At 41.4% G+C, this 72089-nt stretch overlaps 2 protein-coding genes across 2 annotated transcripts in view; both read right to left on the bottom strand.

Moving 5' to 3' along the window:
* LOC126267358 (uncharacterized) overlaps nucleotides 1–19656 on the bottom strand; it is a 29818-nt gene extending 10162 nt beyond the window's left edge. The window contains exons 1-3 of the mRNA XM_049972496.1: nucleotides 19548–19656; nucleotides 9989–10014; nucleotides 3514–3586 (exon numbers count right to left, since the gene is read on the bottom strand). Of these exons, the coding sequence (XP_049828453.1) occupies nucleotides 3514–3586; nucleotides 9989–10014; nucleotides 19548–19593 (145 nt within the window). The 5' untranslated portion in view covers nucleotides 19594–19656. The remainder of the gene's footprint in view (nucleotides 1–3513; nucleotides 3587–9988; nucleotides 10015–19547) is intronic.
* A 27109-nt stretch (nucleotides 19657–46765) lies between these two features.
* Nucleotides 46766–70418, bottom strand: LOC126267359 (uncharacterized). The gene is made up of 5 exons (XM_049972497.1): nucleotides 70337–70418; nucleotides 67673–67698; nucleotides 57851–57908; nucleotides 53097–53251; nucleotides 46766–47352 (listed from the first exon to the last, which is right to left on the bottom strand). Exons 1-5 carry the CDS (start codon nucleotides 70380–70382, stop codon nucleotides 47170–47172), a joined length of 468 nt encoding a protein of 155 aa, XP_049828454.1. The 5' UTR covers nucleotides 70383–70418; the 3' UTR covers nucleotides 46766–47169.
* Between the last annotated feature and the right edge of the window lie 1671 nt (nucleotides 70419–72089).

The raw sequence follows: 72089 nt of genomic DNA, 5'->3' as shown, positions 1-72089 counted from the left end.
CTGTTGCAGAACATTCCATTTCTCGCACTTCCTCTTTACCATGTCGTGTCCCAGTCCCTTGGTGGACTGAGGCCGTTAGCAGAATTCTGGTACAGCTGAGTATCTTCTGCTGTCGCAAAAGGTCGTAGTACTATTGCGTTGTTGTGGTCTTCAGAACAAAGACTGGTTTAATGCAGCTCTACAGGCCGCTCTGTCCTGTGCAAGCTTCTTCACCTCCGAGTAACTACTACAACCTACATCCTTCTATCACTTGCAAATACGTATATGTGTGAAACAGGATTCTCATTTCTTTTGAAAAAAATAAGTATCACAACACGTCTGACGCGGAATTAGTCATTAAAATTCCACAAAGACTATAAATATTTCGATTTTCAATTATTTTAAGCGCTTTAGGATTACTTTTGGTATTACTTTTTACGTAAATTAATGTTATTTGAAAAACTTTTATTTTTCCAAATAAACGCCTTACTAAGTGTTGTATTGTAACATAATACATTAAGAAACAAGGAGTTTGCGATAAAAGTGGACATTAAAAATGGCTCCACACGCCAAAAACAGTAAGAAATGCTGGTCTAAGTGAGAGAAAATTGCAACTGTGTATAACGGGTGAAAAGTAATTTGAGGTGAACCTCGCCTTACGCGAAAAATCCGGTTTCATGTTATGGTCTAGCCTCGAATTTTTAATTTACACTTCACATGTATTACATTGCAAATACCAGAAGGCCCTGCACTCAAATCATGCCACTACATTTTTATTTTCATTCTCAACAATTCATTCATTTAATTTCAGTGTAGTTAATTAACTTTATATGGAATTTATTATGTCTAAGATTTAGGGACGAATATCTACGTAGATAAATGACGGCTTAATATGATCAGTACTAATTTATCACAAAATAACACCTTTAATACTTGAGCCATTCAACATTACATCTCGGTTAACGAACTCGACTCACGAAACAGAGGAGGAGGGTATGGATACTTGTCTGTGCACATTGGTTTTTTTTTTTTTAATGTTTCATTGGTTTCTTCAGGTCATTTCAGACGAGTGACGCGAAATGTCTTCATCTCTCAAGTTTTCCAATTCTCACAATCTCGATGGTGTCTGGTCGTTAGATTTTCTCTTTTTATCTTTCCTCATCTGAACACTAATTGCTGTGTTTTAATTTTGTGTCTTTTAGTATTGGTTATGCTCTCTTAAAGGAGTGCTACCAATTTCCTTATTCTGCATTCGTAATTTTGTCATTTCGCACTCTAGCAACAAAACAACGACATTTATTAGATTACGTAGAAGAAAAACACTTGTGAAATGCGCCAACGTGTTCGAAAAACCTCACATCTCTACTCCGCCTCAGGAAAATTGTCAGCCTCGTTGTAGGCTACTTCATGAATCGCCACGACAAAACCGGTGTCGTTTCAGCATTGCTACTGCCAGAAGAGCTGAACTGTTACATGTTTCATGTATGAGGTAAGTTGAAAGTAATTTTTAATGTAATTGAGTATTACACTGTCTGTATTCATACATACCTATGCCTTACATTACAGTGTTCTTTAGACTGTCGTGCATATGTGAAGGAACACACAATGTTTTGACGATTAAAGCTGTTATAAATGTTACGAAATTTCGTGCGTTGCAGTGTACAAGAAAAAAATGGAAATTTTTGCTGCAAAGGAAGTTCATACTGAATGCCTTTTCTCGGAGAAAAGTATTTCAACATTGTAGGTTATTTGTGATTCTATGCTTTCATATATTGTGTTCCCTTAATTGTGCCTAACTGATGTTCCTGGCCAAGTCGTATTAATTTTCATGAATTCTAATTTGACTTTTGTATTCTTATATTAAAATAATTTAAACTATTTTTCATTTCTTAGTTTAACTTAAATACTAATTTTATCCGATGGAGGTTCTAATGTCGTATAATATTACAATAAGTAAAAAGAAATATTATTTTGGTTGCAAAAACGGCAAAACTATTATATGAAGGGAACTAAGAAAAACGAAAAAGTTAATAGAAAAGCAACAAAAGTGACACAATTGAATGATTTCATTAATAATTACATGATATCACCTCACATTTGACGAGAACAGAACGAAAATATTTACTTGAAATTTAAAGTGAGCTTAAACTATTTCAATGTAAGTTTCATAGAATTCTTTAACTCGAATTTACTCAATTATTACATTTTTTAGTTGTATCACTGTTCTTGCCGGTGCACGATATGAATTCGCTAGCGATAGAGTAAACATTAAATCATTTGAAACTACCTGGCAGATTAAAACCGAGTGCCGGACCGAAACTGGAAGTCTGACCGTTTGCATTTTGTGGGCAAGTGCTCTACCGACGTTTTTTTTTTTTCTTTTTTCAGTTTGTACATGATTGTTCGTTGCTTTTGGTCTGGGAAGACTTCACTTAACACCCATTTAAGTTCTTCGTTGAATCCTTTATTTAGTTTGTTTTTATTACAGAGGGCAGCCAATCCTCTGACCCAGGACGGTGAGCTGCAGTGCCAGCGACTGAGCTACCCAAGCACAACTCACGACTCTTCCTCGCGGCTTTATTTCCGCCAGTACTTCATCTTCTACCTTCCAATCTTCACAGAAGTTCATCAGCGCACACTCAGATTGAGAGTGAAAATTTTATTCTGGATACATTCCCCAGGTCTCCGTGATATCCTTTCTTCCAAAAGTGCTAGTATTGCATATTTCGCAGGAGAGCTTCTGTGAGTTTGGAAGCGAGGAGACGAGGTACTCGCGGAAGTGAAGCTGTGAGGTGTCGCAAATCGTGCTTGGGTAGCTTCGTCGGTAGAGCACTTGCCCGTGATACGCAAAGGTGCCGTACTCGATTCTCGGTCTGGCACAAAGTTTTAACCTGGCAAGAAGTGTTACATCAGCGCACACTTCGCTCCAGAATGGAAATTTCACTCAGCAGACAAGTCATTTGTAGGGAAGTGAACTGTATGGTGCAATAAAAATTAAAATGCAAACTTTAATTGAAACTCTTGATATATCTGTTTCTTCTATACTTATCAGCAATATTATTTCATACTTTTTCAGCTTAACTCGTTGACTGCAATAACGCCACCGGCAGCCACACAATTTACGTCTCTGGCCTGATGCCGTGGCATGGCTTGCTATGGCTTTCAATATGCGTGCGGCAACCAACGTGTAAATCGAATCTTAAAAGCCGTATAATGCTGTACAGCATTTGCATGGAATCCAAACTAATAAATATATTACTTTAGTTACTTGTGCGTTTTTTTGGTCACTTTAAGGAAATTCTCTTTCAGCAGTTAGTTATCACTGTTAGTTCAGAGTAAGTACTTTCCTTAACAAATGTGATAGAAAACATGAATTCCAAAACCAGATACTTTTTATCTAACGTGTATTACATAGAAATACCACTGACTCTGATACGAATATTGTTAACATCGCAGAGTGACAATACCGAATGCATGCTTAAATCGGCTTTTCTATCTTATTTGCAAGTACAGACGCTTGCAGAATATTGTTACCTGTTGAGTTGTCGGAGAGATCCGATATCAGCGCCGTGGCGACTGAGCGACAGTGTCCTCTGCACACCTGGACCTGCACAAAGAAAACCATGTGTGAAGTAGGCATCAAAGCAAAATACAGCCTTGTTCGGGTTAAGCAGTCTGTGATTTATGCGATTTCACTGTCATATGGACTTCGTGCATTTGCTGCAAGTCGCTGGCAGTATTTTTATTTTGACCACGATTCCCGCAGAGCGAACAATTAGAAAAACATTAAACATTTTCATTGATTTATAGGCGCTCTCCATTGATTGTGCTCCTGTATCTAAAGCTTGACCGGTTATGTGCGGCCTACTGCCGTCCGTTTGGATTCATGACAGGTGTTTTCAATTTTTGACTTGGTGTTTAACCCATTTTTAGTTTTTTATCACATTAATTTGAGAGGATATTTCTTGATGGTTCTTATGGGTTTAAAAAAAAATTGGGCACGCTCATGGACCCATGGCCCATACTTTCCGCCTACCTGACGATCCGCTACGTCATTTATTCATATACAGCGAATGTTCGGTTTCGCCCGTGTTGTAACTTTAACATCATGATTCACCATGTAAGTAATTTGCTCTATTTCTCACTCTTGATTGTAACTGCAATTGGATCACAATTGTAGCAAACGCCTTTTGTAATTTAATAGACTTAAACTATTTATGAGAATAGCCAAGTGATTACTATTCGAAACACCTACTTATGGGTGCAGTTGTCCCTCGTAGAAGAAAGTGTGCAGAAAACTTTTACTTCATCTGTTCAACTCAAATCGAGTCCCACCTAGTGGCGAGAAACAATAAAGCTGGAAGAGAATTTCATGTCTCGTTAGTGAGACACTACTTTGTCAACGCGTGACGACAAAAATTAAACGTAGTGTTAGCTTGATCACACTGTATCTGCGTATCATCGCAGAGTGATAAGTCACAACAACTGAACTAGTGTGTGAAATACTAATCTTTACAACTACAAATGGTTTCTTAAAAGAGCTGTCCATGGTACCTTTTGCTGGTGAATGCAGATTCGTATTGTTAACGAAAGTGCATCATTCTCAATCCATTTTCTAATGATTGCGTACGTAGATCCAGATCTGCTCCATGGCATGAAGCTTTCTTGCGTGGGGACTGGCACTGAGATTTTATATCTCTGAGACACCAGAGAACTTCTCTATGCGTTTCTCTTAAAGCATGCCTCATGGTACCACGGTACATCATCCTCTCGAAAATGTAAACACAACATGCTAGTGACGTCACGTTTCTGCAGTCGAGGTCAACGAGAGAGAGAGGCCACGGCGCTCACGTCACAGCACGTGACAGAGCAGGTCTTAAAGAGTGCCAGCAGCCGTCTCCGGCGGGAAGCGAGTATCTGTTTCAGAAGACTTTAATAATTCTTAACTGCGCGTTTAAATGCATGCAAGCTCTCGGTAGCACGCGACAAAATGAACACATTTAGTGGGTACCCCTTCATAGACTTATTGATTTCGCGTGGGCCCTGCACTGAGCCGAGCGTTTGCGAAAAATGGCGGACTAGACGACTAGTGCGACGGGACAATTTTGTTGCGAGTGGGCCCCGCCTGATACCCTCTAAAACTCTGAGTCTGATGACCTGTGGAAAGGGCCAGTAGGATGAGCCATGAACACAGTGTAAGCGAGCTGCTTCTGTGTTGGCAGCACTGTGTAGCGCTTTGTATTGGGTCTCTGACTGCGCTTTCTTTGTAAGAGACTCTGTGGTTGGTTGGACTCGTGGAGCGCCTGTACACATTTCGCCCATGTTTAAAGATCAATGTCGTAAGACTCCCAAGGCTATCCAAAGGCAGTGTTAGTGATCAGGAAATTGCGAAACTCGATTGCCTGATGGGTTTCTGCACGCCATAGCACTGGACGTGATCTGTCGTTCCCACAAAGAGAGCACACATTGGTGGGCAAAAGTTAAGGACCAATGCAACTTTTGCATGATGTGTCACTTGAGGCGTTGCGCCGTATACCGATCCTGCCTTGGAGGAGGTTAAGTGGGAAATGTGTCTCAGAGTTGGATAGTGACAGATGGTGACGCGAAATTGGACGCGCACGTAGTTTATGTATCAGCCGATAGAGGACAATATTGGATAGGGGACTGATTTAGTTTCAATTGTGCCCACTAGAGTACATGAAAGTAATAGAATGTTTTTCATAAACTGTTCTAGTATTGTAATAAAGTGTTATTATGTCTTTTTGTGTAGGCAAAATGTTATAAATGTGTTTTAGCAGTATCAATGATGCGTGAGTGTGGTTTAAGGATAATATGAAAATAATTGTTTAACGGGTAATGTAGTGGGATTTAGTGTGGAAACATTTCGAAAAAGTATGGATGTGGGCAAAGGGGGTTTTTGTAGAATAGATTTGTAAAGTAAGCCACCACATAAAGTAGCTACCATTAATTCTGTAGTGTTTTCAGTGAATTTTATCCAAGAAAGAAGAGGTGACCATATATTTTTGTGGGTGAGTATGAAGTCATTGTACGCTGGCTCATAGAATGCATTACATTGCAGCAATATCTACTGGGCTAGCCAAGTACGACAGCAAAATGTCCTACGACATCTAAGCCACAGTTGAAAACTGCAAATTCATCGTACTGTAGTAATTCTCGTTAGAGGCTATAAGCAGTGCTCACCACCTGTGAAAAGACTAAAATATATTTTTTATTGGTATAGTTCAATGTATCAGTATAGAATAATTTTCATTCTAGGACACCACATTGTAAAAGTCGTGACCTCATCTCTCTAGGTGTAAAGGTATGTGAGCTGGTGATAAGTATAACATGTTCTAAATTTCTGTAACTGACATCACTGTGTAAAACACCGTAGCGTTACCAAAGAATTTTACAAGATTGTTGATATAAGTATTACTACAAATTGGAAGCAGTGTTGCAGAGGAAGACACCAAAAGGTACTGTGTAATTTTTTGTACCTATAACAGAAAATTACTGTGTTGCATTTCAGTCTACATGATTAATAGTAAGTTTCAGTTCGTTAAAGTGCAGGATACAGTTTTTCTTCGTTTAATGAAAGTGTAATCATATCATTGTAGGCTTGTTCCAACATAAAGTGTGACGTTTTAATAATAATAATACAAAGCAAATTTCTATACAGAGTGATACGATATTGTGAAGTAATACGAAAGTAATGATTACTAGGTACATTATTAACAAAAGTATCACCACAGTAGCTACTCTACTTCATTTTTTAGCAGATTATGTTCACTGATTATTTCACAGTACATTTGTTTATAAGAGTATCATGTTTACAATAGAGACGTTTTGTGCAGATGAAAGTATTCATTATCCCACTAATTAACTCAGTAATATATGGTGTCCATGTTAATCATTTGCAGTGTAACATCGTCATCTCAAAGTCTTGCCCGTCAATATTTGTGCTTTGCTCTTCAATGTTTTTAGTAACGTTACTTTGTCGGTTCCTGTAATCAAAACTTCAATTGTATGGCAAGATACAAGCTCTGCATTCTAGAGAGCAATCAGTGAACTGGATGCTAATTACTTTCTAGACGCAATTGTCCACCCACAAATAGAATGTGTCCAAAATTAAAGCAATAAACCTCTATTTGCCGGTCTTATGTCCAGTTCGTGGTATAATCAAAGAAAGTGTCAATACATGTCCGTACAATAGTGTTCTGCACGAAAGGTGGCAGTCCAGTCAACGGTGAAGCACGCCAATAATGGCGTTGGGGTATCTATCAAACGAGGTAGTGGCTTGTCCCATAACCACAGTTGCTGTCTGTACAGTCATAGACGGGGCGACATAGTACAAAGAAGACACTCACCAGACTCTCTGCGATGGAGAGCCATAAGAAGTATCGAAGCTGGACAGTAACATACTGATGTGACCTGTTGGCTTAATGTGAATCGTTCTGTTGTTTCTCAGATGTGGCGATAATTTATAGAGTCCGAAGCAGTGCCCTGAAGACCAGGGCAGGGCCGACCATGTGTGACATCAGGAAGAGAGGACTGCGATTTGGTTGTAAGGGCATGACGGTACCGCCATAGTGCTGCACACCAACTGACATCTGACCTTGCAGCATCCACCGAATTGTACAGAAGGCTTTGGGAGAATGATCTTTCTTGTGAACATCTAGATTAGAGTTGTTAGCATACCACCTGCACCCTGGACAGTCGAACAGTGGGCCAATTTTCTTTTCACAGATGAGTCCAGATTTCGTCTGGAGAGTGATTCTCGAAGCATTCGCATCTGGAGAGAATGTGGAACATGATTTTGACACCCAAGCATTGTGGAAAGAGACCGATATCGTGAAGGATCACTAATGGTGGACAAGGTTACATGGACCATTCAGACATCTCTTCATGAAGTTGTATGGGCGAATCGGTAATGTTTAACTGGAGTCAGGTATCGTGACGAGATCTTTGGCCGTGCGTAGCTCATGTTCATGCCGTTTCGTGCTTGACAGCTTCTCTTTACGGAACTGTCGCCTCGTTTCTTATTCGATTTACTGGCGTCACAAAGTTGCTGGCTTGCCTGCCCGTGAGTGGCAGCAGTAGCGCGTATCGATAAGAGCACTGTCGTATTATCTTTGAAGCGACCGCTAGTGCTTTCGGCTCGTCGTGTGACGGGGGTTCAGTCAGGATGCAGCGCCAGTGAGGTCCGCACAGCCAGTACTCGCCGACCGCTTGAAATACACATGCACTGTCCGCCGGAAGGAGACTGGAGAGGGAATGACCGGTGGTTGGTCGTTCAGTTGGTCGTCTCATCGGGCAACGTGTTCAAATGGCTCTGAGCACTATGGGACTTAACACACGAGGTCATCAGTCCCTTAGAACTTAGAAGTACTTAAACCTAAGGACATCACACACATCCATGCCCGAGGCAGGATTCGAACTTGCTACCGTAGCGGTCGCGCGGTTCCAGACTAAAGCGCCTAGAACCGCTCGGCCACCGATGACGGCGGGCGACGTGTATTTTGCCTTTTGACCGTTTCTGGGCCTCGTCAATTGGTCATCTTGCCCGACGTGGGTCGGTTCCTTCCTTGTGCGGAGATGTCGGGTGGCCAATGGGCAAGTGTTACCTCTGCATGGTTGGGTCGCCCGGGAAGCCGTGTCTCCGAGTTCCGAACGGACATGGAGTTGAGTTGGGATGGAGCTGCAGTGAGGTCCGGACAGCCACGACTGGCCCGATTGTTGCTGACGCACATGACTTGAGTGGGGACGACCTTGGTCGGTCGTTCGGTCGTCCGTCTCATCGGACGACGTATATCTGTTCGCCAACCGCTTCAGGTTCTCTGTGTGTGTCGATTTGTCATTCGTCCTGGTTCTTCCACAGTGATTGCTTTTACGAGTGTTCGAGTTCTTGTGGAAGTGTTTTTGTGGAACTGTGTCTAGCTTGTGTAATTTCGACTGAGCAGTTATGTTAATGCTGTCTGCGCACTGGAATAGGCAGATTACCGTCAACATGAACAACAGAATTTTTTTCGGTGACCAAGTGTTCTCCTTCCATTTACATCTTCATGACAAGTAAGCTGTGGGTACTTCTTCTTCCAGAATGACAACAACTGCACAGGACTACACGCTTACTTACTTAATTTCGCGAAACTCAGGTGCCATGTTTCACCTTAAGTGTGTTGCTAAATGACCCGATCTTAACAGCTCAACATTTCCTTCATTTGGTAGCTCCATGAGTGGCTTCAGCTGAATTAGACGTACCTGAAAGAACGTGTGGACTCTCAACCGAGGTCATTGAAAGCTAGATGTTCGTGAAACTTTGGTCTACTACAAACATTACCCTTTTCTAGGAACCGTCGCTAAAACTTCGACATGATCTTCCGGATCCTCAAACTGTCGTCTGTGTCGGGTCTGACACAGCATGACAAAAAATATTCTACCGTTTAAAATAGGATCTAGATACCGTCTTTGCGACAATACATTGTAAATTTCGCCAAAAGATATCACTCCACTCAGAACGAAAGGGCAAATACTACTGAGACATTATATAGTTTACTGCACGTAGTTATCGTTATCATTGAATCATTTGGCAATTCCTTTCAAATATAGATAGTCAAATTTCGCTTTAAGGTGATCTTGAAACCAAATGTACTCTTTCTGTTTTCCGACTACGCTCATACATTGGACATCATATGTCATGTACCATTAACAAATGAAAAATGGTGGTAACACATCGTAATGTAAGAAACAACAGTAGTCTTGGACATGTCAAAATAAATAATGTACCAATATCTATGTACTGATAGAGAGAAGTGCGCAAATAGCTTTACTATTTTTGGGTTGAGGAACGAACACGAAAATATCTCACAATTCTGTAAGGAAGAGCAAATTTTTGTGTGGTGGCTACATTAGAAATTCCAAGTTCACACATACACCAGCGCTCGCGCCCGCGTCCACACACACACACACACACACACACACACACACACTGGTAATATGGTGCGGCACCTACCTCGTCATCTGAAGCGTTGGTGACACCTGAAAGAAACGAATGATCGATATATTAGTTTCTATCCAATGAATATCATTAAATGATGGAAAAATGATGTGTCTGTGAGCTACAACTATGTAATGTAACGTTTTTGGCAACAGACCACTTGGTCTTACTACTGACGTGATAGAATATACCGTGTTCCTTTTGATATCTTGGTGAACAGACGATAACCACCTGCCAAATTACGGAAAGTAAAGGATGTAGGCCATTCATCTTAGTGATTTATTGTACTCACCTGTTTTACAAATTTCTGAAACAAATATGCAAAGCCTCATATTATTACATCGAGTTCATGAATCTAGGCACTATCCACATTCCATACACTGTGAGATATTTGAAATGCTTTTCGTTTAGGCAGGAATATTTCTGTAAACGATTTTTTCACAAGCCTTCTCTAATAAAAGGTCAAAATAGATCGAGTTTCTTGTGTCGTGGCGCGCTTTGTCATTGATCACTGACCTGATCAAAAGCTGTACTCGATTACTATTCTCCATCCGGTCAGAGCATGGGACCATGTCTTCTATGATCTTGATGAAAATCGGTGCACTAATAACATTGCTCTGAAAGAACAAACTATGTTTATGAATGTCAGCAGTAGCTCCCACCTTATCGGTGCAAACCATTAAATTTGAGTGTAAATTATTTATTTCCTTGATGTCATCGACAAAAGTTTGACCTTAAAATAATAGCAACAAGAAAAAAAATTATGATAATAATCAAATTAAAAATGACAAGAACAACCATTCAAATTGAAATAGATGATAGAAATTTTATTGCATTAGATAACAAATGCGCTACGAAATGAAGGAAAAGAATTGCAAACAGGTAAACGAGTTTTTAGAGATCGAAGAAAACCAGCAAGGAACAAGTCTTTTAATACAGAAAAAGAACAAGTGGTGAAAGATGAATATTGTTAACACAGAACGAGAGATCCGGTACAGTTTGATTCGATTTGGGTCTATAAAACTTTAATAACAGATGTTTCTGTTATTTCAGGAAATAAAAAATTTTTCATTTGCAGACGATCTTTTGGTTGATGATGAATATCAACAGTTGTGCATGTCCCATCAAGAGGAAGACTGAAAGCACTTATAATCGGAAATGTTGCCTTGGGGACGGGTAATGAGGACCATCTGGACAGAAGGGACAGTACTGTCTGCATTATGCAAAGCAGGTATAGTCAGGTATGACTTCACTGAGATACGAACATGAATGTATCGACAAATAGAAGTTCATTCCATCACAGTTCCTTATTATACAACGATAATCCTCTCCACGAATGCGCCACAATGATTATCATTATTGCTATCTTTCCATTTCTTAAGAACACAACGCAGTGTGTTCGTTGAAATGTTAGGTAAAAGAATGACGTGTTTCAAACGTAGTATGGACAGCCTTGCGATATTATCATCATAGCTGGTTATGCTAACGCTGTTGCTCGATGACTTGGGGCACTCCGATTGTATTCCTCAGACAAAAAAGCTTTGAAATGTGATTTCTTTAAACACCTGACAGGGCTGTTGCATTATACCAGCATTTGTCATATCGAAGTACGTCCTTCAGCCCGTGTGAAAGTTGAGAAAAATCGGTAACCCATACGCTTATCTTAACCATCATTTTCGAACTTGCCTTTTTATCTCAAATTGATACATTTATTGCTGGTATCACCGATCTGTTCCCCTTATCCGTAGGAACAGTTTCTAAAAGCATGGTCAATGTCTAATGTATCCTGAGTGTCACCTTGGCGCGATGTAACCCACCTGCTTCTTTACAGTGTTTATTTGTTTGCTCGCACACGAAAATTTATTTACTTATTCTCAAACTGGGTAAAAAGCTATCCCACTAGGGTTGTTCGACTTTAGCCTTCAATTGTAAACACACTCTGCGCCGGCCGCTGTGGTCGAGCGGTTCTAGGTGCTTCAGTCCGCAAGCTCGCGGCTGCTACGGTCGCAGGTTGGAATCCTGCCTCGGGCGTGGATGTGTGTGATGTTCTTAGGTTAGTTAGGTTTAAGTAGTTCTAAGTCTAAGGGACTGATGACCTCAGATGTTAAGCCCCATAGTGCTTAGACCCATTTGAACCATCTGAACATAGTCTGCAGTCATATGGTCAGTCGTAAAGGAAGTGGCTGGTCTGCAGAGACAGGTAGAGGATATAGAATCAGTGCGTAGTGGGAATGTCCGTGTTACTGATAAGTCGCATATATGTACAGTATTTAATAATCACTTTCTGAATATAGCAGGTGAAATAAAAAGAAACCTAGTCCCAACAGGGAATCGTAGAAAAAAGTGTTCCGAGACTGTTGCCTGAAATGCTCCTCCATGATACTGACAAGAGGGAGATTGAGTTAATAATTAAATCACTAAAGACCAAGAACTCTCATGGATATGACGGGGTGTCTAGTAGAATACTGAAGTATTGTTCCATGTATGTTCGCCCAGTACTTAGCCATATCTGTAACTTTTCCTTTAGGAGTGGTCGGTTTCCTGACCGATTAAAGAACTCGGTAGTGAAGCCACTTTATAAAAAGGGAGACGGGGATAATATTGACAATTATAGACCTATTTCTATGCCATCGGTGTTTGCTAAAGTTATCGAGAAGGATGTATATACAAGGTTACTGGAGCATTTAAATTCACATAATTTGCTGTCAAATGTACAGTTTGGTTTTAGAAATGGCTTAACAACTGAAAATGCTATACTCTCTTTTCTCTGTGAGGTTTTGGACGGATTAAATAAAAGGTTGCGAACGTTAGGTGTTTTCTTTGAATTAACGAGGGCTTTTGACTGTGTTGACCACAAAATATTACTGCAGAAGCTGGACCATTATGGAGTAAGGGGAGTAGCTTACAATTGGTTCGCCTCTTACTTTAAGAACAGAAAGCAGAAGGTAATTCTCCGCAATATTGAGAGTGGTAGTGATGTTCAGTCCCAATGGGGCACTGTTAAGTGGGGCGTTCCCCAAGGGTCAGTGCTGGGGCCACTGCTGTTTCTTATTTATATCTTGTGTGTAATATTGAAACATTATCAAATAATGTAGTTCATGAAATAAGTTCATGGATTGTGGAAAATAATTTGATGCTAAATCACAGTAAGATTCAGTTTTTACAGTTTCTAAGTCACAATTCAACAAGAACTGATATTTTAATCAGACAGAATGGGCATATTATAAGCGAGACGGAACAGTTCAAGTTCCTAGGCGCTCGGATAGATAGCAAGCTGTTGTGAAAAGCCCATGTTCAGGATCTTGTTCTGAAACTAAATGCCGCTTTATTTACCATTAGAACAGTATCTGAAATAAGGGACATATCAACACGAAAATTAGTCTACTTCGCATATTTTCATACTCTCATGTCATATGGTATTATTTTTTGGGGTAATTCTTCTGATTCAAAAACGGTATTTTTGGCCCAAAAACGGGCTGTTCGAGCTATGTGTGGTGTAAGTTCGAAAAGCTCTTGTCGACCCCTATTCAATAGTCTCGGAATTTTGACGTTGCCCTCACAGTATATATTTTCTTTAATGTCGTTTGTTGTTAGCAATATTAGCCTATTCCCAAGAGTTAGGAGCTTTCACTCAGTTATTACTAGGCAGAAATCAAATCTGCATGTGGAATGCACTTCCTTGACTCTTGTGCAGAAAAGAGTGCAGTATTCTGCTGCATCCATTTTCAATAAGCTACCACAAGAACTCAAAAATCTTAGCAGTAGCCCAAACACTTTTAAGTCTAAACTAAAGAGTTTCCTCATGGCTCACTCCTTCTATTCTGTCGAGGAGCTCCTGGAAGAGCTAAAAAATTAAGCAAATTCCAGTGTTACATTTTTTATTTTCTTTATTTAAATTAACGACTTGTCGCCTGAATATGTTTCTTATATTTCATTTTATCTGTTTGTACAATCTATAACTGAATATGTTTCTTATATTTCATTTTATCTGTTTCTACAATCGTGTTACAATTTCATGTACTGACTCTTTCCATGACCATGGAGACTCCTCCTTAATGTAGTCCCACGGAACAATAAATAAATAAATAAATCTTTACCTAAAGACTGACCAGGCAGCGTACGTATCTCCTTATTTGCAATGCACTAGTTGTATTTCAGGATCTCACCATTTGTAATGCACCCCTTCTTGTTCCTCAGGTTTGGTCAGGGCCGTACCGACGGGGTGACAAGAAATGCCCCCGCCAAGGGCTCAGGCACAGACGGGAACAAAAAGTGAAAAAAAACCACAAGAACAAACTGGGAGAATTACGTGACTTTTCCTACTTGTGTTCTGCCTACTAGAAGAATATTTTCCTTCAGCACATGTAAACGCACGGTGTTGTCACGGAGTCATTTAGTTCCAGTCCAATAATGAAGAAAAGTCTACTTAAAAAAACATGTGTCTATCGCTAACTTGGTGTATGTGACAAAGTACTACTTTATATTCCGGGCATCCGCAGCTGTTCGGGATCATGGTGTTCACTGAGGTGGCATCAGCCATGGGATATCTCCCTATACCGTGTCAGAACACCTTATGAGCGGCATAGTGCAGCATCTCGAAGTGGCATGGACTCAACAAAAACGTTGGTGTGTAGAATATATGAGTCTGGCGACATACCATCTGACTTTCGGAAAAGCATCATCCACACAATTCCGAAGACGGCAAGAGCTGACAAGTGCGAGAATTATCGCACAATCAGCTTAACAGCTCATGCATCGAAGCTGCTTACAAGAATAATATACAGAAGAATGGAAAAGAAAATTGAGAATGCGCTAGGTGACGATCAGTTTGGCTTTAGGAAAAGTAAAGGCACGAGAGAGGCAATTCTGACGTTACGGCTAATAATGGAAGCAAGGCTAAAGAAACATCAAGACACGTTCATAGGATTTGTCGACCTGGAAAAAGCGTTCGACAATATAAAATGGTGCAAGCTGTTCAAGATTCTGAAAAAAGTAGGGGTAAGCTATAGGGAGAGACGAGTCATATACAATATGTACAACAACCAAGAGGGAATAATAAGAGTGGACGATCAAGAACGAAGTGCTCGTATTAAGAAGGGAGTAAGACAAGGCTGGAGCCTTTTGCCCCTACTCTTCAATCTGTACATCGAGAAAGCAATGATGGAAATAAAAGAAAGGTTCAGGAGTGGAATTAAAATACAAGGTGAAAGGATATCAATGATACGATTCGCTGATGACATTGCTATCCTGTGTGAAAGTGAAGAAGAATTAAATGATCTGCTGAACGGGATGAACAGTCTAATGAGTACACAGTATGGTTTGAGAGTAAATCGGAGAAAGACGAAGGTAATGAGAAGTAGTAGAAATGAGAACAGCGAGAAACCTAACATCAGGATTGATGGTCACGAAGTCGATGAAGTTAAGGAATTCTGCTACCTAGGCAGTAAAATAACCAATAACGGACGGAGCAAGGAGGACATCAAAAGCAGACTCGCTACGGCAAAAAAGTCATTTCTGGCCAAGAGAAGTCTACTAATATCAAATATCGGCCTTAATTTGAGGAAGAAATTTCTGAGGATGTACGTCTGGAGTAGAGCATTGTATGGTAGTGAAATATGGACTGTGGGAAAACCGGAACAGAAGAGAATTGAAGCATTTGAGATGTGGTGCTATAGACGAATGTTGAAAATTAGGTGGACTGATAAGGTAAGAAATGAGGAGGTTCTTCGCAGAATCGGAGAGGAAAGGAATATGTGGAAAACACTGATAAGGAGAAGGGACAGGATGATAGGACATCTGCTAAGACATGAGGGAATGACTTCCATGGTAGTAGAGGGAGCTGTAGAGGGCAAAAACTGTAGAGGAAGACAGAGATTGGAATACGTCAAACAAGTAGGTTGCAAGTGTTACTCTGAGATGAAGAGGTTAGCACAGGAAAGGAATTCGTGGCGGGCCGCATCAAACCAGTCAGTAGACTGATGACCAAAAAAAGCGTTAGAGAAGTTCAAACGTATCTCGTCATTCCTTAGAACTTTCGTATCCCACTTCTTAGCGTATTGATTCTTCCTGACTAATGCCTTGAACTTCAACCAACTCTTCATCACTACTATATTGTGATCTGAGTCTATATGTGCTCCAGTATCTGATTTCGGAATCTCTCTCTGACCATGATGTAATCTAATTGAAATCTTCCCGTATCTCCCGGCCTTTTCCAAGTATACCTCCTCCTCTTGTGATTCTTGAGCAGGGTATTCGCTATTACTAGCTGAAACTTGTTACAGAACTCAATTAGTCTTTCCCCTCTTTCATTCCTTGCCACAAGCCCATATTCTCCTGTAACCTTTTCTTCTACTCCTTCCCCTACAACTGCATTCCAGTCGCCCATGACTATTAGATTTTCGTCCCCCTTTACATACTGCATTACCCTTTCAATATCCTCATACACTTTCTCTATCTGTTCATCTTCAGCTTGCGACGTCGGCATGTAAACCTGAACTATCGTTGTCGGTGTTGGTCTGCTGTCGATTCTTATTAGAACAACCCGGTCACTGAACTGTTCACAGTAACACACCCTCTGCCCTAGCTTCCTATTGATAACGAATCCTACACCTGTTATACCATTTTCTGCTGCTGTTGATATTACCCGATACTCATCTGACCAGAAATCCTTGTCTTCCTTCCTCTTAGCTTCACTGACCCCTCCTATATCTAGATTGAGCCTTTGCATTTCCCTTTTCAGATTTTCTAGTTTCCCTACTACGTTCAAGGTTCTGACATTCCACGCCCCGACTCGTAGAACATCATCCTTTCGTTGATTATTCAATCTTTTTCTCATGGTAACCTCCCCCTTGGCAGTCCCCTCCCGGAGATCCGAATGGGGGACTATTCCGGAATCTTTTGCCAATGGAAAGATCATCATGACACTTCTTCAAATACAGGCCACATGTCCTGTGGATATACGTTAAGTGTCTTTAATACAGTGGTTTCCATTGCCTTCTGCATCCTCATGTCGTTGATCATTGCTGAATCTTCCGCCTTTAGGGGCAATTTCCCACCCCTAGGACAAGAGAGTGCCCTGAACCTCTATCCGCTCCTCCGCCGTCTTTGACAAGGCCGTTGGCAGAATAAGGCTGACTTCTTATGCCGGAAGTCTTCGGCCGCCAATGCTGATTATTTATCAAAATTTAGGCAGTGGCGGGGAACGAACCCGGGGCCGAAAACGATTTTGATTATGAATCAAAGACGCTATCCCTCGTGTGTTATTCTCATTTCATTTTATGTGTATAACCCTGTACTAACCTGACAAGAAGTCCTATTCTTCCTGCCATGGTGCCTTACTATCCCTCACTATTACATCAACCTGCCTCATTCCTTTTTCAAATTATCTAACATACCTGCCCGATCAAAGGATATAACATTCCACACTAACACGTAGAATGCCAGTTTTGTTTTTCCGTATGACGGCGTCCTCCTGAACAGTTCCAGCCCAGAGATGCGAAAGGGGGGTCAATTGTACCACCGCAACATTTTACCCAAGAGATGCTCTCATCACTAAGCCTTATACTGGAGAAAGAAATAACGTAGTCGTTCGCAGTTCCCGCACAGCAACGCCATTTTGACTAGTGCCACAAGACCAGACCATTCAGTCATTCAGTCTGTTGCCCCTGCAGCTACTGAAAAGGCTGCTGCCTCTCTTCAGGAATCACGGATTAGTCTGCCCTCTCCTCAGATTCTCCTCCATTGTGGCTGCACCTACGGTACGGCGATCTGTATCATTGAGTTAGTTAATTAATTAGTTCGTGTTCCGTAGATCATATGAAAGATTCTTTTAAAATTCATGAACACATTATTTTTCTAGCCCTCTTCATGAAACTACACCAAAAGCAATTTCTATTTTTATATTTTTTTATTGATAACCAATTTCTAAGAAAAATTCTTCAGTTGAATGAAAGAAGTTGTCCAGGAGTTATCCAAGCCTCCCCAAATGGACAGACCATGATTCATGGTAGCTGTGGTATTATAAGAGCTGAAAGATCAGCGAGCGGTTGCTGAAGTAAATATGAGAGAATCCTTCGAAGTATTTGATAGAATAATAAAAGAAATGGAATAAAGAGCTCACAAATATTACACCATTTTGTGTGACTTAAATTTCTTGCTTATCTGGAAAGATGTATAGCAGATTTTGGCACCAAATGTAGCGGGAGGTACTGATACACAGGAGCTATTTAACAAAACCAGTGCTTTCAAGTTCCATGTGAAACAGCTTATCGTTCGAATAGTTTAAATTTTTTCACAGTTATGTCAAGATATGCTTATCCGAACTGTAAAGAAGGTTTGAGGTTATTTATGACAATACCAGTGAGTGTAGCATCTTGTGAATGCAGTTTCAGCAAATTAAAATTAATCAGAAAGCCGCTTAAAGAAAAGTGTCTGTATAAGCATGCTGTCAAATTTAGCTATCTGGATGGAAGAATAGGACATAGCTTCTAAACTGGACTTCAATGTTATAATCAATAAGTATGGTTTGTTGAAGCCAAAGATATGCAAAGAAAAATTGTAGTAAAAACACAATTCCTGTAGCAGGATATTTTCTCAGCTAATAGCTAAAGCCCTTCTTATTTTATTTCCAGCTAATAATTTATGCAGTATTACTAATTTATGTTGAGTAAATAAGATATTTTTTATGCATCATACTAAAATAAATGTAGGTAGCTCCCATAAAAATAAGATACAGATATTTAAGCGAACATATTTTGTCACCGACTGAATTTAATTACTATTTTTCAATAATGGTTCTTTTTATTAAACCCACTCACATAGTTTGTTTAATTTACCAACGGAAAATTGCAGAAAGGTAAGATACATTGGGAAGCAGTACGTGTTGCTTTCGCTGTTCTGCCATGGCACAGGATCAACTCGGCACCGTTCTGCGTTCCACTACCCTAGAATGTTATCGACTTGTAGATTCCCATATACCAGTGTCAGAATTATTCCACAAAGCGTTGGCTTCGTAACCTTCGACTCGGTCTTTTGCGCACCAGGCTCCTCTAACTCCTACTGAGACATGCTCTCTTACCCCCAAACTTGAGCTTGTGCCTTCATCAGGAGGGTACACAGTACAGTTTGTTAAGTTTCATCAAATTAGATACAATAATCTTTAGATCAATCATTATTTTTTCGAGTTTTCTTTGTATCATGGAAAGCAGTGTCCATGGGTATAAAATAGTTCCCTACTTAACTCCATTCACAAATAATTTTTCCCAGTGTATTCTTCCGGAGTAGTATGAATGGCATAAAATTTCACTTCGGCAGTTCTACCTTCCATAATTACATAAAGGCCAACTAAGTACGCCTTTATTATCAGTAGCAGCGGTTCATGCAAAATGCACCCCTCTCCGAATAGTGTCATAAATGTTGCTTCTCATAGCGAAGAACGAGCTCTAGAGAGGCAAACCTGTCAATGTTGTAAAAATAAATATCAAAAACGGGAAATACCTTCGTAATTTCTTGAGGCCTTAGCTACATGCTACTTCAACATTACTCTGATGCGCAGTTTCCGAGTCCCCTGACTTACCGCAGCAAACGACGAGAAGTAGCAACCAGCACAGCCTGAGTGCCATCGCGACGGATAAAGAACTACTGACTGCGTAGTTCAGTCCACTGTTTAAAAAAAGTTTCCACGGCGACCTGACTATCGCGGAAGTGACGGCAGCCTGGAGAATAATAGTCAGCACGACCGTCCTGACAGCTCGACAAACACGTCAGCGTTGTCTTGTTAGCGGAGTGCGAATTTTCTGAGCAGTCAGGTAAACGGGTCTTTTCTAAGGAATTCGCATAAACAATTAACACAGCAGCGTTCCTGCAGTGGGTATCATATCGCATGTGCAGCTGTTTGTCACAGAAAAGAATGACAACGAAAATGCACTGAATATTGGAGTGATATCCTTAATAATGCAAGCAGCGCCAGGAAATGGTAATCGTAGTTAGTTGGTAGCTAAGATAAGTAAAGTGATTGATGACTTGGTAAAAATTTCACACGGACATGGAAGTATATTTAATGCTGCCCGCAAAAGAGTGATAAGAACGCATCTATTGATTTTAGTAAACTTTGAGCGTTTTACATTAACCACACAATAACGCCACCAGTGGCGTAACTGCACTGGTCAGTTTATTGGCACCTTTAGGCTTTTATACTGGGAGAGCTTTAAAGGTATCAGTAGGAAATATGGCCTGTAACTGAAGAAGTGTCATGATCATCTCTCCATTGGCAAAAAACCCGGAGTAGCTCCCTAGTGGCATCGATGCGAGGGGACTGACAAGAGGGAAATCACTTTGAGGAAAACCAACGCCAACAACATATTACGCACATAGGAGTATTCCGCTATCAGCAGCCGAAGTTGAAAGGATGGATTTCATCGTGGTGAGACAGAGATGCTGAAATCAGACACTGGATTGTGAGGTGTAACCAAGAGCAGATGTAGTTTCTTATGATAATTTAGTAATTATGAAGTTAAAAAGAGAATCGCTAGGAAGAATATACGTGCAAAGAAATGGAATATCGAAGTATAAAGGAAAGTACTTTCAATGTTCGAACACCTAATAGATGCCCGAGTAGACATTTCAATGTACAAGAAACAGGGCAGTCAAGAATTGGACAGGCAAATGTGAGTACAAGGAAGTTAACTGGAAGAAATCTTGCACGTCCGTTGATCGACGAAAACGAAGTATCAAATGTTCCTCAAAATTTAGGAAGTTTGGAAATTTTTGGTAAGATCCTATGGGACCAAATTGCTGAGGTAATCGGTCCCTAAGCTTACACACTACATAATCTAACTTAAACTATAAGGGGGGGGGGGGGAGCCAGGAGAAACATGACAAGGCGCCCGAGACCGCTCGGTTATTCTGTTACTGAAACGAAAGAACTACAATAATAATGTAAGTTATTTAGGAATAAAATTAATGCGAACTGCAGAGAAGCTACAGCGGAAGAGCTACAAAAACAAGTGTAACGGAATCGGAAGCGAAATGGTCGGTGGTAGAACAGATTTACCATATGGGAAAGTAAAATTTTTTTCTATGTAATTAAAAACATTAACATTGCAAGTGGAAGATACATGGTGCTGGATACCTTGTACCACTACCAGTCATCGCCTTTCCTGTTTCACTCCCAAATGGAGCGAGAGAAAAATGACTCTCTCTGTGCCTCCTTATATGCCCTAATTTCTCTTGTCTCTGCAATCTGTGCGAGAGATGAACGTTGATAACAGGAGTATCCTTCTGAAATCAGTCGCAAATGCTGGTTCTCTATACTTTCTCGTTTGTGTTTCGCGATAAAAACGTCATCTTCCGCAAAGGGATTCACATTTGAGTTCACGAAGCATTTCCGTAACAGTCATATATTGATCGAAAGTACCTATAACAGATCTAGCGGCACGTCTCTGAACTTTTCGATGTCTTCCTATAATGCGACCTGGTGAGGTTCCCAAACACCCGAGCAGTATTTAAGAATGTTTCGAACAAATATTCTGTAAGCGGTCTTCTTTCTAGAGGAACAACAGTTTCTAGAATTCTTTCAGTAATCCGAAGTTGACTATTCGCCTTCCCAACAATCGATGTTATGTGCTCTTTCCTTTTGTTACCCCTTTAAAAGTTATATCTAGATTTTTAATCGACGTTAATGTGTCTAGTAGAACACCAACAAAACTGTATTCGACTATTATAGAGTTGTTTTACTATTCATCTTTATTAGATTGTATTTTTATACATTTAGCGCAATCTACCTTTCATCATAACAACTATAAATTCTGTCGAAGTCTTCCTGTATGTTCGTGCATCAGTGGCACCCAACTTTTTTTGACCAGGGACTGCACAGACTTCTTTGTTATTAGCAGGGACCATAAGGGCCAAGAAAAATAATCTGCGTCAATCTAAAAATATACTTTAAGCAGAAGTTTTAACATATTCCTTAAACTCAAAGTAATTTGCATTAAAAGTACTGTTACAATAGGAAACATTCTTAGAAGGAAACTGAATTCCGTTTGCATCAAATTGCTCTTTGAGCTTGCATCTTCAGTATATGTTCAGTATCCCCGGAGTAAGATAGAGCAAGGCAATTTCTCTAATTTTAATGTATAGCACTGATTTACGCATGAGAAACACATTCAAATGCGCCCTTAGAGTTTCTGTTATTTTTTAATTGAATGAGCTTCTCGTTGATTTCTGCTAGATGGTAGAATCAAGTGAGCCACTGGGAGCACTGCCTATCTTGAGTTGTCGTGCCCTGTAAATATTTCCCTTTATGACATGGTGGAGTTGATGCCGTTACCTAAATGAGGCACATGTTCCATCCCCCACAGAATCGGTACTTATTGCCGAAGACAACGGGTCGGACGAGGGTAAGTGAAGCTGGGTGTCTCACTTGATGGTTCCTCCAGAGTAAGCTGCATCTCCACATGTGTTGGTGACGGGAGAGGTCAGAGATGCCTATTCAGTCTTCGCCTCCACGGCGTCAAACACCTAAGTGGCAGATGAGGTGGGTGACCAATGGGATGCTCTGCAGCTATGTACATAAGCAGCGTCGTTCTCGTAGGCGTAGGGATCTCGGGGTCCAGATGGACCACGAGTTGCTCTTCCACTGTCGTGCGGAGTATGTCACCAACAAGGGGCAAAAGCTAACCAGGGTTTTGTACCCGCTCTTTCGCAGTAGGGAACTTAACCTGTATACCAAGCTCCGCATTTACCGAACAGGTATCCTGCCTGCCCTCACGTATGGATCTGCTGCATGGGCCACGATTAGTGTCACCAGGATGCGTCTGCAGAACAAGGAGCTCAGGTGGAGCCTGCACGCCCCGCCACTCACGAGAACTGTCACTCTCCAGGAGGAAGCGGATATCGTCCCCCTAAAGACGACCATACGCAACAACGCGCGGCGGCTCTATGAGAAAGTGGATGCCTTGCGGGACACTGTCCATGGGTTACGCCACGTTGGGACCACACTTCCACGCCCTTGGCATCGACATCCGGTTCCCCTAACCATCCTACAGGATTCGGATTCCGACCATGGCTAACGATAGGTCCGGCACGCCCACCACGGACGCATCCTTTGGCAGGACTAGCCCCCATTCTACGTCCAATACTTTTCAATCATACCTGCCCACGTTAGGCTAAATTTTTCTGCCTGACTCATGTAGTACTGTCACCGTCAGAGGGTGGTACGGGACTACAAGTCCCACCGCCACACCTCCAAAGTGAATTGCAGAGACGCAGTCACTGCCCTGTGGATAAATTTACTGCCTCGCCAACACAGTTAGACCGCAATAGACCGGTGATGCTGTATTGTAACATATCACAAAAAAGTGCTGGTAGTGATAGGGAGGAGGCAAGGCTTTCCAGCTTAGTGGACGGCAGGCGAAGACGTAGCTGATTTGCGGGTCACATTAGGCGCATCCCATTTGCTTCTGCATCGAACATCATGGCGGTGACGTCTCCCAGAAGCCATCGTGGGACTGGCCATGTGTCTGGGCCCAGACAGTGGTGCCCACTGCACAATGTGGCCACTGCTAGACGTCTAATCTTGCGATGCCGGCTGCAGGATGTCCAGCAGCGTGGGCTGCCGACAAGCGTGCACGATTTCAGTTGGTGATCGGCCCTGTAGTGGGGTGCTCCTGTTTGCTCATAAAAGAGCGTGAAGCGCTTATTTCTTGTTAGCAGTAGTGAAGGCTTCGCTCATTTGCGTTTTAAATGGGCACACAAAGCACTCAGCTTCGCCCCTATAAGCAGAATGAGGAGGAGCAGCAAATGTGTCTTGGATTCCGTTGTTTCTGCAGACGTCCGTAAACTGAACAGACCGAAATTGTGGTCGACTGTCAGAGACTTAAGCGTGAAGAGTGTGCTTTAACGGGACTATCTTTCTGAGGGCATAGATATTTGCAGCTAAGAATGTGCTATTTGAGTGACCTATGTAGGGAAATTTGGAGAGTTCGTCGACAAGTGTCAACCATATGTCACCGAGGAAGAGACCAGCATGGTCGATGTGGACGTGCTTCCACGGTTGCAACGGTGTCAGCCAGGGCGAAAACTTTGGCAGTGGTGCGACGTCGGTGGCAGCAAAGGTAGGACAGCCGCTGACGAAGTGTTCTATGTCCCAGGACATGCCTGGTCAGTGGAAGTACCATCTGGCAAGCATCTCGGTGCGGTGCATTCTCCTCAAGTGTGTATGCAGACGCTGCATGTTGTGGGGGTGTAGTGATGTAGGAATGACTGCCGAACACTTACCTTCAGCCGCTGAATGGAGAAGGACACCTCTGGTGACTTGTAGTTGATGCTGTGGCGAGAACATAGTCCGAAGTCCGGCAGTATTGGTGGGCAGAAGCTTGGATCAGCTCATGGTGGCCAAGTGGGAGACTTGTTAAGGACTGGGTCCTCTATCGTAGCTCGAGTGATCTACTGCAGTGATGGGGAATCCATCGAGAACGTCCTATAGGTCTCCATCAATAGCAAAACACGCCATCTCCTGTAACCCACGGGCAGCTGATAAAATGAATTTGCATTGATGCGCTGACAGTTGGATATATAGGGAATTTGATATTGGTATCTTTCAGTCATTGAACTGTGAAGGCCGAAGAGCGTTTTGTGTTTGGCTATAACTGAGTTGATCGTTATTCAATGTTTTCAAGATATATACAGCAGGGTGTTCTGTGCCAGCAGAATTTTTAAGTGACAAAACTGCATTAGTGTTGTGCTGTGATATATCAGTGGCGAAGAACAATGGTTTACTGAGGTCAAACGTGGTTAGGCATGGGGCACGGTGAAGGCTGCACCTTAAACAATCGAAAATCTGTTGGTAAGCAGTGGTCCACTGTATTTAGCTCCATATTTTCTCAGAACGTTGAGAGGTTTGGATGTTTCTGATGTCGTGGAGATTAATTTGACATAATAACTGAGTTCCCTCATAAATGATTGTAATTCCTTAAGATTAGTTGTCATATAATACAGTCTATTGTACTTTCAGTTTCTTTTCATTTTTAATTTTATTCTTACTAAACGAAGCTTTTAGCTGCTGAGTGTTATGTCGAGTCTTTGCACTTGCATGATGTAGAATATGCTCTCATATCGCTACACATGCCTTAGTTCTACATAAAAACAGAATAATATAGGAACACCGTGACACTACCTTGCGTGATTTATAATGAACCTTCCAATGATTTTAATTTAGCAAATTGTTGACCATGACCTAAACATACTATATTATTGTTAAGACAGTTGCATCGTTCTGAAGCATTTAGTAGTTTCTAGTTTGGCTCATTCACTAAACTACTTTACACATATAAGCCGCACTCCCTAAATTCGTCTTTATTCAAATAACTTCCAGACATCCACTAAACAAGAGGGCTTTTATTAATACATTATTATTTTCCATCTGAAAAAACGGTATTAGCTAGAGAATTCTGTATTCAGTCCATAAGATACCAAACTGTTTTTATGTCTTCTCAGATATCATTTACAGAATTTATCACCAAGTTTTTCTACTTGAATTTATTGAAAAAATTTGAATCAAGCAAACAAACGTATTGAAACAACATTAGTAACGTTATGCAATCACGAATGTGACCAAATTATAAATCTGACTGTGTTCAGTTAATTCTGCAAAAACTTAATAGTCAATTAACCGTGAACTTCAGCAAGGCGACAATTGAAGGAAAAAAGCAAAACAGTTAACTGTTTACTGTAGCTGTGCAAACATTTAAACTGCATATAATTACTCATCAATGACTTAAGAAAACGATAGAAAGGAAAGGAATTGATGAATTTTAAGGTAATACTAACCCAATATTATTGCTGATGGTGTTAATGTATTGTTCATAATGCAATAGCTACAGTTTTCATTAAATTTTCCTGCAGTTACGGTTCTAATGAGAAATTAAATGTTCTTCCTTTTTAACTAAACATGGACGTGTAGACAGTGAACAGATTACAGTATCTTCACCTCTCATATTAAAGGCGCACACACAGAGTGCCATACTGCATTTCTTGATCGCAATGCTTGCTGGACTAATGGTGTGAGATACTTCATCATTAATTTATCCTCGAAAAATATCTTGCATCCGAGGTGATTACATAAGAGACAAGACTTATTATTGTAAATATGCAAAATCGACGTCCCGAACCAACATTGTGCAATATCATAGACTGCTATGAAATAACTTATCGCTATGCACACCAGCCGTCGAGTGCACTATTGTCTGTCTACTACTGACTGCAGGTCTCTTTTCTCGTTGCGCGCCAAGACAAGAACAACGTGCCAAACGAAAAGTTTAAAGTACATTCCCTACTTTTGTGGCTGAAGACCACGTTCAGCAGTTTAGTATACAATTCCAACAAGAAGTGATCATTTATTTACATACATATCTGTAAACATTAATAAATTAATTTACAGAACTGCCTCAATAAAGCAAATTACTATGCAGGTATTGCATGAATATATCAACAGTCAGTCAGTGGTTTCACGAACGAGATATAGAAAGCGTATTCGTTTTTAGAATATGATGACAAAGACATGCGAATATGGCAAAAAATAGTGTTGATATGTTACAGGCGGAGGGAATTCCATAATAGCTTCGATATTTTTATTCACTGTGAGTAAGCCGTCCACATCATTATAGTAGTCAACCTCTGGTTTAAGAAATTCAGATTTATTTAAAGGGTTATGGAGACCATTGCGTTGTGAGGTTTGGAAGAGAAGGCAAAGATTACATAGACGTGCTTTCCTCGTTTGGGTAGTTATGTTGTTATCTGGGTGGTTAGCGCAGAATAGAACGTTACGGATAACCAGCTCCAGATAACGCTGAAACAATGCAGCGGCACTAGCGACGCTGAAAGGGGGCCGATTGTGGGTAGAACTGACAACCATGAAATGCTGGGAAGCCAGACAAAATGGCAACAGAAGATACGCCTCTGCTAGAGCAACTTTGAACAAATATTTTCCTCCGGCTGCTTTTAACGTAAGTTTGTCGGGGCGATGTTATAAATTTTGACAAATAACTGAGCATTGACAATTGTTTTAAATTTTCCTCTAATAAACGAAATCTAAAATAAGGCTTCCTAAGAAACACCAACAAAGTAGATCCAAAGACTTGTAGTAACGGGAGTCAATAAACCTAACGCTTCTAGATAGCTCATTTCCACTTTGAACATGCCGCGAAGTGCGACGGAAACTGAGGAGACGGGAAAGAAACGTGAAGTGACCGACGATTTCAAGTCAATCGGTGCTGCGTAATTGTTAGCACAACCAAACCAGGCTCAAAAAGAGTTGAGAATTCTTCACACAGGCTATCGAGATTGTCGAGAGGCATCTTTACTGAATCTTCAAGCTGAAAAGCGTCAAGACCGAAAAGGTTTTCAACAGAGTCTGAAGCAACAACGTAAAACGTTAACTTTCTGTCGAAGTTCTTGCATCATTTCACAATGATAACGTAAGGGTATGCACTGTAGGATGTAGCTCATTAGGGTGGGTTTATGCTACATGCTTGCTGCTGGCACCTTGCTGCACGCTGCTGTCACATCGAACCTCACTGACAGGCGGTGGCGTTGCATTAACGCTGCAGCCTCACTGCTCGTCGGGAGGGATTAAGGTGCAGTTGTTCATACATTCCTGGAGTGATCTTGAAATATCCAATCATGGTTTCAGGATATACGACGATGGTCACAGCGCAAAACACAAACAAGCTTGCTACCGCCGTGCCGGCCGGGGTGCCCGAGCGGTTCTAGGCGCTACAGTCTGGAACCGCGCTACCGCTATGGTCGCAGGTTCGAACCCTGCCTCAGGCGTGGATGTGTGTGATGTCCTTAGGTTAGTTAGGTTTAAGTAGTTCTAAGTTCTAGGGGACTGATGACCTCAGCAGCTCAGAGCCCTTTGAACCATTTGATATCGCCGTCTGGTGCGGCGAGCAGTGGTAGTAGGTTTGACTCATCATTGCCGCGCGAGCAGCGAGGTGGCACTATTAACGCACTCTCAGAAGCTGAGGTGCAGGGCGCAGCTTGAGAGATACGGCCTGAGCGTAGGAGACACGGAAGTTCCTGTAGTCACTTGAACGATAATTGTGCATTTGTGATGTAAAATGATCTAACTGAGGTAAGATGACGTGTCTCCACTGCAGTGCAGGAGGGTCTGTGAGACTTCCGCAGAGGGTGGCGACACAGAGAGGGGTCCAATCCCCAAAACGTGACAACAACACCGATAAATGAATTTTCGAGTCTGGGAATTTCGAGGGGTAGGTTGGGTAGGAGAAGGATTGGCGCATCTCTCCCGAAAATGTTACGTGCCTACCTTCGACACCTGTCGCATTATGTCGGTTCAAAGGTAACTTTCGTCGAGGGCACACGCTTCGTTGTGACATTTAGGCAAATTTACTATTGGTTAGTGATTGGATATTTAGAATATGGAAACGATTGCTACCGGTGTGGAGAACATATTTATACGGTAATGCAGTCTAAATTTCGTGGTTATCGAACTTATATTATATCTTTCTCTATGACTGTACGAAACGACAATGATTTCCCGAACTTGCCCTTTCAACCAGAGCAAAAATAGCATGTACCGGATTGCGACTTCCAGACTATAGATTGATCAATTATGTGATGTAATTGACAAGAATCAGCTGCCTAAATCTACCTATTCTCTTGTATAATGAATGTTTCCTCGGGCACGTGCGTCCCACATATCGTATCGCTAACATGGCGCAGTGCCGCGGTCGATGTTGCTAGCGCACAGTGCGGCAGGCTTTAGAATTATGTTTCCCTTGCAGCACGGTTACAATTTTTAACTGTTTATCTGTTCTTAATTTGTTGGTAATGCTAATTTGTAATTTTCACACAGAATTGGATGAAGAATACGTCAAATTCACTCGGAAAGAAGTATTCAACATCGTTAATCTTCTACATTAATCCCTAATTTGTGGAACAACTTTGAAAGAAAGTAGGTCGACCGTAGCAGTTACAGGAGGATAAAAGTGCCACAAAAGATATGAAACGTTGCCATGCTCTCCGCCTCGCCTATCGCATCCGTCTCCCCTCCCCCACGCGGATCCTGTACGATCTCATTCCTTTCCCCCACATCCTCCTTTTCCTTGAAAGGATACGAATCCTGTACACCTCCCGCAAACTCGACCCTCCTCACCCTCTTGTCTCGCTCATCCTCTCCCACCCCTCCCACTGCTGTGCCTGTATTCCCACCTCCCACCCGGTCTCCATCTCTCCACCCTCCTTACCCTGTCCCAAGGTGGCTTCCGGCAGCTCCCCCTCCCTGTTGAAGTCCTCCTCCCCTCCATCTACCCCTCCTATCAACTTTGATCCTACCTGCCCCCACTTCCAGTGGCCTCTCCACTTGGCACCCTCCCTCCCTTCTCTCTCCTTTTCCCCTGTCCCCTTCCTCCACCCCTCTTCCCCCGAGCTCCCCCCTTTTTTTCCTCCCCTCCCCCTGTCTCCCTTGCCCATGGCATCTGCCCTCCCCTGTCCCACTCCCCTTCCTCCTCCCCCTCCCTTGGCAGGTCCCCGGACTCGCACACGCTCAGTGAACATTCGCGTGCCGGAGATCATCGTCATCAGTGTCTCGTGTGTGTGCCTTCGTTTTGTGTTCAGTGTCCTTTCGCCGTCATGCCACCACCGTTCACGTGTGCCGTCGCAGTCATCCGTGTTATGTGCGCTGTGTCACCAAGTGTTAGTGTTTTTCTCATCCAGCGAGAACGGCTTCATGTTTACTGTTTTTTTGTATCTACATTTTTTGCCCGCCGTTTTTCTTGTATTGTCTGTGCCACCTATATGTCATGTTATTGTACCACTCAAGGCTGAAGAGCAGGATAATATGCTGCTGCCAGCCCACCTTGTATTGAGGTGATTAAAATTCCAATAAAGAAAAAAAAAATGAAACGTTTGTCGAAGGACGCAATAGAGCTATTACTGTCCCCTGAAATTCCAGTCGCAGATTCCGATGTGGATTCTCAGTCTGAGGACTTGGAGAGCGATACTGATTCGGGTGAAACAAATTACATTTTGTATTCACCAGAACAACAGCTTCAACATAAGTCACATTACGTTTTGAATGTTAAGACCTATTGTCTTCAATAGCTATTATTATTATTATTCTTATTATTATTACTATAGTAATTATTATTATTATTATTATTATTATTATTATTATTATCATAACAATTACTTCTATCGTTGATTATACTATTACTTTTATTATTTGGTTTTAATCACCGACTTTGAAGTTTGTTCTGTTGTATTACTGTGTGTCAATTTTTGTGGTATCTAAGAAGTGTTATTTTCCAATATGTTTTCGACGAATATTCTGTTATTTTGGTTTAATAAATAAATCACGTTGTCACTGTGTTAATTGTTGTAATTATTGATTTCCAGATCCTCTATATATATATGCTATTATTAAAATACTAAGACGGGATTTCATGCGTCCCGTCTTTATATTGGATACGCCATTTTGTTTAGACAATTTTTAACTTCCAGTCCATAATCAGCGACCTCAAAGATTCCCGTGTCATGAGATTCGTCTGAATTAAACGTCTTCTTGGGGTTTCGGACACGTTTGGGTGATTCGGTCCCACTGTGCGATGTGGCAAGCTTGTGCCATTCCAAGTAGCGTGTGTGTTAGTGAGGACACTGCTGTCAGGGGTGCATTGCGGGCACCTGCACAGTGGACAACAGCAGGGGTGGCCTGAGTCCGAATTGGATGCAGAAAACTGGTTACCCAAATTTCTGTATAATGTGGCACATGGTGAGCTTGCTTAGTGTAGTCTCCGCTAAGGGATTAGCAGTTCCACGACTTGGTGTCGAAACAAGGTGAACATTGCATGGAAAACATAGTACTTTGAGATTTTGAAATGATGAGTAGCTGTCGCGTGCGGTGCGATATTGCAGCGTAGAGCAAATGTATTTGTTGACACATGTATGAAAGAGGATATACAAACTTCTTATCAGACTGCTGCGTTTCAAACAGACGACACATGTGCATGTCGCAAGTGCCTTCCAGAACGTAAAAGCATTTTAATTCCTTTTTGATGATGGTGATGGAATGACTAATGAAACGTGTAGTGCTATTGAAGCAGTTGTGGCAACTAGAGGAGTAAATCTGTAATTCTTATGTATATTTGCAGTAACTGTTGACAAAAGTAAAAGTAATTTTACGTATGTAATCTTTAGTGAGAATGTGTGGTACCGTGACGAAAAAATTGTGTATGTTGTAATATTAATAAGTATGTGAACACTGCAGTAAGAAAACTACGAAACAATTTAATAATACATCAAAACGTCTTACTGTGCAAAAACAGACATAATTTCTGATGGGATACCGCAATCATGAAGATGGTTCTAGAGGAACCGAAACCGGACATGTGAATAAACATTTTTGCAATCAAGAAGGATTATAACTAACATTGTAAACCGTCTTACAGTGTTTGCTTTCTTTTCTCGCACATTCCACTCATTATATTGTTGTTGTTGTGGTCTTCAGTCCTGAGACTGGTTTGATGCAGCTCTCCATGCTAATCTATCCTGTGCAAGTTCCTTCACCTCCCAGTACCCACTGCAACCTACATCCTTCTGAATCTGCTTAGTGTATTCATCTCTTGGTCTCCCTCTACGATTTTTACCCTCCACGCTGCCCTCCAATGCTAAATTTGTGATCCCTTGATGCCTCGAAACATGTCCTGCCAACCGGTCCCTTCTTTTTGTCAAGTTGTGCCACAAACTCCTCTTCTCCCCAATTCTATTCAATACCTCCTCATTAGTTATGTGATCTACCGATCTAATCTTCCTCATTCTTCTGTAGCACCACATTTCGAAAGCTTCTATTCCCTTCTTGTACAAACTATTTATCGTCCATGTTTCACTTCCATACATGGCTACACTCCATACAAATACTTTCAGAAACTACTTCGTGATACATAAATCTATACCCGATGTTAACAAATTTCTCTTCTTCAGAAACGCTTTCTTTGCCATTGCCAGTCTACTATTTATATCCTCTCTACTTCGACCATCATCAGTTATTTTGCTCCCCAAATAGCAAAACTCCTTTACTACTTTAAGCGTCTCATTTCCTAATCTAATTCCCTCAGCATCACCCGACTTAATTCGACTACATTTTATTATCCTCGTTTTGCTTTTGTTGATGTTCATCTTATACTGAGACTGTTAAGAGACTGTCCATTCCGTTCAATGTCATAGGCGAACCTCAAAGTTTTTATTTCTTCTCCTCGATTTTAATATCTACTCCGAATTTTTCTTTTGTTTCCTTCACTGCTTGTTCAATATACAGATTGAATAACTTCAGGGAGAGGCTACAACCCCGTCTCACTCCCTTCCCAACCACTGCCTTCCTTTCATGCGCCTCGACTCTTATAACTGCCATCTGGTTTCTGTATAAATTGTAAATAGCCTTTCGCTCCCTGTATTTTACCCCTGCCACCTTTAAAATTTGAAAGAGAGTATTCCAGTCAACATTGTCAATAGCTTTCTCTAAGTCTACAAATGCTAGAAATGTAGGTTTGCCTTTCCTTAATCTTCCTTCTAAGATAAGTCCTAAGGTCAGTATTGCCTCACATGTTCCAACATTTCTGCGGAATCCAAACTGATCTTCCCCGAGGTCGGCTTCTACCAGTTTTTCCATTCGTCTGTAAAAAATTCGCGTTAGTATTTTGCAGCTGTGACTTATTAAACTGATAGTTCGGTAATTTTCACATCTGTCAACACCTGATTTCTTTGGGATTGGAATTATTATATTCTTCTTGAAGTCTGAGGGTATTTCACCTGTCTGGTACATCTTGCTCACCATATGGTAGAGTTTTGTCAGGAATGGCTCTCCCAAGGCTGTCAGTAGTTCTAATGGAATGTTGTCTACTCCCGGGGCCTTGTTTCGACTCAGGTCTTTCAGTGCTCTGTCAAACTCTTCATGTCTCCCATTTCATCTTCGTCTACCTCCTCTTCCACTTCCATAATATTGTCCTCAAGTACATCGCCCTTGTATAGGCCCTCTATATACTCCTTCCACCTTTCTGCTTTCCCCCTCTTTGCTTAGAACTGGGATTCCGTTTGAGCTCTTGATATTCATACAAGTGGCTCTCTTTTCTCCAAAGGTCTCTTTAATTTTCCTGTAGGCGGTATCTATCTTACCCCTAGTGAGATAAGCCTCTACATCCTTACATTTGTCCTCTAGCCATGCCTCCTTAGACATTTTGCACTTCCTGTCGATCTCATTTTTGAGACGTTTGTATTCCTTTTTGCCTGCTTCATTTACTGCATTTTTATATTTTCTTCTTTCATCAATTAAATTCAATATTTCTTCTGTTACCCAAGGATTTCTACTAGCCCTCGTCTTTTTACCTACTTGATCCTCTGCTACCTTCACCACTTCATCCATCAGTGCTACCCATTCATCTTCTACTGCATTCCTTTCCCCCATTCCTGTCAATTGTTCCCTTATGCTGTCCCTGAAACTCTGTACAATTGCTGGTTTAGTCAGTTTATCCAGGTCTCATCTCCTTAAATTCTTACCTTTTTGCAAATTCTTCAGTTTTAATCTACAGTTTATAACCAATAGATTGTGGTCAGAGTCCACATCTGCCTCTGGAAATGTCTTACAATTTAAAACCTGGTTCCTAAATCTCTGTCTTACCATTATATAATCTTTCTGATACCTTTTAGTATCTCCAGGATTCTTCCATGTATACAACCTTCTTTTATGATTCTTGAACCAAGTGTTAGCTATTATTAAGTTATACTTTGTGCAAAATTCTACCAGACGGCTTCCTCTTTCATTTCTTAGCCCCAATCCATATTCACCTACTATGTTTCATTCTCTCCCTTTTCCTACTGTCGAATTCCAGTTACCCATGACTATCAAATTTTCGTCTCCCTTCACTATCTGAATAATTTCTTTTATCTTATCATACATTTCATCAATTTCTTCATCATCTGCAGAGCTAGTTGGCATATAAACTTGTACTACTGTAGTAGGCATGGGCTTCGTGTGTATCTTGGCCACAATAATACTTTCACTATGCTGTTGTTTGTAGTAGCTTACCCGCACTCCTATTTTTTATTCATTATTAAACCTTCTCCTGCATTACCCCTATTTGATTTTGTTTTTATAACCCTGTATTCACCTGACCAGAAGTCTTGTTCCTCCTGCCACCGAACTTCACTAATTCACACTATATCTAACTTTAACCTACCCATTTCTCTTTTTAAATTTTCTAACCTACCTGCCCGATTAAGGGATCTGACATTCCACTCTCCGATTTGTAGAATGCCAGTTTTCTTTCTCCTGATAACGACGTCCTCCTGAGTAGTCCCCGCCCAGAGATCCGAATGGGGGACTATTTTACCCCCGGGATATTTTACCCAAGAGGACGCCATCATCATTTAATCATACAGTAAAGCTGCATGCCCTTTGGAAAAGTTACGGCTGTAGTTTCCCCTTGCTTTCAGCCGTTCGCAGTATAAAAACTGCAAGGCCGTTTTGGTTAGTGTTACAGGGCCACATCAGTCAATCATCCAGACTGTTGCCCCTGCAACTACTGAAAAGGCTGCTGCCCCTCTTCAGGAACCACACGTTTGTCTGGCCTCTCAACAGATACCCCTCCGTTGTGGTTGCACCTATCTGTATACGCAAGCCTCCCCACCAACGGCAAGGTCCATGGATCATGGGGGGGGGGGGGGGGGGGACCCATTACATACGTGTTACAATAACTTACAGCATTTGATGAGGATAAGAAATACTCACTTTCAAATTCCGAGCGATGTGGCGCAAAACGTACAGTCCTACAGATTACACCCGTTTATGAGTCTAGCCTGTTGATAAACAATGATGGCGCGCTATAACAGAAACCGGTAACTGCCTTTTAGGCAGACAGTAAAATTTATCCACATGTGACCATACGTTTGTTGCAATGTACTCTTACATATAAGCTGTTCTTTTGTTGATACAGCAGAAAATATTTTCCAATGTTCTTTAAGTACAGTATGTCATTCAGTAGAGTTTTCTAACTGAGAAGCATGGAAAAGTGCCGCATCGTACATGACGTTTAAATGTATTACTTCTGTGCTACTAACTGTATTCGCAATAAATGTAACAAGGAGTATCAACATATGCCGGAAAATGCACCTACAAAAGTACAGATATATCATGGTACCATAAATAGTTCAGGAGATATGGCGTCATAAATACAGAGATGCTTGTAAAACTGCCACATTGTGCTTGAGCTTTAAGTTTATTACTTCTTTGCTAATAGCCCAACATATTTTGTTGACAGTATCCACGAACACTGATGAGCCAAAATATTATGACGACCTGCTTAGTATCTTGTTTCTCCGTCTTTAGAACGAAATATATCACTGATTCTGCCTATCAGGGATCCGACAGTTTGTTGGTCGATTTCTGGAGGTATGTGGCATTAGACGTCTAGGCACAAGTCATGCAATTCGCGTAGATAACGGACCGCTGATTTGCGTACGGGGTGACCGTGCCCCAAAGGGCCCCAGATGGGTTCCTTGGCAAATACATCAGGTGAATTTGGTAGCCGAGACATCAATGTGAGCTCACCATAATGCTCCTCAAACCACTGCAGCGCGGTTCTGGCCCCGAGAAAGTGTGACATCGCTGTCGGAGAAGACATCAAGCATGAAGGGATGCAGCTTGCTCGCAGCTGTTAGCGTGTCTTCGGTTACTATCACAAGCCCCATGCAAGTGCAGGACAATACCTCCCATAGCGTAATACTGTGTCGTGGCGTGCTGCACGTTTCAAGCCGCCGTTTACCACGATGACGGCGTTTGTGGAAATGACCATCGACCTAGTTTACCCGAAGAGCCGAGACATTTCCATTGATCGACCGTTGAATCCCGATGGTACCGTGCCACTGCAGTAGTAATTGGCGATGTCATTGGGTCAACATGTGAACGCTTAGGGGTTGTCTGCTGCGGAGCCCCCTGTTCAACAATGTACGATGGACGGTGTGCTCCGAAACAGTTGTCGGTGCACCATCATTGCGCTCTTTCTGCAGAGATGCCACAGATGACCATGTATCCTACTTTACACAGCAGAAAAGCCACCGAACCCACGTCTTTGAGGAGTCGTGGACGTCCAACCCTTTAACGCCTAGTGAAAGTTCCACTATCCATCTATCTCTTTCCGTAGATTCCAACGACAGTAGCACGTGAATATTCGTCCAGCTTCTCCGTTTTCGAGATACTCGTTCACAGGCTCTACATAATAACAATCTACTCTTTGCCAAAGCCGGCCGGTGTGGACTAGCGGTTCTAGGCGCTTCAGTCTGGAACCGCGCGACCGCAACGGTCGCAGGTTCGAATCCTGCCTCGGGCATAGATGTGTGTGATGTCCTTAGGTTAGTTAGGTTTAAGTAGTTCTAAGTTCTAGGGGACTGATGACCTCAGCTGTTAAGTCCCAGGAGCCGCGCGACCGCTACGGTCGCAGCTTCGAATCCTGCCTCGGGCATAGATGTGTGTGATGTCCTTAGGTTAGTTAGCTTTAAGTAGTTCTAAGTTATAGGGGACTGATGACCTCAGAAGTTAAGTCCCATAGTATTCAGAGCCAATTGCCCCATTTTTGTTAAGTCCCAGCGTGTTCAGAGGCATTTGAACCATTTTGAACCTTCGCCAAAGTCGTTTATCTGAATGGAGGCTCACACATCCATGCCTGAGACAGGATTCGAACCTGCGACCGTAGCGGTCGCTCGCTTCCAGACTGAAGTGCTTAGAACCGCTCGGCCCATACCTTCAGTATCTGCTCCGCTTACATCCTTTTGTTATCGCTTCAAGTGCCCGCAACGCCACCGTCGCGGCATCCAACATCGCGGTGGGCAGTGGTCTCATTGTTTTGGCTTATCAGTGTAAACCGCTGTAAGTACCGACACAAGTATATCTTCATATATAGTTCAAGAGATATGACGTCATAAACACTGACGTACGAGGAAAACGCCGTATCATACATGAAGTTTTAGTAGATTTATTCCATACTACTAAATCACTCGTTCAAGCGAGTCAACTTAAGGAAGTCAAATGGCTCTGAGCACTATGGGACTTAACATCTAAGATCATCAGTCCCCTAGACTTACAACTACTTAAACCTAACTAACCTAAGGAGATCGCACACATCCATGCCCGAGGCAGGATTCGAACATGCGACCGTAGCGGTCGCGCGGTTCCAGACCCGGCCTTAAGGAAGTCACTTATGTTGGCGACGTTTTTGACTGGTTTCAACTGCGAATCGCAAACGGCCATAGGCGAAAAAGATAACTGTTTATGGAGCTACGAGATGTTGACAGAGAGACCTTTACAAAGTCGCGTTGTAGGCAAGAGAAGCAACCGCGCGCAGAGTAAAAAAACTGCCCGGGATCAAGTTTCTTAGTTTGGATACTGTACTTATACATTTGTACATTATACATATTTCTTTGTACGAATGTTCATAATTTCATATGTATTTCCCCGAAAACGTGTAACTGCTTCGGTACTTCACTACAAACACAGCTCTTTTTTTTTTCAAGTATTTCAAGTAACTAATAGATTCTGCAGAAGCATGTCCTGGATTTGAGCCCGGCCGCGGTGGCCGTGCGGTTCTAGGCGCTCCAGTCCGGAGCCGCGCTGCTGCTACGGTCGCAGGTTCGAATCCTGCCTCCGGCATGGGTGTGTGTGATGTCCTTAGGTTAGTTAGGTTTAAGTAGTCCTAAGTTTAGGGGACTGATGACTTCAGCTGTTAAGTCCCATAGTGCTTAGAGCCCTTTGAACCTGGATTTTAGAAACAAAAAATAACGCTGTTTAATTATATCTGGTTAACATTTTTCTCGATTCTTTGTGTACCTTAGGAAATCTACATACAGGAATTCATATTAATAAAGCGGATAGTGTGAGATTAGGCCTACTGTAGCTGAATTGTATACCGTAATCAACTGAAGTTTAATATCTTTGTGAAACATATTTTACGGTGTAACATTTCAACATCAGATAATCAGGTAAGTAAATCCTTGATTCAGAGTGAATTCTTGCATTTGTGGTGAATCTTTTTTTTTTTTTTTTTTTTTTTTTTTGCGTATGTCACAAAGTTTTTGTGCTCCCACCAAAACGCAGCATTAATACGCCTCGGATAAATACCAAACCAGACGATGGGGTCATAAAATTGAGAACGCATCTTATAAAGAAATGTACTGATGTATTTGGTTACGGTGTATAAGTATTAATTTTTATGTTCTTCTAACACACCTTCTTACAATACCACACATAGATTTTGGCTACTAGCATCTTTTGCAGTCCGTTATGACCTCATCAGGACGTTATGATTCATTTGCAGAGACATTTAAATGATTCATCTACTTGTTACTATCCTTATGAATGGTTCACGGTGTTCTGTAAACAGGTCCACTGTGTCTTATCCTCAGAGAAGTATCTTACAGAGAAAATCTGTTTCACCAAGATCAACACTCTTCACTATGGATGAACGTCATAAAGATGCAGATATTTGCTGTCGGTACTCCCAGCTAGCCGGCTGGGGCTACTGCATACTGTCACCTCTTGCGCAAGTGACAGTGACTTCATTCCCTTAGGTGCACTGGATTAAGCTCAGACCATCACTGTCTGTCAAAAGAACTTCTGCCTCAATTAACCGTTGGCGAATTGTATGCACAATTGCTTTCCGTCTCATTTGACGTGGAGTTGGATATCGTTCAATGTTTCGTATTCTTAAATGATCCATCCTGAGTTTGTTGCTGCCTGGAATTATACAGGAATACCTCAGAAATGTTTAAACATTAACAGTTAAAACAAATTATTCACTGCTTCACGCGCAGTACACCGAGGTAACAAAAGCCATCAGATATCTCCTAATATCGTGTCGGACCTTATTTTTCACAGCGTATTGCAGCAACTCGATGTCTTTGGAAGTCTACTGCAGGAGTATTGAGCTATGCTGCCTCTGCTGTCATCCATAATTGTGCAAGTGTTGCGGGTGCTGGATTTTGCGCAAGAACTGACTTCTCGATTATGTCAAAAAATTTTCTATTGGATTAACATCCTGTAATTTGGGTGGCCAAATTCATCTCCCTGAATTGTCCAGAACGTCAAACCAATGGTGAACCATTGTTCCCCAGTGACATAGAGCATTGTCATCTATAAAAATTGCATCGCTGAATGGCTGAAAATGGTCTCCAAGTAACCAAACGTAGCCATTTCCATTATGTTCAGTTATATCAGAGGACCCACTCCACTCTATATAGACACAGTCCGCACCGAAGCCACCACCAGCTTCCTCAGTGCCCTGTTGCCAGTCTGGGTCCATGGCTTCGTGCGGTCTGCGCCACACTCCAATACCGCCGTCAGTTCTTACCAACTGAAATCGAAACTCCAGGCTAAGGTTTTCCAGTTGTCTAGGGCCCAACCGAATTGATCACGAGCTCAGGAGAAGCGCTACAGGCCGAGTCGCGCTGTTGGGAAAGGCAGTCACGTCGGTTGTCAGCTGCCATAGTCCATTAATGCCAAACTTCGCCGAACATCCCACATTGATTTCTTGGGGTTATTTCACCCAGTGTTGCTTGTCTGTTTGCAATGACAACTCGAAGCAAACGCCGTTGTTCTCAGGCGTAAAGTAAGTTTGGTATTCTTGGTGAACTCTAGACACTGTGGATCTTGAACTATTTAATTCCCTAACGATGTCTGAGAAGGAATGTCCCACGTGTCCAACTACCCATTCCGCTTTCAGAGTCTGTTGATCCCAGTCATGGGGCCATAATCACGTCGGAAACCTTTTCAAATCAACCATCTGAGTACGAATGACAGCCCCGCAAATCCACTGCCTTTTTAAGCCTTTGTATGCGGAACTGCTGCCACCTATAAATGTCCATGTCGCTTTCCCATGACTTTTCTCGCCTCAGTGTGGTGACTGACAGTGCGTTACGAATACAAGATGCCCATGAGCTGTAATCTACAGGCAAATAATAACTCAGTTTTATCGTGTAATACGTAGCATTGGTAAAACTATTCAGTTTGTAAGTCAAGTAAATGAGGCTCTGCTCCCATTCCGCCCATCCTCAGGTTTTCATGCACCGTGAATACAGGGATGTTTCTTCAAATAGACTGCCCGTAACACGTCTATGACTGCGGTGCTCGTACAACCTTATCTGTTATTGCTTCGAGGTAGGTTAATTCTTACCTTTTCTATTGGCACATTTGACGCATTAATAATTTACTAGAAACGGGAAGCAATTCTAAAACCGAAAATTGTAGGGAAAATAAAGAATGCAAAAAGTGAGACTGGTTAAAGTGGTCAGCAAAAAATTGTTTCTAGTTACAAGGAAAATCTAATCCGCTTCTGGAAAATAGTTCACCCACGCATCCAGATCGAATTCCAGTATTTCTGTACAGGGCTTAGTTTTCGTATAATAATTACTTACAAATTAAAATAACAAAAAAATTACGGTTCACGGAATACTCAAAGATGTAACAGAACATCAAGGATAACTAAAGATCATATCTGAAAATACTCCGTTACTGACTGCCTGAAATGCTTCAGCTCAGGAACTTTGCTTCGTAAGGACCGGCCAGTAGTCGGACGATAACGCATCTTCGTTTGAGATACGTCCCAGTGGAATCGTTCTCCATGTTCGTTACTAACGGCGTCAACGGTTTGCGGGAACAAGTTCAAATGATCATTCAAGAAATGTGATTCAAGTGATATGTAAGATATGTAAAATATACAAGATAGCCAAGATCGCATGATCTCGGTAGTTCTCGGCAACATTTCTCTGTTCTACAATTGTCAAAAAAATTCATGCAGACGCCTGTGAAAGACAGCCACATCATTCTTTCAGCGTAACAAAACAAGGAAATCTCATTCATGGGAGGCGTTGTTATTGGCTCTTCTGCTACGTGACGTACGGCCTTATACAGGATAGCCAAAATGAAATGGGCCTGCAAATTATTTCATACATCTCAAAATAGGTCATCAAACTTATGGGGGTGAAGAAAAATGCTTCGGCATAAATTCAGGTTCTAGTCAAGCCTGGAGATTGCGCTGTTGTACAGTATTTGACCACAAACGGCACCAGTGCATGTCCCCCATACGTTGCAGGAGTCAGTGGTGATCAGAACAAATGTTACGTGTAGTAGTGAATGCATTATGTTAGAGCTCAATGCAGTCGAACACAGGCATATTGTTGATGCTCGTATGGTGGGTGTTAATATAACTATTGGACACTAAGTGTCTGGTGTTCCAAGAGGCACTATATCTATTATCTATACCTCACACAGGTAAATCGGAAAAAACATCATCCGCTACGTCGCAAAGCGGACGAAAGCGTGTGTTGAGAGAATGTGATGGACAGTGATTGAAGAGCGTTGTGACGAAAAGTAAGAGCATGACAGTTGCTGAGGTCACTGCAGAACTGAATGTTACACTCGCGAACCTTGTTAACTCCAATACAACACAAACGGAGCTTCATAAGCAGGGAACTGCAAGGCTAACTGGAATTCCGAAACCACTTGTCAGTGATGCAAATGCCAGTAACAGGAAAACCGTGGAGCAATAGAAGGAAGTCGTTTGGTCGGATGAGTCTTGTTTCACAGTTTCCAACTTCTAGCTGAGTTTCCGTCCTAATAGTGAAACATGGTGGGGGCTCGGTGCAGCCACATCCTAGAATTCCTCGGGCCCCTGGGTTATTCCATAAGGTTGCATCACTGCCAATGATTATGTAACCATTTCGGTTGATCAGGTCCATCCCAGGGTACAATGTTTGTTACCCTATGGTGATGTTGTGTTCGAAGACTACAAGGGTCCTGATGACACAGCTCTCATTGTCCAGGACTGGTTTTGTGACCACGAGAATGAACTGTCGCTTCCCTCCTCGGCACCACAGTCACCATATCTCAATATTATTAAGCTTTTGTGGTCTACTTTGAAGAGAAGGATGAGTGGTCGCTTTACACCTCCACCATCTTTATCCGAACCAGCCATGTTTTGCAGGAAAAATGATGTAACATTCCTTTGAAAACCACAAGAACCTTTATTTATACATCCAGACTGCTGGAAGCTGTTTGAACGCCAAAGATTTTATTACACTGTATTTGGTGTGGTAAGGGAATTCCATTTTTAGAGTTTCCATATTCTTGTCCAACCCTGTACATCGTCCGCTGGGCTGCAGGTGATGTAAGTTGAACTGCCTTTTTATTATTATGATTATTATCGTTAATTTCCCCTTAAGCAGAGCGTTAAAACACAATCAGTTCCCCATGACATTCTTTTCTGTCTCTTCCTTTTTTTCTTCCCGATAGCCTGTCATACATTCACTGTGTTTCTTCTTCCTCCCTTCTATCCATTTCATTCCTGTTTCCTTGTTTCTGGGCGTTTGCTGAAATTTCTATTTTCTGATTTTTTTCCTCTGTATTTTTCCCTGCCTTTCACTTCTTCTGCGCAGATCTTAAATTTTTTGAGGTCTTCCAGGATTTCCTTTGCCCAGTTGTTTTTCACTGTATTACTTTTCACTACGTTAAAAATCATTTTTGTCAGTCTGTTTCCTTTCATCCTATATATGTGTCCAAAGAACTTCGCCCTTCCTTTCCTGATGTTTGCAATCATCTCTCTCTGTTCATAAAGTTCTTTTGTCACTCTTTTTACCCAGATCCCCACTTTCTGAACCGGTCCTTAGATTTTTCTCAGTATTTTATTCTCTTGTTTTTTATTCTGCTTGATTTTAGTTCTTCCCTTGATTACTGTTGTTCCTGAAGCACATAAGGCCTCTGGTAAGACTATTCTTTGGCATTGGTGGAAATACTTCTGTTGTAATGGGTCCCTGTATATATATATGCTTTTTTGTAGGTTTGTGATCCTTTCTTCAACGAATGTCGAGTTCAGTCCTGTTTTCTTTTTTGTATAATCTCTCCCCTGTATTAGAAACCTTGTACTTCTGTTACTGTTCCATCCTTCGTTACCAGTGGGTGTCTGCCTGTGGATTTTGCGTACATGTACTTCCCTTATGAGATTTGTAGTCCTGTTTTGGCTGAGGTTTCATGTAGTGTCACTATAGCTTCTTTGTGTTCTTTTCAGTTATTTTTCACGATGGCTATATTGTCAGCAAAGGCCAGACATTTTATGTTGACGATTCTATCCTTTTGTCTCCCCATCTTCACTCAACTAACTCCTTTGTCCCATGTCCCGATTATTTTCTCCAAAACTAACTTAAATAGAACGGGTCACTGGCTATCTTCCTGTCTTAGTTCTGTCTTAATTTAGAATGGTTCCGAGATCTCTCCAATAAACTTCTCTGTGGGTATTGTATTTGTTAATATTTCCTTGATTATATTTCTGGTCTGACCTGTCCATCTTCATTTCATCCAATTCATCTCTATCTATGGAGTCGTAAGCCTTCTTGAAGTTGACAAATGGTATTGTGGTGTTCCTGGACTTTCATGTTATCAGTATTGTTCTCAGGCATCAGATCTGTTCACTGCAAGATCTTCCCTTTCTGAAGCCTCCTTAGTATTCTCCTAACTGTGGAGAAGTCTGAGGATCTAGCAAATTTAACAGGGCTTTGGAAGAATTTTGTATGCTATGTGCAGTTGTGAAATCTAGTTCTTAGATCTGTTTTGTCTTCTTTCTTCGGTAGGGTACATATTATAACTGACTTCCATATTTATGGTACCTTTTATATTTCTCAGTTTTTCAATGATACTGTATATTTTGGGTGCAACATTTTGGTGATCTAATTTTCATATTCGCGCAATCAGTCCATCTTCTCCAGGTTTTCTGTTATTTTTTATGTTTTTATTATTTTCACGATCTCCTGATTTGGAATCGGGGTAAGATTCTGGCTTCTCGAACTGTAGATTTTGCATCGATTTGTCAAAGTTAAGTAGTGTGTTGAAGTTTTGTGGTAATATTTCACATTTCTTTTTCTGGTTTGTCTGCAGTGTTCTGTATCGTCTTTTGAAGTATAAACTCGGTGGTCGACATCCCTTCACATTTTCTCTGAATCTTCTGTAAAAGTTTAGTGCGTCGGTTTTGTTGAAGTCCTGTCTCTTTCAGTTTGTTGTTTTCTTAACCTTTCTTTTCTTTACGGATTATCTTCAAAGTGTTCTTCTGTATCTTGTTGATTTCTTCCCATTTTTCTGATGTTCTATGACTGTTCAATTTTTCCAGGCTTGTATTCGCTCTTCTATGGCTCTGCCACATTCGTGGTCCACCACCTCTGTTTCCTTTTTCTTGAAGGTTGCCCAAATTTTATCAGTTCCTTCATTTCTTCTGACGATTCTGTCCAGAAATTACTGACGATTTTCTTAATTTTTTTCTTTTTTAATTGTATGTACTTGGGTTTGTTCTGATAGTTCTCTTGGTCCTCTTGATTTGTCTCTAGGGTATACGTTTCGCTTTGATTTGAAGTAGCTTACGGTCGGATTCGAGAAAGGCTTTCCTTGTACTTATGTTCATAAGTTCTCTGGTTTTTTCCCTTAGATATCGGTATGTGATCTATCTGAAATTCTCCGGACACTGTTGCGGTTTTTCCAAGTTCGTAGTTTCTTGTGCGGTTTCTGCAACTGTATTGATGGGATTCTGAGGTCGGAATTCCTGCAGACGTTTATCACATTCTCTCCATTTTTGTTTGTCCTCTTGTAAGCCGTGCGTCTTCTTGTTGTGTCTTTGAATTACCTTTCCTTATTCAATTGGTCATTAAACTCTCCTAGTGACACTTTCTCGTGTTTTGTGGGGTTTTGCCGGTGTTTCGTCAAGATCTCGCCTGAAATCTTCATCTGTAGGTTTTTCTTGTTGTGGTTGTTGGTGGGGTCATGTGCATTGATTAGTGTATAGACTTTCTTCCAGTTCGTATCGTCAGGGTTGAAATTTTTTCTGAATTTTAAGCGAAATACATTACAGAATCCTGTATAGGCTGGTGTACTACAACTGCTGTTCCAAAGAGTTTGAGATTCCTTCCTCGAATGTTATGTCTGGTTCAAATGGTTAAAATGGCTCTGAGCACTATGGGACTTAACTTCTGAGGTCATCAGTCCCCTAGAACGTAGAATTACTTAAACCTAACTAACCTAAGGACGTCACACACATCCATGCCCGAGGCAGGATTCGAACCTACAACTGTAGCTTCGATTCCCGGCGGGGTCAGGGATTTTCTCTGCCTCGTGATGGCTGGGTGTTGTGTGATGTTCTTAGGTTAGTTAGGTTTAAGTAGTTCTAAGTTCTAGGGGACTGATGACCATAGCTGTTAAGTCCCATAGTGCTCAGAGCCATTTGCAACTGTAGCGGTCGCGCGGTTACAGACTGTAGCGCCTAGAACCTCTCGGCCACTCTGGCCGGCGTTATGGCGGGTTTCCCCTTGTATATTCTTTAGTTTTTCGAGTCAAAGTGGTTCTCATCTGAGAATAGTGTTTCCAGTATTGCCAGAATATTGATATTGATTTCATCTATGGTGCTCGTCAGTTGTTTCAGTTTACCTGGCTTGAGTAATATGTTAGTGTTGAATTTCCCCATGTTAAATATTCTCATAGTCGTGAAGGTTTCTGGTAAGCTCTAGTTCTTCTCTTGACCCCGTGCAATCCTATGATCAGGTCTATTACCAAGTCTTACTGACTGGGGTCCAGTGTTCTCATTATTTTGTTTTGAGTTTTGAATTCCAGAAGATTCCATCAAAGCCAAGCTCAGTGCCAACAGGCGCTGACCAGACTACCTGTGGCTGCCCACCGACGTGTCTGCATTTTGGGGTTTCACATGTAATGTTAGGCAGGCAGCCTCACAAGGTGCTACCATCCGGAGCCTGATGGATCCAGTTTTTTTAACATAGTTGTTACTCCTCCCTCTCCACCTTCCGCATCACTTTCAAGATGAGGACTCGTACCTGGGACCAGCGAAGGCGGAGTTCGATTGCCTGTTTCAATATACATCATTTTCGGAGCCAGTTTCGTTTTGACAACCCTATAGTAGTTGGTAAAGGGAGGTATCTCAAAGGCTTTCTTGTTTTCGTAGTGATTCCATTTATTTTTGTCAGTCAAAAACAACAGTCTGTGAGTGTACTGCCGTACATGACGAACACAACTTGAGTGTGTGCGTGTGTGTGAGTGGGGTGAGGGGCAGTTCTTTTCCTAGTCGCTTAGCTTACACCGGAAATAAAGTTCGTAGCACCTTTTAAAACAGGGTTAACATCCCGTTTGTGTGTTTTCAGAGTTATCTCTCGACAGATATGACAAATAGAAACTGTGCTATTTACACAGGTACGAGTTATTTCTACTTCCGGATTAATACAAATCATAAGTCACACACCTTAACGAACTCAGAATAGGAAGCAGTCACTTCTAACAGTTTCACTGCTCTCAATTCATGCTTGACTGATCGGTCTGGGGATATATTTCTAAATGGAGTGTAATGGTGGTGTTTTTTCAACATGTTTCGATTATTTACAGAATTAAATATTCAGAATATTTAAGGTACTGAAGAATAAACGATATGCACCGTTTTCAAGGATTTCCCTAGAAAGAGGATAGATGTTACGAGGAAACTGGGCTCGATAGCCACAAGCTGATTTCATTTTCAGATTTGCTAGCCACCAGTAAACAAAAAATACCATTCACACTCATTATAACAAAAAAATTTCTGGACCACTGTTAGCAAAGATTTTGGCCGTAGAATATATAAAGACAGTAGATAGGATGAGGCTGAGGATAGTAACAAACTAGTCGGTAGAGTGACGATACTCAGAAAGATAATTTACTGCACCAGATAAAATTCCGATATTTGTCTGTTTATTACTGATTAGTGTTGTTCACAAACATTGAGGAGCTATTTAGATCACACATTGCGTAGAAATAAATACGTGCTCATAGAAATGCAGGCTTTCACGGCCAGTATTTGCGTTATTCCGTATATTTGTTTTGTGGGCGTAAGGCCGTGGTCCGAGGCATGATTCTCCACCTAAAGTTTCGTCTTCTAACGCTGGAGACATCATCAGGGTTTTTCTAAGATTTTTTGAGACTAATCTGCTTTCTGAGTTGTTATAGCCTTAGATGATATCTGCAGCATTGGAAAACGAAATTTTAGGCAGAGAATTATGCCGTGAATCACGGTCTAGTGTCTGAAAAATATTAGAAATAACGCAAATACATTATTTCAGTTACAGGTGCCATATCAGTGTTGTACAGCTTTGGCTTTCTTGTATTTAGGATGACTGCGTATGGCGGATTTCTTCTTGCCGGCGCTTCGCACCCCATGTGTCCTCGTGAATGGTATTCTTCTCTCAATAGCTGGCTCTGGTCTATGGTCTTCGAAATGTTCTACAGCTTGTAGAGAGCTAGAGTGACTTGGTGCTGACTGCAAAATGAAACAGACGTAAAGGACTACTAAATCATAAATCGCAATGAAACATTATAAAAAGCAAATGGGTATAATAAAACATAAAATAACACATAATGAGCCGGGCGAAGTGGCAGAGCGGTTCTAGGCGCTACAGTCTCGTACCGCGCGACCGCTACAAAAATGGTTCAAATGGCTCTGAACACTATGGGACTTAACGTCGGAGGTCAGCAGTCCCCTAGAACTTAGAACTACTTAAACCTAACTAACCTAAGGACATCACACACATCCATGCCCGAGGCAGGATTCGAACCTTCGACCGTAGCGGCAGCGCGGTTCCAAACTGAAGCGCCTAGAACCGCTCGGCCACTCTGGCCGGCGCGACCGCTACGATCGCAGTTTCGAATCCTGCCTCGGGCCTGGATGTGTGTGATGTCCTTGGGTTATTTAACTTCAAGTAGTTCTAAGTTCTAGAGGACTGATGACCAAAGAAGTCCAATAGTGCTCAGAGCCATTTCATTTCATAACACATAATGAACATAGCATGTGACCTGTAAAGAACCATTTGTTATATCACTGTATATTCCTACTAAATCGAACCATCAGCTCTGCTTAATAACTGTATTAGGTTGTTCTTCTAGAGCACTTGAGCATCAGAATGACCTTAGTCCGACTACTGGCGTTTCTTATCCCCTGCTGACCTGCACATTTATTGCACAGCTCGAAGAAAGGAGATCCGTCTGCAGGTACTGTCTTGTTGATAGACATCATGTTTGCCAGTTAAGCATGCGGAAGCTTTCATGCACGGGTTCTGTGCACCAGGAGATCAGCAGAGCAGAACAGGAGTGACCGAAAGAGCTGCAGTCACCTGTATCAGACTGGGGAGAGTTTTGCTTAGAGAAATCCGCATCCCACATTCGCTTGGAAAGTCCCTATGAAGGAGCAGGCGCTGACGCGCTTCACTGGGGTTCCGTATCTCTTAGAGCACACGCAGTGTTCCAAGTGCAGCGTGACGTTTTATGTTATTGATGAACATATGAACTGAACCAGTGAAACACATATCGACAAATCGGTAAAGACGAGAAGGATAAAATGACACCACTACGACGATTCCGGTCCTCTCGCCATACTGTTTACTGATGTTTCTTGAAGCAGACCATCTAAATTCAGGACGAAATTCTTGCTGAATCCACGTGAGTGGCTCTCGGCCGATTTCTGTCTTACCTTCTTTTCATTCCGTGGGACATAACATTCAGTTCGGAGAGTTCAAGTGTATTATTAGTGTGTATTCATATGACAGTCAGCTGACAGTTTGTTTATGAGAGGTTATTCTGCAACTGTAGCATATAATCTGAAGATGGGCGACATGACCTGAAACCGGAAATTTGAAAATAAAAGCAGCGATTTGCAGACTGAAAAAAATGGAGAGTTCAGTTATGGATATTATCCAGAATGGTATGAATAGCGACTTTGAGACTTTAAAAACTATCAGCAGTAAATCTGACCAATGTTGGTACGAACGGTGAACTATGAAAATTCCATGCTCCTTGAATCTGTTGATCGGGCGCTGTGAAAGTAACTCTGAAAAATGTATCTTGTTCAAAATTATACAGTATTCTTTTTTTAAATTTGTGGTAAGTTCTATGGGACCAAACTACTGAGGTCATCGGCCCCTTAGGCAGTATATGACGGACAGTGCCAGTATGACAGTACAGACTTTTGGCAATGAACGTAATACGTGTGGCAGTGAACGGTACGCATTTGATATTAGCGTAGAATAAGGTATAACAAAAGAAGACATCTCGGAATCGATGTGGCGTGGTCAACTTTTCTCTGCAGCACTCAACTTCTATTCAGCATCCCGCCTCTACGTAAGTCGGCAGAAATAGTGACTGTTAGCTGTTAACATAAGGGGTCGAGTAATAGATCTGTTGTAAATATTACTTATCGTGAAGATATGTTAATAAGGTTGCTCAGGGAATTTCCTGAAGAATATAACAATAGTATGAAAAGTATCTAAAAGTCCATTGAAAGAAAATTAGATGCTTCTATTAGACAACTTGAAGGAATGAATATAAAGGTTGATAACCACACTACAGGTTTTATAACGTATCTGAAAAAAACATATCCAAATTTGATTATCAGGAGGACGAAATCCACTTACAATGGAACATTACCAAGTGTCAATAACTGATCTTGATTAATGTTGGGGTGGTTGAGGGAAGAGACCAAATAGTGAGGCCATCGGTCTCATCGGATTAGGGAAGGACGGGGAAGGGAGTCGGCCGTGCCCTTTCTAAGGAATAATGCCGGCATTTGCCTGGAGCGATTTAGGGAAATCACGGAAAACCTAAACCAGGATGGCCGGACGCGGGATTGAACCGTCGTCCTTCCGAATGCGAGTCCAGTGTGTTAAATTCCCAAAACCACCTCGAGCAATAACTGAGATAGGGCGCGGCCATTTCCGTCTCGGGTCCTGCTGAAATGGGACCGTATGCTTGCGTTGGGCTTCCTTTTTTTCTGGTTGAACCAATATGTTTACCTTTCACGTGAATCTGCCAAATCAATCAAGGGAAAATCTTAGGTAACTTCTTGAAAACATAGGGTCTATTCTTTCCTAATAGATTACTAATACGCAAGAAGAGCCATTAAGCACGTCATTGTTTAAGCAGGACGGAATCAGTACAGGTGCCTCACCAACCACAAAAGTGTAATAAGGCAATGACAGCAAAATTTTTCAGATAGTGCGCTGAAATGCTTTGAAATCTGCTTATAACAGACAGTGGTGTGTTGCCTGTGCGAGTGACAAGTCTTTCTGGAAACATGTTATCTCAGGATTGCTACAGAGGCCAGTCGTTGGGTTCACTCTTTTTTTCTTTGTATGCCAATTATATTTGCTTCTTTTAGCTACTTAACATGTATGGTCATCAGTCCCCTAGAACGTATAACTACTTAAACCTAACTACCGTAAGGACAACACACAACACCCGGCCATCACGAGGCAGAGAAAATACCTGACCCCGCCGGGAATCGAAGCCGGGAACCCGGGCGCGGGAAGCGAGAACGCTACCACACGGCCACGAGATGCGGGCAATATTAATAATTAATGAGTTCAGAATCCCACTAACAGTTTCCACCCATTTTTCTCGGTGGCATACCAGTACTACATACGAAAACAGTGAAGAACTTCGGTGTTACTCTGGATGAAAATTATCATGGTAGAAAATACCGTCGTCACATACAAAGGACTCCAACTTGCCGCTATGCCCTCAAAAAGTTTCGGATCATGTCTCCACGGGATGTGAAATGTGAACTTGTGTGATCATTCGTCCTACCAAACCTTCATTAATGCTATATAATACAACATTGTACGAGTAGAGAAGTCATTAGACATATCTAGCGTGGGTTAAATCTGCAACATTCAGCTGTATGGCCGTGTCAGTGCCCCTTACACCTGTTAAGCTGGTTGCGGCCAGACAAGTTACATGAGCACCATACGCTATCGCCGGCTCCACAGTGTGCAAGCGCCCCAGTACCACCGGCTCCACAGTCCGCAGTCACCCCAGTATCTCCCATCACAGATTAAATACCTGTCATCTCATCAGAATCTATTAACAAGGTCTAACAGCCTAACTGTGCCCATTCATAAACAAAACCACTGGCAAACCCCTTCTCTGTTACCGCCTACCACCTCTGGAGTAAGTACCCTGCACTCGGCGCACAGTTCAATGTTACTTAAAAAATTAATGTATATGGCCTCTGCTTTATCTTCATCAACTGTGTGTTGCCACTATCATTTTTCTCTGGCTCTATCGCCCCTCTCTCCCACGCTCGTAGTTGGAACCCGCCATCCCTTAATTTGTATTTATTGTTGTACTTGTCATAAAAGAGCGTAAACTGTGTGTTTTTGTTTGCACTATGCTAATTTCTAAATATTAGATCATACAGGGTGTTTCAAAAATGACCGGTATATTTGAAACGGCAATAAAAACTAAACTAGCAGCGATAGAAATACACCGTTTGTTGCAATATGCTTGGGACAACAGTACATTTTCAGGTGGACAAACTTTCGAAATTACAGTAGTTACAATTTTCAACAACAGATGGCACTGTAAGTGATGTGAAAGATATAGAAGACAACCCAGTCTGTGGGTGCGCCATTCTGTACGTCGTCTTTCTGATGTAAGCGTGTGCTGTTCACAACATGCAACTGTGCTGTGGACAACATGGCTTGTTCCTTACAACAGAGGATTTTTTCTGGTGTTGGAATACCACCGCCTAGAACACAGTGTTGTTGCAACAAGACGAAGTTTTCAACGGAGGTTTAATGTAACCAAAGGACCGAAAAGCGATACAATAAAGGATCTGTTTGAAAAATTTGAACGGACTAGGAACGTGACGGATGAACGTGCTGGACTGGTAGGGCGACCGCGTACGGCAACCACAGAGGGCAACGCGCAGCTAGTGCAACAGGTGATCCAACAGCGGCCTCGGGTTTCTGTTCGCCGTGTTGCAGCTGCGGTCCAAATGACGCCAACGTCCACGTATCGTCTCATGCGCCAGAGTTTACACCTCTATCCATACAAAATTCAAACGCGGCAATCCCTCAGCGCCGCTACCGTTGCTGCACGAGAGACATTCGCTAACGATATAGTGCACAGGATTGATGACGGCGATATGCATGTGGGCAGCAATTGGTTTACTGACGAAGCTTATTTTTACCTGGACGGCTTCGTCAATAAACAGAACTGACGCATATGGGGAACCGAAAAGCGCCATGTTGCAGTCCCATCGTCCCTGCATCCTCAAAAAGTACTGGTTTGGATCGCCATTTCTTCCAAAGGAATCATTGGCCCATTTTTCAGATCCGAAACGATTACTGCATCACGCTATATGGACATTCTTCGTGAATTTGTGGCGGTACAAACTGCCTTAGACGACACTGCGAACACCTCGTGGTTTATGCAAGACGGTGCCCGGCCACATCGCACGGCCGACGTCTTTAATTTCCTGAATGAATATTTCGATGATCGTGTGATTGCTGTGGGCTATCCGAAACATACAGGAGGCGGCGTGGATTGGCCTCCCTATTCGCCAGACATGAACCCCTGTGACTTCTTTCTGTGGAGACACTTGAAAGACCAGGTGTACCGCCAGAAACCAGAAACAATTGAACAGCTGAAGCAGTACATCTCATCTGCGTGTGAAGCCATTCCGCCAGACACGTTGTCAAAGGTTTCGGGTAATTTCATTCAAAGACTACGCCATATTATTGCTACGCATTGTGGATATGTGGAAAATATCGTACTATAGAGTTTCCCAGACCGCAGCGCCATCTGTCGTTGAAAATTGTAACTACTGTAATTTCGAAAGTTTCTCCGCCTGAAAATGTACTGTTGTCCCAAGCATATTGCAACAAACGGTGTATTTCTATCGCTGCTCGTTTAGTTTTTATTGCCGTTTCAAATATACCGGTCATTTTTGAAACACCCTGTATATTCTATGTAACTTGCAACATGCTGTATAATATGTATAATGTAAAATACTTAGACCGCATTGTTGGATGCGTCTGATGGCCCTAAATCAGGTTACTTGAATCAACAAATAAATAAAATCTGTTACGAATCAAGATGAAATACGTTTCTCATTCAGCATGTTCACAGTGGCATATCAGTTTGCTATTTATCTGTTCGGCTCGCTCACGTAGAAGCGTAAAATGCCGACAGCTAGTATAAACCTTAGGCTGATAAACGGAAACGTACCTGATTAAAATGCGTGTATCTGCAAAAATCTGTGCAAAAACGGCGGGCGCACTCTCCGGCCAAGGCGTGGCCGTAGCAGGTGGTCGCCGTAGCTCTGTCTTCTCCTGACGCTGACGTCGTACTTGCCGTTGTTGCCACCGTCGTCGTCTTCGGCTCTGCAATACATTGACTGCACCATTATTAAGTTACTGCTAACACAAACTGGATAAACAGCTGTCTTTATGAACTCCTACAAAAGAACCATGCGTATCTGTTGCTTCAGATACACTGTCGAGTCACGCTATTGCGTTGCTGTCTTGAGTCCTAAAACTGCAGCCCTCCACACTAGCGTATCCTGTGCAGCTGCGCAAGGATCTTCATCTTTGTGACAGTTCCTAACCTACATCCACTTGAACCCTAATGCAGTCTTGCTCTCCTTCTGCACTTGTCTCTGCCGCCCATACACACACACACACACACACACACACACACACACACACCTTCCCTCCCTGATGGCTCAGGAAGTGTCCTATCAGCGGACTTTGGCCAAGTTTGCCATTAAATTTCTTTTCTTCCAGTTCAGTTTAGTACCTCTTCATTAGTTACACGATCTGCTCTAGTAATCTGTAGTATTCGTCTCGAAGAATACATTTCAAAATTTGTTTTCTTCTTATTTCTACTGTTTATCGACCACGTATCTTTTGTGTAGAATACTACACTCCAGACAAATATTTTCAGGCAATACCTCTTAAGATTTATTTCTGTATTAGGTGTTAAGGTATTCCTGTTAAGGTATTCCTCTTTCTCAGAGACACTTTTCGTGCTACTGCCAGTCTGCATTTTATATTCGTGTTCAGTTACTTTGCTATCCAAGTAATAAGCTTCATTAGCAACATGCTTTATACTCGCCGCCTCCAAATTGAGGTGGCTGCAATGTATTCGTCACGTTCTGTTTACCGACAAGGGGAGTTCACAATGGGACAGGCAGGCTGTTAAACGCATTCCGCTCACTAGTTTCACGTGCAAGGAAAGCTATTTGTCCGTGTTGCAAAGAGTAACGGACTAATGAGGACAGTATTCTCGAAACAGAGGAATTTTTGAAAAGTGTGCGTGTCTCGGGAGTGAAAGTTTCTTAAGAGTGGGAAAGCGACGGTGTTACAAGGATCACTGAAGTCCAAGAGGAAAATCAGTACCACGCTGGGCGAACAGCAACCTAGAGGCTCGCTGTCCGGTCCATATAAGCGGCATGATAAGCAGTATCGTGCCTGTTATAACATAGCCCTTTGTCTACCACGATGAGGTTTGGCCAACATCTAAGTCAAGTGACAGAGAGAAAAAAAAGCCTATTTTGTGTTATTACGCACTGTGTGGAGCCGAAATTTACAGTTTTTATCATTTACAAATGAAATCAACTATTGATTTAGCAAGTGAACGACTTATTGCATTAGTATCAGACTTGTAACGATACAGTTGCCCTAATTTCTCCGAAATACCGTACAGTAATCCGGTAGTTGTCGTTTTTTACTTTCGGCTAGTTAAAAGAGTAGCAGCTTTGAACATTGTATTCAAAGTCCTTTCCTTTTACAAGCGATAGAATTACCGTCCTTCGTTGAAGTTCAGTTTTTGTTGTGCTGCGAGTCATTTAGCTCACTGCTTTCATATGAATACAAGACGAAATATCTGTCTAGCAGGAATCATTTAATTTTCTGCAAATTTCTCAACAATACGGTTTAGATGTTTTATTATGCGTTTGTAAGGAAACGATAACCATTTCTATCAATAACGCCTGTTTCTTACACCAAATAAGCGTTTATGTTTTACGACTTTTGCTCCGGCTTGTACCAAAAGCGGACCAATATCAATAAGAGACAGTATGTCGTCAAACTTTCGTTATAGAGAAAACTCTTGTAGTTAGTTACATATTTACATTCTGTCGTCTCCAAGTCATTCATCGCGTTCGAGAAAAGTTCAACACTAATCCAGAAGTTGCAAACAAATTGATGCAGACACTAGTCATTTGATCGAGACGTTGGTACCAATATAATGATGTAATATGTAGTCTATATCGTCGACGATCTCAGACAAATGTTTACAATAAAGCATATGGGGTTCCAAGACAGGTTGTTGGTATCTGGGTGAGTGTAATTATGTGACATTTGCCACTTTTTCCTAAAAATGATTTCTTGTTGTTTCCGGCAACGAGCGCCAAGGAATAAAAATCCTTCAGCAATTTCGAAGAACGCGAAAGTGTGAAAGCAGTTTTATGGTTTCGGGTATCAGTGTACGAATGAGGTAGTTCTGGCCGATATGATAGATTAAGCGCCATGCTACACAAATGGAAATGGCTGTAAATGGTCGGAAGATCACGAGTAACATATCAGAGTATCTTTCTGGTTCATAAATTCCCCGTATCCTAAGTCACCTGAACAATTGTGTAGATGACTTGTTGATATTTTGTGAATGCAATATGGATTTTTCAATGCGAGGGGGGGGGGGGGGGAGCTGCACTGTAGCCAGCATTGCTCCAGGTGGTCTCGGAGTTCCCACAGCACTCCAATGGGTAGCGTAATTCCCGTTGTAAAACCGTTTGCTCTGGATACAAGCAGTTTGTCATAACAGTGTTACCCGGAAACGTTCTTGACGAGTTAGAACAGCTGACCCGCGGAGGCACGGAATCGTAAGGCCGTTTGGCACAATTACAGTAGCACTATTCAGTCACTACTTACAAACTAACTGAAAGCTTTTTTAACTTTCCCTGGACCCAACTAAGTTATCACTTATGTCATATGTTAAACATAGGCTTTACTTCGCAGAAGAATGAAGTATTTCTTCTCAGTATCAATTATGAGGATGTCGATAAATCAAGCTTCTCCCAAGTGTATTAAGCCGTAAAGTTTTTAAGAAACGGAGAAGATACGGCTGTAGTCTCCAGTACGCCGGTGGTCCCCTGAAAGAGCACTGAAAGGGTCTGGATTTGACGATGAGTCCGGCACACCATCTAGACTCGTCGGACACGATATAATTTATAGAATAATCACTTCTGTAGCCTCTCATAAGAGCTATGTAACTACAAAAAGTTAACGTCACTTCTGATGTGGTTAATGTAGCTACCGAAAGAAATATTCGTTGTCATATAGCATTTTATTAGTTTCTTTCAGTACGGACATGAATGGATCTGAAGACTGGGATGATTGCCTCAAATATTTACGACCGGTTTCTTTCAAATGTTTACGACCGGTAGCTTTTCTTCCTCATCCTTATGGACTACAACTATAGGTCGAAAGCAGCAATCTCGTAGGTAACATGATGTTAGAACACAACAAAAGATCTTTAAAAGATCTCTCTGCTCGAATCGTTTTCTGGGATCGTTTTTCACCATTTCCGTTCTGCAGTCTCTAATAACCACAAGAGCTCCTCTGAATGAATTTTCGCTCTGCAGTGGAGTGTGGGTTGATTCGAAACTTCTGGGCGGATTAAAACTGCATGTCGGACAGGGACTCCAAGCGGGGACCTTTGCCTTCAGCAAGTTCTGTACAGGCTGAGCTGCGACTGACGACCCACACTCACAGCTTTACTTCCGCCAGTATCTCACCTCCTACCTTCCAAACTTGACAGAAATTCTCCTGCAACGCTGCGAAACTGAACTCCCGGAACAAAGAATATTCAACAAAGAATATTGTAAGATACAAAGGAATTTAAGACCTTGATTTATATCAGTGGAACAAGTAGAAAATTTGTGGCAGAACGAGATTCGAACCTGGGTCTCCTGCTATCTAGGAAGATGCGCTGGCCAGTATGAAATCCCGACACAGTGGTTACTGTAGCCGCGTGGTCTATCCTTGCACGCCTCCCATTAGATCCAGATTCCCTGTTTATACCACACACTACTGACGTTCTTTCCCTGCTCATTACCGTCATTACTCGCGGCTTCTTGCCGATTCCCGTAAGAGTTCGGGTTTCGTGTGCATTTGCTCTGAAGGGACCATTGGCCGTCATCGCCTTAATCAGTCCGTAGCTCATGATCTAGTGGCTAGCGTTGCTGCCTCTGGATCACGGGGTCTCGGGTTCGATTCCCGTTCAGGGCCCACAAACAAAACATCATTATCATCGCCTTGATTACAAATGTGATGTCTGTTCGGACATGCCCGTAAGAACAGACACAACATGTCTAAAGAATATTGCCATGACGCGGAGTAGCCACAACCCGGGAAATTGTTTCTAGAATGAAATTTCACTCTGCAGCTGATTTGCATCCCACCACCATCGCAAAGTGAGGAACCAGATTGTTCCACTAACCATCATTCCTCTTTCTCTATCACTCTCTCTTTGACGTAATGGGTTTCAGTTTCCGCATTCATCTTGATAATTTTTACTTCTGCTCCAATCATCATTCTGTCTGTCATGAAAGTCCACAAAGCGATTGTGTCTGAGTTATTGCTGCTAGAGTGTCCACACGAATTCTCTGCTCTGAAAAAACGCTCTAATGTTTTAAAACGTACGTTTGAATTCCTATTTTGCAACTTATTGCTTCAGTTTCTCTCTCTAAGTTTACGTTGCAATGTCCTCCAGTTTTTATCTAACAGCAAATCTGATCTAAAACGAATTGCTGATGTTAAGAAGAAGAGAGTGGATAAGAGTCTGCTGCAGGCGTTGCCATACGCAGATGTCCGTATGGAAATAGATGTAATACGTTACATAAGATAAGGCTGTCGACTCTGCCATATTCTAGTTTATTTGTCACACAACAAAAACGTTATAAGATGGTGTATTCTTACCCACAGATCCCTCAGATTGCCTCAAGAAGCGTTCACATCTCATGACACACTGGAACCCCTGCATAAAGAAAACTATACGTTAAGTTAGTTTCAAATTTAAAACATGTTAGCTTCACAGTAAACTTGGTGTTTTCATTTTTATATAAACATGAGAAATCATCAACATGAAACATAAACAACATACAATAAATACGAATAAGCAACAAACTGAAATAAAATTTCTACTATTTCGATTTAATTACAGATAAAGTATTTTTCGTGTACCGTTATCAGTTTAACATCAGACGTTCTGAGAACCTAGAGGGAAAATTGCTGACTGTTTGGAATTATACATGCTGGTTATATACCTTCGCTACTTGAACCTGTGTAGATGGAAAACTATTTACCGCAAAGGTACCAAATTTAATATTCAGACTGTGAACTGCAGGATCTGCGTTGTTGGCAGTGTTTGTGTTATGACTTGCCGTTTGACTCCGGAAGTAGTACGGCGACGTGGGTTTGAAAGACAAGCATTGGTGTGCTTTACAGCTGCAGACAGTCAACATGGGTCTCCTCAGGGCGAGGAGGCTGTTTTATCAAAACAACAGCAACAGTCCTACTGCTCTTTGCTAGTATCAAAATATTAATGGAATCGGTGAGGTCCTCTTTCCACACCGAGGCTGAAGAAGATGATTCGGAAGTTCGAATTAACTGGTGATTTGAGAATTACTCCTGGGAGAGGCCGAAGTCAAATAGCTTTGGAAAAGTGTTACGAAAAATTGTCAAATGGCATCCCAAGTGCGGCTTCAGGCTGTCGTGGATGCAGACGGTCGTTACTTTGAGCAATGTTTTTAACCCGAAACATAAACGTGGTACGCAGTTAACAAAAATATCATCCTCTCGTGTGGAAATTAAAATGAGCTTTTTTCAATCGTTTATTGCTTGTATCTTGTCTTCGTGTCCTTAAAAATGTTTCCCCAAAGTTTCGTTGTCTTACGATCACTCGTTAGTCTTGGAGGCCCCCTCAATAGCGAAAGTTTAATTGTAACTATCTAGTATTTTAGACCTTGTGTAGGATACCTGCATACAACATCAGTGAAGTGTTTACTGAGCCGTGTCACATGTCAAAATCCAAGGCACATCTGCCAGAATAAAACTACGTTGCTACCCATTAAAACTTCAGCACCACGAAGGCAGACGTGAAATTTTAGTGTACTACATGCGTGAATAGGCAAAGGATTATCTTTGCAGAAAAACTCCGCAAATTGGTTAGGAGCAACGACGTCTGTATTCTGTACAGAGGAAGATTTTGCTAATGGGCACCTGCAGGAAACGATCGTGAGAGGATAAGGAGCAAAAAGGATCATACGAACATACTGCCAGAAGTGTTCGCCCAGGAAGGTAAATCCATTTCAAAGCGAAGATAAAAGATCTTTGAGAGTATAGTGTACTGCTTGCCTGCTGGAGGAGACACTTGTACGATAAACTTTCGTGAAAGCGCACTTTATTTACCATGAAAAACTTCGTTACGAGTTATAAAATGTCAAAAACTGTTAAAGATGAACTTTCTTTACAAAAATATTACCAAAAATATTAAGTAAATGTATCATGACCTACAAAGAACTGTTATACGGAAGAATTATCATTGTCATTCTTAGAATAAATGCTCTGATGATTTTTTTGTTCTCGCTCCTTTTTTTTCGACTTCTGAAATATCTTGAGCGTGCTGGAGGCCAGACGTGATTGCTGAAATTTGGTGATTTCAAGAAATAGATGAAATTTTACCTAATCTTTTATTCTCTTATTGTAGTATTTGCTAACCCCAGCGGCCTACGCTTTAAGAAGTGTCTGTGAGTATTTTAAAGATGCTATTCATATTGTTGTCGGCCATCTTTTAAATCTGATAAAGTTAATTCACTATATTTATAAACTGATTAATAATATTCAATTCAGACTTACTTTAAAAATACTAATAATACTCTTTCAGAGAGGACAGATATTTTGCATAATTTCAACGAATTTTACGTAAAAACATCGTGCTTATGTGAGCTGATAGAATCTATATGTCAAAGACTATGTTTTATCAATATAAAAATATTAATCAAGAGAAGTTTAAAATATGGCGAAATGGTACACACAGTTGTTCATGTTATGACGTAACCCAAGATAGCTGCATATTTTATTAAAGAATTATATCTGGTATTTAATAAAAAGCCGGAACTTATAGCCCTACTCGCCAAAGAGAGTTTAACACCGTATAGTTGTAGTTTGTGCGTGTAGGTGAAATTTTTCTAATAAAGCAGATGAACAATTAATAGGATCTTTCCACCAAAGAGAACTGCTATTACGTATGTGCACGCTGCTTCAATTTAAAGGATGTTTCAGAGGTAAAGCTAGCTCCTTGCATTTTAATACATTCCATATCCTCGCAGATTGTTTTCAGTATGTATATTTTGAAAGCTTCACGTAACCTGTTAATGTAGTGTAAAGGATACAATAACACGTTTCATACATTCAGGCATTCTACACGACACGACACAGTACACACCACAATAGTTTTCAGTGAGGCAAAGCATACTTGAGAGCATACCAAGCAAGTGGTAATGTTCTGTCGGTACTAGCGTTTTAGCACCACTGCCAAGAGGCAGTGAGCTGGAGGACCGTCATGTAGTAGCCACTTTATGCTTCGTAACACCAAAGGCACGTCTTCCACCAGAGGAGGCAGGGTCACCAGCAGAGAGTGCAGATGTGCCTCGCATTTAAGGCGTTGTGGGAGGATGACTGGTCTCACGAGGCTGTCCTCAATAATCCCCGCCCACACATGGAGTTTGAACTGATGCTGACGGTTCGATGCCGCCGTGCCATGGAAATTCTAAGAAGCCTATAGGGGGATGTGAAGGTTAACGATACCGCCCTTCGTAAAGGTATCCTATTATGTGAATAAGATCGGTGACAGAAATCACAGCACTGTGGTGGCCTGTTTGACGAACCAGTGACAAAAACGTCTTACACGATGCAAGCCTGTAGGTAATAAGTCCTGTAAGCGTTGTAAGTGATACGCATAGTGGCAGTTTTCGTGAAGAATGTTCCACACATTCGTCTGGCCTACCTCCTGTCGACGCGTCAACTGAATGATGCTGATACAGGGACCACTGTCAACGATCTTTTGTTTCCACCTTCAACCTAGCGTACTTCCTTTGGGAGGCATTTATGGCCATGCATTTAACTGTCCATTCTTACTTTCTCTCATCTCGAGGATGAGAGATGTCCCCATTTACAAAATCACCCTGTACGGTGAAAGATTGCACTGCGTGTTTCTCATTCAGAAATCGCATTTGAGTGTTGGTTGCTTGTGAGTGTCATGTGTAAGGAGAAACGTCTACCAGTACGTGTGGCAGTTCGTCAGCGGTTTGACTGTGGCGAAATAAAACTCCAGTTTATCAGTACACGATATTGATCATCGTGTTGCTCGGGGTACCATGACTTTCATGAGAATATGACAGTGATGCAATCAGGAGGGCCCGACAATGCAGGAACGTTCAGCGATGTTAGGTATCTAGAGTCAGGAAGTGCTCTTCTTTGCCATGGGCAGTACGACGACGTCTGGAGAAATACTGTCGGCAGAGACATTTTTGATCCTCCCTTTTCAGCAGCAGAGGGAGGTCCACCTACAATGCTGCGCCCAGAAACACTCGACATAGGATTGCCACTACGTCGTTTCAGATTGTGTACAGCCGCAGGATCTACGTATATCATGAATAAAGTGATGCGCTATGTACAGAAGAATTCCGTTTCAGTTTTCGAAATGATTCTCGACACATATTTAATATAGAAAGACACACAGGAAATGTGTATAAACAGGTACGCTGTAAACTCTGAATTCGTTTTCCTAGTGGTTGTACGATTAAAAAGCCGAAATATCGTAAGATGAATTATTGTTGTCCCGAATGCAAGCACAAAATTGAATATTCTGCCCACCGGAAAAACTTCAAGAATCGAAGCGAATGCACATACTACTATAGGCATTGCAGCATGTGCTCAGATATGTGCCGGAAAAAGACACAAACTCGTTTAATAACAACATTCGGAAAGAAGTTCAGGCAACTGAGATTATTCTACTCTCGGTCTTAAGAAAAGGCACAGAAACATTGACAGACAAAAATTTGGTAGAAATTATTCGATCTGTAAGGATAACAAAGCGTGATATGTAACAACTTACACCGTCATACATTAGCAAAAGATCTTCCCAAAATAAGAAAATTGCAATCCTAAGTGAACCAAATAAGCGGGTTGTAAGCTTCTATTTCGCCATTTGATGACCAATACGGTGCGTAAATAAAAGACAACAAAAGGAGCGCCAAAGTCTTAAAACTCGAATTTCAAAAAGAACTCATTCATTAAGCGTGATCGTAATAGGATTACCATCGTTTAACCTTCTGACGACCTCTCAAATGGTTGACATAGAAACAAGGATCCCGGAAAAAATAGTCCAAATGGCTCGAATCACTATGGGACTTAACATCTGAGGTCATCAGTCCCCTAGACTTAGAACTACCTAAACCTAACTAACCTAAGGACATCACACACATCCATGCCCGAGGCAGGATTCGAACCTGCGACCGTAGCAGCAGCACGGTTCCGGACTGAAGCGCCTAGAACTGCTCGGTCACAACGGCCGGCAAGCATCCCTCAGCTGAAACACATATGAACCAGTTTGGAACAGGTAAGGCGCCAGGTCCTGATGGAATTCCATTTCAGTTAGAGAGTACTCTGTGGCATTGACCTCTTACATAGTTCTCATTAGCCGAGAATCTCTCTCATAGCGATCAGTACCAAGCAAGTGATAAAGAAGCATTGGTTACTCTCACATACAGGGCATTACAGTACGACGTTTCAGACATTTGGGGGACTTTAGAGGTTGAAATTCGGAACGTTCTACAAAGAACCTTTAGCCGGAAATCTATAATGATAATATAACTGTAAAAACATCTAGTCTGTCTGTCTTTGAAACACTCTAATCTCCACATCTTGTGCTGGAATTTTCATGGCGTCTTTACAGATAACTTGAGCGTAGCTTGGGGCAACGTAGAGCCTTTATTTGAGCATAAATCATATCATATCACGGAAGAAATTGTGATTTAAAGTTTAATCTAAAACCGTCGTGTCTATGTGTTTGTTTGAACAGGCTAATCTGCAAAGTATTACACGAATTTTTGTGGGGTTTTCACAGGTAACTTGAGCATAGCGTGGGGCAATATGTAGGCTTCATTTTATCAAAATCGAATCATGAAAGAAAAAGGTGTCGTCATTTAAAATTTTATCAATAATAATATGAAAACACAAGTAACATTGTCTGCTACGTTTTGATGGCCTCGCTGCTCAACCGGTTTCGATGTAACGTGGTATTGAGATTGCTTGAACCCTGAGACAAAACTTGGCCTACTTTACAAAGTGTGTAGAACAATATATTTATTGCTATGAAAACTCTTACACGAATTGGGGAAAAATATTTACTCTTTGTAAATCTATTTACTAACTGACTCTTAGAACTTTGTCATATTTGTGCAAATTCTTTTACTGGTTGATACGTGTTAAGTGAATCGATTCAATGTGACGAATAACTTGCACAAACGATCTTCAGTGTGTTGAATCCATACTTCCAAACTTATATTATTAAACGCGAAAGTAAATGTGCCTGTTATGTTTCTATAACTAAACCGCTTAACCAGTTTCTATGAAATTTGGTACGCAGATAGGTTCAATCCTGAGGAAGAAAATAGGCTACTTTAGAGATTTTAAAAATTTTGACCCCGCAGAACAAGGTGAAGTAGGCAATGGAACATCCTTTTTTAGATCAGCGATCATGAAACACGTTAAAAATTGTTAAATTTGATGCATAATGTACATGTTGTATAATGTACAGCTACCTCAACTGGACAACGCATAGATGTTTGCTCCTGCCATGTCCCTCTTGACACACTGTTTGGCAGCGACACTGCACATATGCCACCGCATTTCGTGTTGAGACAGCTTCGGAGAGGAAGAGAATTGGGTGCATATCAAGCGCTACGCTTACACCGACAGGCAAACACGTGAGGGTAGCTGGCATTATTGTATATACAGCAGCTTACATACTCATCATCACTCGTCATAACAGCACTAGTGATATTCGAGCACAGCTGTGGGTAACAGCTAGTATGAAATAAAGTTTCTTCAACAATAGAAGGTAATTCTACCACTTCATTACCTACTCTCGTTTCACTGATTCTAAGTTACCGCTTCAGATGGAAGACTGTAAACACGCAATAGCAATCTACCTGAGCCTGTGTTTAGGATGCTGTTTACTTAGCGCTTGTCGTCCTTCACTCCACTCCTTTCATCCAGTGGCTCTGTACTGTAAACACATAGTTAGTTAACATGATCAGTGTGAACTTTTCCGTTTATCATGCGTTACGTACTTCATGGCAGTGTGTACACATCTGGGTGACTTGCTGAGATCCATCTGCATTATAGTGGAGCTCGCTGGAGTGCCAGTGCAGTTCTTTCATTGTACACAGGAAGGCACCCAAACAGACGACTTCCTAGCATCGCATTATTCATAAGTGCTGATCATCGACTGAGGGAGAGGGGAACTGTGTCACCGGATACACACCTGGCTTGTGCAAGGAGGAGTACATGAACCCCTGAAGTTGAAGAAGTTGTTAAGAAACATTTAGCTGCTAATCCAAGAACAAGCACACTTAAAACTGCCCACCCAATACACGTACATCGCATGTTTGGGACAAATTGAGGGAGATTTGGGCTCCTATTCAGGGATACAGGGAATCACTTCTTATATGAAATCATTTTTCTTCGACTTGCGAGTAAAAGAGGGAAAGAAATGACTAGCAGTGGCACAAAGTACCCTCCGTCCTTCACTGTGCAGCTGTCTGTGAAGTATATTTGTAGATGTACAAGTGTATCGCAAACACGAAGGCTCGAATACATTGTCTTTGAGATCGAAATGTTGTTACAGATACGTATAAAGACGCTTTTGGTTTGATCACGCGAAACTGATGTACTGAAGCTTTTCATTGACCACTTGAATCGCATCCATTCGAATGATAAATTGACGGTCGGAATATCGAATTTGTCGTTTCCGCTCACTTTCGATCTATCGGATGAGTCATTGCATAGAAAGCTGACGTATCACGACACTCATCATCATCAGTTATCTGCTATAGTAGCAGGTCCTTTGCCTCTCCATTTTCTGCGATACATTGCTTCCTTCTTAAGGCTGCTGTATGATGTACCGTCCATCATGTCATCCAGTATCTGGAATCTCTTCCTTCCTCGCTTCCTTCTCCCTTCTACATAACCTTCTAAATCTGTTTTTATCAGTCCGCCATACTTTCTTAATATATGCCCAATCCAATTTCTTTTTCTTCTCTTTATTACATCTAGTAACTGTCTTTTCTCTCCCACTCTTCTCAGTACCTTTTCATTTTTTACTCTGCCCATCCAACTTATTCTTTCCATCTTCCACCATGTCCAGATCTCAGAAGCCTCCAGCCTTTCTCTGTCTTTTTTCCTCATAGTGCATGTTTCAGCGCCATATAGAAGAACACTCCATACAAGACATTTTATGAGTCTCTTTCTGAGTTCTCTGTCCAGACCGCTGCAGAAGATTCTCCTTTTCTTATAAAACGCATCTTTTGCCATTGTTATCCTTGTTTTAATTTCTGTGGTGCACTTCCAGTCGGTGTCTATCCTGCTTCCAAGATACTTAAAATTTTGCACCTGTTCTAGTGTTTCTCCCTTCAGCATAATTTTTATTTCCTTATTTCGCCCTAGTGCCAATACTTTTGTTTTATTTGTGTTAATTTTCATTCCATATTTTTTTCCGTTAGTTGCAATGGTGTCCACCAAATCTTGTAATTCTTTTTCCCCTGTGGCTAGAAGGACCATGTCATCAGCAAATCTCAAACACCCTACTCTTCTTCCTCCAATTTTTACTCCTTTGTCATCTAATGAGAATTGATCAACCATATTTTCCAAGTGGAAGTTGAAAAGAGTAGGTGATAAAAAGCATCCTTGTCTTACTCCTTTCCCTAGTCTGATCCAGTTTGTACTTTCTCCTCTCACTTTAACTGAAACTTTTTGATTAAGATATAATGAGTTTATAAGTCTTCTTGTTTTCCAGTTCACTCTCTTTTCCCTCATTATAGTCGCCAGCTTGTCCCAAAACACATTGTCAAATGCCTTTTCTAGATGGATGAAGCACATAGTATATAGGTCTCTTCCTTTTTCAATAAACTTTTCTCCCAAGATTCGTAGGAGCCCTAATGAAACTCTGGTGCCTGTATTCCGTCTAAAGCCAAACTGCTCCTCGCCAAGATTCTCCTCCATTACTTTTTCAAGTTTTTTATTAATTATTCTTAACATCACTTTGGCTGCATGTGAAATGAGGCTGATTGTCCTGTGCTCTCTGCGTTTATTGGTTCCTTGTTTTTTTCGGTAATGGAATCATTACTGTTGTCAGAAAGTCCTCAGGCTATTCACCACTGTCATACTCTTCTGTAAAAGCAAGTTCTCTGAAAGGAGACATGGTTTACAGGGGACCCGAAATGATTCAAATGGCTCGGAACACTATGAGACTTAACTTCTGAGGTCATCAGTCCCCTAGAAATTAGAACTACTTAAACCTAACCAACCTAAGGACATCACATACATCCATGCCCGAGGCAGGATTCGAACCTACGACCGTAGCGGTCGGATCCGAAATAAAATGTTATGAACATAGCGTATAGTTTGTTTTAAAAACCATCGACAGGTAAACTATCAGAGAAAGCTAGTCAGAACTGCAAACCGAAATGTTGATTTACATCGTGGCACACTGGAAGCATTTTAATGTTATGGTTCGCGACTTGACTACGCGAACCTCACATGAGTGATGCCACCTGGAAGGTTTTTTGCGGGTGCGATCAGTTTTTAGCAGTTAACAAGGACCTAAACTGTGCTCTACGACTACAATAATATTTAGGTCTTGACTAGTAGGTCCAGGTCACAGCTCTGACATAACCCACGTAACAGTTCCAAAATAGAATGAGTAAGCAGGAGGCATTAGATATGAGCCATATAGGTATTTTGTTATGTTTTAGATGATAGGATAGTTTAGAAATTTCGTTAATATTATAAAGGAACTGACTGTCGTTGAATTTCACCACCAATGGGAAGATGAAGAAAGTAAGGAGTACAGCCCATGAAAGTAGTTGACATAAAAGTAAACTTTACTTGATAGATTGTTAGAAAACACTGAGAAATTCAGAACTGAATACCAATTGTGACAAGTATATTTATTCCTGCTAATTTTTGCATCATTTTATGAAAAATCTTACGGTTTAAATTTCATGTCAGGTGAATTTCCACTGGAAAAGATAATTTTTCTTGGTTATTTAATAGTTGAGCTGTTCTGATATTTATTTTTTAATGCTTCATTATAAGGTGTTATTTATTCGCAATGTAATACAATAAAACTTTATAAATTCTACGGCGTTGAATGTGACACTGCTTGAGACGCAACACCAAAATATTAATTAGGATCAAACATACAATCAATTAAAGAGTGGCTTCTTAGCCAACAACGGTGTGAAATCTCGAAAGCACAGCACAAGAATTTCGATAAAAAAAATTTAATTTTTATATGAATACAAAAACCCATTTAACCACTGGGAAAGAGAAAATTCCGTATAGTCTTCGCGAAAGGAGCAACACAGAAGAAAGCTCTACCAATATCTCGAAAAAATCAGTAAATTCTGTACCTTTGAAGGAAACTCGGAGCATGTCATGCCGTGTGCTACTTACCTGCAACACAGGGTCGCTGCTGGCCGCTGAAAAGAATGAATTACCACATATTAAATGAAATTTGAACGTTACGTATAATTTCATTTGCAGAAATACTTGCAATCACAATTATTTAAAGTAAAACAGTCGTAATAACAATCCAAATTAGCTTAATATTACTGCATAGCTACGGACGGTCCTCAAACCGCACGGATTCAATGAAGCCACAAAATGAAGTTCAGCTGTGAAAAATATGAATAATTTACAAGTAGTTTGTAAGGTTTCTGCGTGAAATAATCATTTCATTCACATGAATATGACTTACCAATCCTAGTGGAAATACAATTATTAACTGTTTTTGAAGTTATTATTTGACTATTTGTATACCACGTTTAACTGATAGATAATAAGTTCGTTCAATCGACACCACGGTAAAAGTCAATCGGTATTCCCATCTTTGTTGTTTCTTTCAAGTTTTGGAAACGTAAAATTGCGTACTTCATTTCATCTGATGCATTTAGGTGACAAAAGTCATGGGGTAGCGACATTCACATGTACAGATGGCGATAGCATCGTGTACACAAGGTATAAACGCCAGTGCATTGACAGCGCTGTCATTTGTACTCAGGCGATTATAGCCGCAAGACGGGAATTGACAGACTTTAAACGCAAAACGGTAGTTGGAGTTAGATGCATGGAATATTCCCTTTCGGAAATCGTTAGGTATTTCAACAATCTGTGATCCACAGTGTCAAGAGTGTGCCCAGAAAATCAAATTTCAGGAATTTCCCCTCCATCTCTGTGGCCGAGTACCTTCACTTAACGACCTAGAGCAGCAGCATTTGAGCAGAGTTGTCAGTGCCGATAAACAAGCTATATCGCTTGAAATAACTGCGGAAATCAATGAAGTACGGCAAATGTATCTATTACGACAGAGCGGCGAAATCTGGCGTTAATGGGTTTTGACAGCAGACGACCGAAGCGAGTGCCTTTGCTAACGGCACGACACGGCCTGCAGCGGCTCTCCTGGGCACGTGATCATATCCGTTGGGGCCTAGACAACTGAGAAACCATGCCCTGGCGTCCCGATTTCAATTGGTGAGAGCTGATAATACCGTTCAAATGTGTCGCAGCCCCTACGAAGCCATGAACTCAAGCTGCCACTGCGACTGTGCAAGCTGATATTGGTTCCATAATGGTGTTGCTGCGTTTATTTGGAATTGACTTGGTCCTCTGATCCAATTGAATCGATAATTGATTGCAAATGGTCATTTTTGGCTACCTGGAGACCATTTGCAGGCATTCATTGACTTCATGTTCCGAAACAACGTTGCACGATGTCACTGGGGCACAATTGCTCGCCATTGGTTTGAAGAACTTTCTGGACAATTCGAGCGAATGATTTGGCCATCCAGATTGTCCGACGTGAACCAGTAGAACATTTATGGGATACAATCGAGAGGCCAGTGTACCGGTAACAGTTTCGCAATTATGGACAGCTATGGAGGCAGAATGGCTCAGTAATTCTCAGGGGGATTTCCAACGATTTGTTGACTCCATACACCGTCGAGTTGCTGCATTGCGACGGTCAATAGGAGGTCCGACACGACGTTAGGAGTTATCTCACGACTATTGTCGCCTCAGTGTATATTCCATGACACAGAGATGGACTTCATACATTACCCAGCCGAAAGTGTTAGTTTTTGTAATGCTGTCATGGAGGCTCAGAAGACCAGTGGCACATATTCTGGGTATTTACGTGTCCTCATAACTGAGACGGCCAACCTAAAGCATAGTTAGAGATCCAACATTCTATTATAAATTGCATTCAACAATGATCAGTAGTACATAAAGGATTTATCTTTGTAGAATTCTGTCAATTTGAGAACACATTATTTGATGTAACATTAAATCACACATTGGCTCTTCGTACACCAGCTTGCACAGTTTATTATAGAAGAATTTCGACAACTGTTTCGGGAGTCCACACAATTTACATTGTGTTCTTCTTCACGTTTTCACGTCTGTCGCTACCGTATTATCTCCTGTATTGTTCTGACTGAAATGCTAATATGAAATTCTTCCTTTTTATTCGTCTATGTTTTATTGGGTTTACATAATCGCTCGCTTCCCCGATTAGTTCTAAAAAGCATCATTTATGTAAAATGATTGTAGCCCTATCTTTATGAATAATATCGTTAGATCAAGAGAATCGGATAGACCAAATCCATTGGAAACACAGTGAAAGTTCTTACTAACAATAAACATAGTCTACTACAGTATCAAAAACTGTCCACCGCAATATTCATCTTGATAGGGCGCAAAAATGCAGTAGCCCACAACATCACGGTGACTGTCAAAGTCTTTGTTATTAAAAAAAGTTTATAAACAATGTGATTAAAACTACACAGCTATCATTACATTAGCCTGTAACCCACTTTTGGAACATCACAAGAGTCTCAAACAGTAGAAAAAATGAATTAATTTTTGTACAATATTCTTTAAAAACTAACCACTGCTCTATGTACAGACATGAGATGACATTGCGCGGGAAGTCAATTTTCTTAAAATTTCAGAGCAGAAATAAAATGGAATCCAAGAAAGAGGATCTCAGTTACGTTTGTCTAACGAAAATATTACGTAAACTTTTTTCGCAAAAACGCAAATCAAAGCTCAAACACTTACCGCAGCAAATAGCCATAAGAACAAACCAGAACAGTTGTGGCGACATTGTCAGTGCAGTAAATGGGCAGAATGTTCTCGGTTTCACAGCTTAAATAGTCGCACAATGTGCTTACCGCTACAAGCTATAAAGCAACCCCGTGGATGGCAGTCGGTGATGTGTTTCTTATCGGCTGATGACGCCTTTAGGAATAAGTCATATGTCTATTGGTAACTGCTTCCACGTGCTAGAGAACTTGAGTAACCAAGCATTGTTCAAAGATTTATTGACCGTTTATAAGGGCCACTGACACAAGCTGATTTGCAAAGACTGCCTTTTGTGACAAGTGCTTGTCACCGCACGCTGCAATAATCCACGGAACAACATACTTAAAATGCATAAACTGTAGAGAACAATGGTGTAAATACATACAATGTGTCTCTGTTAAAGCTAATACGAAATGTAATTCGTGTTACTTTTATTCTACCAAAATATTTTGATAATTGTCTTTTGATTGGTTACCTTGGCACCGCACAGTCCTTCCCATATTGTGCTACCTTTTTCATCATTTCATATAATTTGTTAAATGTATGCTGAAGCTTGTTTGCTTCTACATTTCTTCCCTATAATGAACATATGGGTTTAAGGTATCAACTTATTTCGCACTTAACTGAAACATTTCATTTTTAACATATATTTTCTTGGAATAGAAGTCCTTCGTTTTTATATATTACGAGTTTTTAGGTTTTTTATTTGCGATACGTATTTCAGATTGGAAACTCCACCTATAGGGTATCCAAGATCACCTGAAGCTTTCTCTCGACTTGGTCAACTAATCTCAGTTGAGGGAGATCATGTTGTTATCTACATCTACATCTACATGGATACTCTGCAAATCACATTTAATTGCCTGGCAGTGGATTCATCGAACCACTTTCACAACTCGCTATCATTCCAGTCTCGTATAGCGTGCGGAAAGAACGAACACCTATATCTTTCCGTACGAGCTCTGATTTACCTTATGAAAGGTAGCTACACTGAGTTACAGGGCCAGAGATTGCGCCAAAGAGTATTATTCAGCCGCCTCCACTGGCAGTTGCAGCTGAGAAGTTGCTGAGGGCAGTAGTAGTTCTGAGGTAGCCGTAGTTAGAGTACTAATTGTGACCATGTCGTGTGCAGTTGTTCTGTTGGGCAAGACACCAGATGTAGTTGGATTGGATATGTTGTAATGATCAGAATGTATTTTTCGTCAATATATATGAAGGTAAAGAAAATTTTTTATTTCAAATGTCTTATGCCTCTTGATCACAGGTTCAGTCAACAAAGCATCTGGCTTATGTTCATGTATTAGAGTGTAATTCTGGTTTCTATATGCAATTATAGTATTTCTAGTTTTTTTATTACTTCAGTGTAAATCGTGTTTAAAATATCTTGTCTTATTGAGGTAGAACCGTGCCAGATGTGTACGTTGAATCACACTTCCAGACACAGAACAGTTACATTTGTACTTTGTTGTTTCGTAGCTTTTATAGTTGCTGGGGACCTAATTAATTAATTGTGTTAACGGTAATTTTCTTTCATTCTGTGTTGTTCTTCTATGCAGTCAGATTGCGTACTAATGTTATTCAGTTCCAACCGGTTACGAGAGTGCGTAACCGGACAAACAGCGACAAAAATTAAAATTATTAGCATTTTATATTAATTAAGCCCCCATGCACGTGGCGACCGCTGCTTCGGATCGTCCCTTGGAATTCTTTTGATAGTAAAAATAGGGGA

The sequence above is a fragment of the Schistocerca gregaria genome, chromosome 4 (assembly GCF_023897955.1).
Source record: "Schistocerca gregaria isolate iqSchGreg1 chromosome 4, iqSchGreg1.2, whole genome shotgun sequence".
In the NCBI taxonomy this organism is placed as follows: domain Eukaryota; kingdom Metazoa; phylum Arthropoda; class Insecta; order Orthoptera; family Acrididae; genus Schistocerca; species Schistocerca gregaria.
This window is presented reverse-complemented; position numbering and strand designations above follow the sequence as displayed.

What these genes read in the sequence shown, in the direction of transcription:
- LOC126267359 (XM_049972497.1), bottom strand. Translation starts at nt 70,382, where the DNA reads ATGTCGCCACAACTGTTCTGGTTTGTTCTTATGGCTATTTGCTGCG. An exon ending in GCAGCGACCCTGTGTTGCAG is followed by an intron (nt 57,909 to 67,672) that starts GTAAGTAGCACA and finishes TTCTTTATGCAG; the next exon opens with GGGTTCCAGTGTGTCATGAG. An exon ending in GCAATCTGAGGGATCTGTGG is followed by an intron (nt 53,252 to 57,850) that starts GTAAGAATACAC and finishes AATGTATTGCAG; the next exon opens with AGCCGAAGACGACGACGGTG.